At 37.3% G+C, this 61,694-nt stretch overlaps 1 pseudogene; it reads left to right on the top strand.

The window, feature by feature from the left end:
* The first annotated feature begins 12,566 nt into the window (after nt 1-12,566).
* LOC149255429 (large ribosomal subunit protein mL101 (rPPR4)-like) lies at nt 12,567-32,844 on the top strand (annotated as a pseudogene).
* The last annotated feature ends 28,850 nt before the right edge of the window (nt 32,845-61,694 follow it).

Raw genomic sequence — 61,694 nt, 5'->3', positions numbered from 1 at the left:
GTCTTCGTGTGTGTCAGATGTATATCATTGATTGTATCAATTACGCAGTAGGAGTTGGTGCTGGTGGAATTACGTTAATTTGTTGAGGAGAGCATATTCGTTGAAGGTGCAAAGCCTTTATTGTTATATGACACACTGGCAATCCAACGTCACAAGATAGAGATATCAGAGATGACCGGGATGGTAGAAGATAACAGAGTGGTAGAAGCGATAGGGGAGCAGTGATAGAACAAACAATCATACTCAATGGAATCTTACGCAGAGACTTGGTTTCAGAACATTATAATGCCAGATGGACATGTCAGGCCAGAACAGGTCAAGAAAGGTTTTCATGTGCAGATAATGCAACAGTGTCTGCTTTTAGGCCAGATAAGATGCGTTAAGGACTTAGAGCATCAGAAGGTAGAGTGAGACCACCACGGAGCCATTGAGAAAACGACAAGCACGTAGGAGCACCATTTTATCTCTATCAAAGGAAATAAAACTCTCGACCACCAACCATCTTCGAACTAGTCCACAACCGAGAAGATACTAGGCCACAGAGAAGAAAACGAGATGAGCTATGCATATGAGCACAACAGTTGGCCACAGACAAGAAAATACTAGGTCATAGAGAAAGAGAATAGGGCTTTCGGTTGACACAAAGGAGATACCAAGTCCCATTTACCATCTGTCTCTGCCCCTAAGTATTAAGCATCGTATTTACTTGAGAGCAGTTTAGGAGAAGCAATTCGATAGCTTGTTTCCCATTGAATAACCCATTTAAGTGGTCAGTAGCAGGGGCAACAAAGGCATAGGATCCTGTTGATCCCGTAGTCGATTTGTGTTTCTTACAAGTTTAATTATGTTGTTGATTCCGCTCTTGATTTTTATGGTTAAACCATTGATGAAGCCATGCAAGTCGTTTCTATTTTTGTGTTAATGTATGCGAGGTGTTGTTTTTCAGAAACACCAAACAATAAAGCAAAGTGCCTACATGAACACAAATATTTTTTAGGGTTTTGTGCCCTAATGCTAGAGGAACGGAAGCAAAAGTGTTGGTCATTGTTTGTTAATTTTCATGCTTCATGAACCATGTTAGGAATTTATTATGATAACTAATATTACGTGGGAAAGAGAGAATTATCCACTGTGATCTCTAATATTACTCATTCAATTACTCGGTTACTCATTACACTTTGGGATGTTCCTAATAGCCCTTCATTACATAGGAAACTATGTTGGGATGTTGCTATTTGTTGATGGATTGTATATTGTTGCCACTGAGATATAGACGCACAGGAAAGATTGATTAAGCATTGAGGAAATATGTGTTGAGAGATGGATGATCAATGCATTACACATGGAGTAGCAACAAATATTTATTTGTGCTTATTTCAACATTGGTTGTTCCTTGTATGCCTTTAATTTCAAGATTGAATTCTTACTCATCAGCCAAGAACAAGGAACCACTTACTTTCATTCACCAATGGGCCTAAACCAACCAATAGCAGATATTCTAACCCCAGAAGCTTATGTTTATCAAGATTAGAGGAGGAGCATGATTCATGATGGTTGGGGTTTCATATGAACCAAACTGGACCATGATCTATTTATGGAAATGGATATAGAGATGTGGATGAGTGCACATGAGATTATTCATTATGGACTCACAACAACAAAGAAGAAGATTTAACAACTCGGTTATGTGTTCATAATAACTGCACAAATATGTGCACACGTCAAAGTTCGATCAAATACATCTTGTGTGGTTCTTGTAACTTCTTCACATGTGTTTGATGAAACGGAGGACATTGTAGGGAAGATGCTAAGACAAATTTTTGTTATTACCAGACATATTAGACCTGGAGGGAAACCGATGAACAGGTGTAGATATGCCAAAAGTTATCTCTCACTAATGAAATGTATTTTTTCATTATATTTAACCATGCGTTTGTTGGTTATGTTATAATTTCATGTAGAAAGGGTGACACTAATATTGAAAACCTTGCAGAAAGTATCCTGACATGATAATCAAGGTTCCTATAATATTTTCAAAGAAATAATAGATGAAGATGTTGCAAGCGTTGTAAGAAGAAATATTTTTCTCTCAGCAATAAATCTCGAAAGGATCCAAGAGCAAAGATATGGCCTTGGAGATGTTTGATGGTTTGAGTATTTGGTTGAAGTGATGTAATCAGAACAAAGGATGAAAGTTAATGTTGGCATGCAAAAGGATGCAAGTTAATGCTTTGGCTTTAGCAATCGTTAATGTTGAAATTCATTTTATGTATTTTTAATATTCAAGAGTTGAAATAGTTTGGAAATGAAAAGACACCTTTGGAATGCAAAGAGACGAGACTTGCTATTTTAGATTCATGTATGAAATACTAATAGCCATCAAAGATTCCTTATAAAAATGTGTGAGGTTGAAAGGTTGTCAGGTTAGAGGGTTAGAGAACATGAGAGTTGATTGAGTTATTGTTCACTAGTTACCTGGAACATATAGAGCAGATGTGAAACATATTTGAGGAGAAGAAGAAGCAGAGACATATATGGAGGTATGCAGATTTATAGACCAGGTAAACCAACACATTCTTTCTTGTATGTTTTAGGGGATTGTAGTCTCCTTTCAAGTTGTAGCTTGATAAAGAAAAAGTTGGATCCTCTTGTGGGTGTAACCTGCAAAAAAATTGTGGGAGTTGGAGCTTCCTTGCAAGTTGAAGCTTACAGAAGAAATTGATGTAGCAACCTCTTGTAGGTTGGAGCCTACATAAAAAAAATTGTAATAAGGGAGTAGGAACTTGCCTGTACATCACAACAATAACAAATTCATGGTTTTCTCCCTTTATTGGTTTCCACTTATATTTGGTGTCCATGTGTGTTGTTATTATGTGTTGATTTGATGTTGTTGTTCACATATTAAATATGCATTTTATATGGTGTTAAATTGCTCATTGAATAGTTCAGATAAACATTAAAAAGAAAAGAAAATTTGTCCACGAATGTACTAAATTGATTCAACTGTGCCCCCTCCTCGTCCCCCCTACCCCAAAGTTTAGTTAAGTTTTCAACACTCTCAACAAGAGAGTAATTCTATTGGTATATGGCCACTGGTCCAAAACATATTTCTCTAGTTTTTTTTTGTATCCTTATGGCCTGATTAACAACAAGTGAACCATATGTTAGTTCCTTGCTACTAATCTTGGAGTTCTAATGGGACTTGTGGATACTCTTTTGAGAGATGGATACTGTTAGTTACTTGCTACTAATCTTGGGAGTTCTACTACATTTTGAACTCCTTGCAGTTGCAAATCTCATCCTTTGATCTTCTGCCTGAGTGGTAACAATTTTTCCTTAGCCTCTTACATGATTTGCAAATGCGAGTACACTTGTTGAAGCATTTATTTATAGTGCTAATGTACTTCTACGATACAAGCCTTGTAAACATCTACTCAAACACTTGTGTGTTCCATGGTGTTTGTTTTGATTCTCAACTTTTTTTCCTATTCCTCTAATTGTGCAATTTGGGAGTCTTTCTATTGCACTTGTTCTAGGAGAATCTTAACATTTTTCTCAGTCGCTTGAGAAAATGTTGTGCCAATGGAAGCTATTGCCGATGGAACTTCCCTGGTATTTGGCACAACAAGTTTCTCTATGATGATGTGAACGAGTGGCAAATTGATAGATTTTATAGCTCGGATAGGTGTTCTAGTCTTAGGAGGTATCATTGAGGCTAAGAACACAAGGGAATAAAATATATCTAAGCCCGAGAATTTTGTTCTAAGGGAAAATGCCTTAATTAGTTTGTTAACCAATTTTTAATAATTTTGCTAGGTCTAATTTAGGAAACATGTTAATTAATTAGTATTAATTGAGACAAATCAATTTCTATCTAGTGACTTGTAGGAAAGGTACTTGAAGAGTTAAGATGATCTTAGCCATCAATCGAGATTAGATCTTGGTTGTTGAATTCTCAATGAGAGATTATAAGAGGAAATCAATGGGCATCTTGGAGATCAACGAATGAACAAAGGCATAGTGATATCATGGGGTTCAACACCAACGAGGGTTTCAATAGTGATTGAGTGAGAAACACTTTCCAGAGTTGTTATTCATTCATGAGACTTCCAACTTTAAAGGGAGTTTCACTAGCCATTTTATTTTACTACAAAGGAGGCTGAAATTGTCTCCAAAAAGCTAGTATAATTTTTTAGAGAGCCAATGTGAATTTCTAGAGGGCAGTGTGAATTTTTAGAGGTCGTGCGAATTGTTGGAGGGTAGTGCGAATTGCCAGAGTGAGGCAATGCAAATTGCCGAAGGCAGTGCAAGTGCCAGTGTGAGTTGTCAGAAGGGCAGTGTGAATTTCCATTGAGTCCATGCAAAATGTTAGAGAGGTTGTGCACATAGCCAGAGAGGCAATATGAATTGCAGAAGAAGGGCCGAGGGGTTACTCCCTCGCCGATTTGATCAACAAAGGAGAAGACAAAAATATTTGTTGGAGCTTTGCCATTTAACGACAAGCGATTCTAATATCTATCAATTACAAATTTTCTTAAGAAACCCTCATCTGTAAAACTGGTTTTCCTCACATCGGGGTTTTTCCAGGGACATTTGTCCAAAAATATCGATGCCCATTTTTATATGTGAGGTTTTCTCAGTTCCTGTGAATTTTTAATTGGTGAATATTGCAGTAGGGTTTTTATTCATTATTTGTAGTAAATACTTTTTCCAAGACAAATAATATTTAAAATATAGGTTGGATAATTACCAAATAACTGCAATAATTTTCACACATATGTGGAGTGACATGTGTCTTGTTGGTGTGATCCATGATCTTGTTAGTAGTGTGGTCAAATTTGAATCTATTTAGGTTCACCACCTTTGTCCTCTTTGCTTCCACTATGCCCAATTCGGTCTTCTATGGATATTCTCATGTGATCTCCAGGATTGCTGCGATTGCTAAGTCTATGTCCATGTCAACTGAGTTTGCCTGAATTGGCTACTTGACTTCCACTTGTTGGGTCTAAGGGGATTCTTCTTTGAGACTGACCTCTTCTTCTTTTCTACTCATCCTCCCACCTTTTCCTCTCTTCTCATGCTTATCTTTGCTCCACCATTATTTTCCTTCATTCCTTGTCCCTTCTCATTTTCCCTTGTTCTTTTTCTTTAAGATCTATTTCCTGCATTGCTTAGATAACTTCTTGTGCTAGTTGTGATGCTTCCTATTCTTGTTTGGTTGTTTCTATAAGGCCAATGCTTGTCATTTAATTTTATCATCTTCCTCTTTTCTTTGGGTCGAGTCATAATCGTTTCTTTAAATAAATTTCACATAATTCCATGCATTATTTTTCTTTTCTTCCTATGGCCAATCCTCTCATTGATATTCCCATCTAAATTTGCATGATTTTCAATGATTCTTGATTGTTGATTTGGGGTCATATTTTTGGAATATTAGATCCCCAAAGCATAAAAATGTCAGTGCATTTGAATCTTCCTTAGCTATTTTCTTGTCCTTAAACTGATACACTCCTAGGTGGGCTGACAGATGTGGCCAAGGATGTTTGTTAGTTCTTGAGAGTGCACCTCCTACTCCTATATAAAATCGTTATGCTATTTATTGTAGCATCACACTATTGGTCACAAACCTACGTAGCATGTACAACAGTTTAGCTACTCCAAATACCTTGATAAAGGTACCACGTTGTTCGATGAACCAATCACCCCCTATTGGGACTACATGTGTAGCCCTTTTTGACATGCAAGGAACATATTCATTAAAGAGAGCTTCATATACTGGGATCAAGAAGTCACAACAGGCCTGTGTGTATTGTTGAATATAATAATATTCCCAAAGTACCTTGCAATATATATGTATTGGTTCTTCATGGAGAGTCCACCTCTGGTTAATGGTTGGGAATGTCATCTTACCGTAAATAACATCCACTAGGTATGAGGCCTATAGAACTTGGGCTATTTTACTTCTCTGGGATGCCATGTATTTTCAATATTGTTCCACATATTACTTGCTAGGCTATATACCAAATCAAAGATTCCCCCCTCCACAACAACTATATACATAAGATGGACCCGACTTTCTGGAAAGGTTTCTGCATTTGGTAGGCCATATAATTTGCAGAGCATCGCTACCACAAACCAAAAAGGGGTTTTAAGCATGTTGATAGGGTATTCTTTATTGGGTGTTGTCTTCAAAGATCCTCTATTTAACCACCACTTCTTTAGGATCTCCTTAGGGAAGATCTTGAAATTTTTGAGCCACTCTTCTTCCAACGCAATTTCCTATCTAGGTTGTCACTGATACAACTCTATATTAGAATCATTAAATGATGCCATATGTTTTTCATTATTGTCTTTGATCATGGCTTCCTCCGGATTTGAATTTTGTACAAGCCACTCCATTGCTTATACACACAAAAATATCAGTGGATGGGTTGCCATCTTCGATAACTAGGATCTGCTCATTGCTTTATAAATTTCCACATTTAGATCATCTGTAGGTAGGTTGTATCTATGAAATTTCTAGAAAATTTCTAACTAGGAGAGAGTAATGATTTTGTCTATAAAGCATGAGGTGTCCAAAAATTCTATTCCGGATGAGCTTTCTGCTCTTCATCATATGAATTTTCGGCTCTAGGTGCCTTTCCAACCCTTCTCTTGGGTGCATGCATGATTTTCCTGCAAAAAAAAAAAAAAAAAACACGCATTACATAAATTAGTTTCTAAAACATGAAATGTAGATTTTTAGGGTTTTGGGTTTCAAAGATATCCGAGTTTTGGTTAAAAAAGGTAGTTTTTACTAGAAAGGTAGGGCTACTAAGTTCACAATTTTGATTATAATGGGTGCATGCTTTTCCTTGGCAAATATTATTGGGGTGCTAGGTGAAGTGTTAGGTTTTCTAGGTTTTAAACAAATATCTATGGATCACTTAGAAAAAATAGTTGGTCAAATATTGCAGCAAATCATAGAGTAAATAATAAAAATAATTCCATACACAGAAACCCTAGGTGTTCAGGAAAAACCCTAGGTCTCATGATGTAAATTCATGGTTGAGCATTTCCAAGGTGTAGAAAGCCATTTTCTAGGTTTGATGTATTGAAGATGGTGTTATTTCGACCAAATCTTTTTGTTGTTGGGGGTTTAGAGTGCAACTCCAAGTTGATTTGGGTCAAGAAAAGAGAGGGACCATCAAAGCAAGAGTAAGTTGTGAGGTGAAAAGGTCTAGAAATCATCTTGTAGTTGATTGTTGATCCAAAAATAAGGGTTTTGTTACAAGAAATAATTGAACCATGACTATCTAGTGCACATTGTGCTAGTTAGGGTGCAGTTGAAGAGAGAAAAGACAAAACATAACCTCCAAGATTCAAAAAAATATATTTAAGACTTGATTACTCAATGATATCAAACATAATATAAGTTTTCCTTTGGTAAAAGCATTTGATAGGTAAATAATCATGGTAAAACGCCCATAATAAGTGAAAAAACAAACCAATGTGGAAATAATTAATTGGAGGTTGAGCTGGCTATGTCCTAAGCTTACTTGGATAAAAAATCCCTTTAACTCAAGCAATTTTGTTTCCAAGGTGAAGAGCCAAGAGATGTGTGAGGAAGTAATGTGATAAGCTAATCCTCCTACTTGAATTGCCTTGAGTAACTTGTGATTTGTGTTTTAAATTTCTCCCTTTTAATCTTTTGTTGACTCATTAAAAGTGCTAAAGCTCGAGAGGAGAAATTGTTTTTAAAATATTAAAAAAACTCGAGTTAAGTCATGAATCTAGCACAATAGTGTTGAGTAAGGGGTTTATGGGGCACTATAGCACACCAAAGATGACTTAGGAAGCGTTATACACTAGGTGGAGACCTTAAGAAGGTTTTAAAAGAGCAAACGCTTGAGTCAAAGAACCTTATTAATGACTTGGAGAGTGCTATAGTGCATCCTTTATAGTTTATGGGCACTATAACACACCACTAAGAACTAGGAGGGCACTATAGGGGCTAGACAAGAGGAAACAACATCCTTAAATGTTAAAATTGAGCTTGTGTCACCGAGTAAAAGGTCTTCTAAGCATAATGGAGGCATGGACTAGGTTTGAACTCAAGAAGGAGACTCAAAATAGGATCAACCACAAGCTTGTAGTGTACCAATGACGACTTAGAGTGTGTTATAGCACATCAATAATAATAAGTGGAGTGCTAGAAGAAAATAAAAGGTCAAAGATTTAGGCTTTTAAGCATAAATTTTGGAGCATATTACATCACTAATGACCTACATAGAGTTTAGTGAATCAATAATGACTTATGGACTCAAACTCACAAGTCTTGAAAATTGCAATAAAAACTAAGTTATGAACATCCCTCAAGAATCACCTTCAGTAGGCCAGAAATGCAAGGTTACTTGAGGCTTTTTTTAATCTATACTTGTTCCAAAAAAGTGGGCCCCTCAATTTCCTAGGCATAAGACCTTGGCAGAAATTGGAGGGGGTTGTTGTAGTAGCCAAAAAAATGGAAAAACACTAGTAGGAACCTTGAATTTTTAAATTTGTCTAATTTTTTTTTAAATCACGCATTTTTGGTGCGATTGTTTGACATATTGTTCTTGTTTCAAGGGTACCACTGCTAAAACTGTGGAACATTGAGTTACATGGCTTCCCTTTTCCTAATTTGGTTGTAGCCCAGGGAAAACCAGAAGGGTTTAACTTGTAACATGTTCATGTTCCCTCACTTTGGATTCAAATGTTGCGTAGACAATGATACTTTAGGAAATTAAATGTGCAGGCATTTAATAGTGAGTTTATGGTGTTTCCCCACTGCTAATGAGTGTCCATGGCCTGACGAAGTCACTATAAATCACAAGTATTTCTTTGCTACCAACAATTGTCCATAGTCCCAATGAAGTTGCTTGTATGTCCCAACTACTCTGGAAATCATTCTCAAGCATTTACCTTTTGTTTGCTAATATATATTCTTTTGTGATGCTCTTTTCTTTCATTTTTTTTCTTTCTTATATTGGGCTCAATTGGCCTCAAGGTGGATAAGTGGATCCTAAACAATGGTAGGGATGATTTCTTTTAGAAACTATAAAATATTTCTTGCTATGATATGTCTTGGTGGCATACTACTCAGGCTTAAGTCTTCAAATCATGTTGAGGCCATGAGTGAGATGTTATTGGGATGTTTAAGGTTTCTCAAACAAGATAGTAGTCAGGTCATAGTCCACTCACCATTATCGTTGTTCTTAGTGTTCCTCACATAATAGTGATCATATTGTTAATCAACCAAATCAGGGAACACGATATTCATGAGCTTACCTCAGTCACACAGAAAATCATGATCTAGTTAGTGGAGAGCCTGAATGAAGTAGCTTGGATAGGGGATCATCTGTGGAGGTGACTATAGGAATGGCACAGTTAGACTCATTATGTACATAAAGAAATACTAAATACAATTGTACAGAAAAAAAATACTGAAAAGAAAACTATAAAACAGAGAGGCAAAGCAACATGCTAACATAGACTTCAATAAAGGAATACTAGGTCCCTTCTCCCACTACGGTGGACTCTCCTAGAGGCTAATGAAGGTGCACATCAAAGTTTTTTGTGTTTAAAAATTTCTACAGGCTTGCCTGCTTGTTTATTAGTTTATGCGATGTTTATTGCTCTAGTTATCTTGATATGAATAGAATTAGTTATCTTGAACACTATTATTATAATTATGGATATTTTCATGATTTCATACCTTTTTTATACTACAAGTCTAGTTTCCCTAGCAATAGACCAATAGTCATAAAAATGTAGTGATTTCTCTCCAACAATAATGGAAAGTCTACCTAATTTATATATATAAAAAACAGTTAGCCTTCTAAATTTCTTGCAATAAAATTACAAATTTATTCATCTAAATTTACATGAAACAATTAAAAGAAAGAAATAGAAATAGGTCTATCAAAATAACGCTAAAAATTAATAAATAAATTTCATAAATCACTCAAAATTTTAAAATAATATGTTAAAATACAAATGATGTAAAATATCCTATTAATATATATATATATATATATATATATATATATATATAGTACCTGTAATTTTATTATGATATAATGAACTAAGGATTTCCCTAGTTATGGCTCCCGCTCTGCAATCTACGAGATCCGCAGTCTGCGGGATTTGAAGCCTATGAGCACGCCCGCGCTCTGCAATCACCGATCCCTGCGGGCGGGTCCGCTGAGGGCTTTCGCTTCTAGCTGCGGTCGATCAGGGTTAGATCTGCTGGCCCTCAATAGAGGAGTCGACTCCTCCCCAGGGGTCTTCCCCTCCTCCTCCGCCTTCCGCCGCTGAGGCCTTTAGATCCTTTCTGGCCTCTCTGCCCAAGAAGAAATTCATGAATGCTGCCAAGTTCGTGAAAAAGCTAGAAGATATCCCCGAGATTTCCCTTCCTCCTGAAGGTCCGATTCAGGCAGCATTATCTCTGGCAGACCGTGCCCTAGTCAGTCAGTTTACAGGTCTCTGGCCTTCCTCGAAAACAACAGAGAACTGGGTCGCTAGGAACTGGGTTCCATTGATAAAGAACAAGGTAACCTCTTACTTCCTCGGAAGAGGATACTTCTTATTTGAATTTTCGGAAAAAGAGGACAAGGATCTCATTTTCAGGGATGGCCCCTACTTCATGGGCCCTCAAGGGATGTATTTAAATAAATGGACGCAAGACTTCGATCCGGCGGCGGATGTGCCTTCAGCGGTCCCAGTGTGGGTAAGGTTCCCCAACCTCCCTGTTCACTGCTGGAATTGGGACTCCTTCAAACATATAGGAAACACTCTTGGGAAATTCATAGACAAGGCCAACAGCAAAGATCAGTACGACTGCGCCAGAATTCGTGTGGAGGTAGATCTGGAGGTCGGACTACTAGAAGCCATCAAAATAAGGGTAGGTCCTTGGACGCATGTTCAGAAATTGGACTATGAACAACTACCGTTCAAACGCCGGAAGTGTCACATCTACGGACATTTCGCCAGAGACTGCCCGTCCGAAGGGGTAGAAGAAAAAGGGAAGGAAGAAGGATGGAATCAGGCAAAACGACCCAAAACTTCACTTAGGAAGAATGCAAATGCCAATGCTAGAGCTCCCCAAGTAGGATCTGCTCAGAAACCACCCATGGAAAGCTAAGGGAATAAATTTGAGATCTGTTGTCGAGCAATCCGGGACAACAGTGACATCTGCAGGATATGGCTTAGCAGGGAGGCAGAATTGCGCAACTTTTTTGGGGAAGGCAGTGCTAGCAGCAGGGAGCACTGGTAGTGAAAACTGCGTAGATTTCTAGAGGAGGCTGGGATCGGGCTATGGGAGCCTGCTGGTTAGAACTGCGTAGTTCTGGGAGGTAGTCAAGCAAGACATGACTGCGTAGTTTCCGGGCTGAGCGGAGTGCTGGGCAACAGGTGGATTGCCAATGAAAACTGCGCAGTTTTCAAGAGGAGTGGAGAGCAGGCCAGCAGGGGGACTGCCTGGCAGAATTGCGCACTTTCTTGGGACAGTGCAGTGACAGGTCGTGGGTGCCTGTCCCTCATGTCTGCGCAATTTCTTCAGGTAGTGCGGGCAGGCAGGCTGATAGCTTCTGCACAGTTTTGGGGATGAGTGCAGCCTTGGGTCACTGCTTAAGTCAAATTCTCCGGTTGACTAGCGGGAGGCTTAATATATAGGCTTGTGGGAAGCGCAAACTGAGATGGCTTCTTGGGCAACTTTTGCGCTGTTCTGGGTGACAGTCGGGCAAGTTGATTCTAGGATTGTGCAGTGCAGATTGCTTGGAGGGCAACCTCAAGCTCTGCGCAGTTCTGGGAAACAGTGCTTGGTCAATGAGGGCTGAGACTGCGTAGTGCAACTCAGTGGAGGTCTGGCTAATGGAGGGTGGTCCGATTGACAAATTTTCAGAAAAAATGGCTAAGTGTGTGAGTGAGTGAACTCGTGTATACATGACATTGTGAACACACACTTGACATGACTTGACGACAAGACACTTCAAACCAGTAAGAGAACATGTCTCGGTGCAACTGTCTAAGGGTGAGAGCGACAAGTGCGACACTTGAGATAGATCATTGAATGACCGTGACCACACTTGCGCGACATTGTTTACAACTTCGTGTGTGAGTGCGATAGATCTTTACATAGAGAACCCAACTCATACACACAAAGACAAACCTTCAACATCTCCAGGACAAGGTCGCAAGCATGGCATAACAATCAACATGCTGAAGACGACAGTTGGTCAAACAAGCAAAAAGAAAACAAGACATGTAGAGGAAATACATGAAATGACTTTTTGTGCTAGCACCATGTATGTTACTGAAGATAGGATGATATGAAAATGACAAGCAGTTTTGCAAACTCAACTAAGAGGTGTACTTCGAAAGGTGTTCTTTACTTACCATTCTTACCCTTGAGATGATCATGCATCCGACGAAGTTTGCACGCTGTCCTGATCACTTGGTCTCTTGGTCCTTCTCCTCAACTCATTGGGAGTGGTCTCAGCATGTCACCTTTTCCTGTAGTCATTGAGAGATAAATCAGTGCAATTTCAATGGGCATTGACTGCTGTCGGGATGAGGCCATGGGAGGCCCATCTATGCAGTGTCTGCATGCAAGACAGATAGGGCAACTTGGACAACACTGTGCAATTTTGAGGCACATGACACTGTTGCGGGATGGGGTCCTGGGAGGACATCTTTGCGCAGTTTCTGAGTGCAGTGCAGCTTGGGTAACTGAGAGGTAATACTGTGCAGTTTCTGGATGCAAGGCACTTCTGCAGGATGGGTTCCGGGAGGACACATCTGTGCAGTTTCAGGTTGCAACGCAGACCGAGCAGCTGAGGGAGAACACTGCGCAATTTCTGATGACAGTGGGTTCCAGCTGAGGGAAGGACACTGGAGGAAACCACTGTGCAGTTTTGGATGCTAAGGGAGGCGGGGGTCTCTGCGCACTGCGTATTTCCAGCAGGAAAGGGAAAAAGCTTGAGGGTTGCAAAAGCAAAGTGCACAGTTTTGGGAAGCTGGATGAGGCTAAGTTGCTTCGGAAATTGGCTAAGTGTGAGACCAGTGAAACATATGTAAACAGTGATAGGACTCAACTATGATCACACACGAACACATAGTGATACAATGTAGACCATCCAGAATTTATAAAACATACTCTGCTTGATGCAACAACCTTCGTGACAAGTGTGCATGAAGTGAGTGTGAAACATGCGTGCATGCTTTCCCTTGAAGCAAAACAACATTCCCTTTGCATGAAAAACAACAATCCCTATGCCCAAAGGTGACACATGCTGCATAAAGATGAGAACATGAACAACTCTTAAGATCAAGGAGGGAAGCTTGAGATCATCAACTTACCAACAAGTGACCAAGGACGATTGATCATAAGATCCAAGGTAGGCTCCGAAATTTGCATGCGAGCCAAAATTTTGGAGGGTGGTTGTAGCCGCTACAATAAGAGGCTATGATGTGTCAGAGATAAGAGGGGCTAAGAATCCCTATGCTTAGTGGCAACTCATGGGGAAACACACTCTCTTCTTCAGTAGTTAGCTATGCGGCTTCTCTCTCAGGTTACTTCATCCTCTTGTTGCGGGAGGAATTGGAGCAAATATGAGAATTTGTATAATTTGAAGAAGAGCAAGCTTGAGCAGTCTAGGGTGGAGACAATGGTGTATGTGCACACCAACTTCCATCTTCTTTACAGGTAGAGGGAGGAGCGGTTGAAGGTAAATACAAAGATGTGGGATGTGTTTCAGAATGGTATAGGTTTTGACAACAATGTTGAGTTGGCATTAACCAACTTGGATCTTAATGAAGCAATGTAAGAGCCATTCACTTTTGATGATGGTGATCCTGAGGGGTCATCCTCCATACCAACATATGCATTGATTGGATTGGATATAGAGGAGGAGGATGGAGGAGAGAGTAGCGGCAGTGATGCTGATTTTGATATGGAGGGGAACTACTGACAATCACGAGCTATGAGATTCCTCCATCTACAGTTCTAATATTTATCATATTTAGTATTTGACATTAGCATTCCAACCTATAGTAGTAGTGACTCAATATCTATGTAAGACATTTGATTTTAATGACTTAATGAGAAAATTGCAGTTTATGGTTCTAATTTCTTGTGTGTTTGTCCTGTGATCATCATTGACGTAGTACTAGTAAGTGCTAACCAATAACTAGTTGTACGATTCCATGTCCTCCTTGTCCTATCATCTATGTCATCATGTTAGGTGACCCGAGTAATTACCCATTGGAAATTCAAAAATGATAAACTTTGAGCTTTGGCTAGGAAAATTATAAATGGTGTTGTAATTTTAATATTGAACCTCCACAATTGAGGTTTAGAAACAAGAAGGAAGAATTCCCAATGATCTAAAGATTTAATTTAAAGGTGCATTAATGGAGGTAATGTATTGAACATGAGTGTATCCTTAAATTTGATAATGGTGCAAACCCACAAATTGTAACGATTTTTTCGAAAACAAATAAAGCAAACTTACCCAAGGGTTTTAAGTTCTAATTAGTTCCTTGAGCTTGAATAACAAATTTAGCCATCATATCGAAAGCATGGAATGCTAGGGACATTGTGGCAAACTTTGAGATCAAGAAAATAATCAAACAAGCAAAATATATTTATAAACCCAACAAACAATTAAATGTCTTATGTAGAGGGAAATTTGTGCCTACCTTTGGCCTTGTTACCACAATATCTAGCAGGCATAGTGCAAAACCTCATTAGGTATATCCAAACCTTATGGTTGTTGGAAAATTGGCTAGGGCAACATCATCAATTTAACGTTTTCCTTACATGACATTTACTTGTGATATTATGTTTTCCTTCTTAATTATGATTATGTTTTCATCATCAATAAACGCGAAAAACAATAAAGATCATGTGAACACAAGATATTGGCTCCACGCCAGGGCAAAAACCCCTCCAAGGGGAAAACCCATCAAAACTTCTCTTCTTATCAACTTCAAAGGAGACTTCCAAGACCCAACACAAGACCTCCAACTCTCACCAAGATACAAGTCAACCAACCAGCCAAATGTGTTTTCTTCACTTCTGCAACTTCCACTTCTGTAACTTTGACCCTGTGGAAACCCTAGCAAAATCTAGGAACCTCACACATTTCAGATTTCAGAAGACTTCGAAACATCAGATCTTTAATGACTTCAAAGCTTCTCCCTTTGAAGGCTCGTCTAGCCTCCTAATGACCTTCGCATGCCTCTCCAAACTGTTGACCATTTCTTTCAAGTAGTGCGCAGATGTGTGTCTCTAAGGAGGACAAAATCTTTCTTTATATAGCCTTCTAAGTGGCTTTTCAAGCCTACTTTAGGCCGACTTCTACTGGCTGACCGACTTGTTCTTGGGAGCTCACCTAAACACTTCAATATCCAAAAAAATAATTTTTATTTTCTTTATATAAGTGCCCAAATGGGTCTTTTACATAATTACAACCACCATGACTCAAGACAAAGACCTAGAAGCATACAATGGATGCTTGACTTATTGACCAAATGACATAAGCATGAAACCATGGTTTATAAACAAATTTTCTTTTACATTTTCAATCTTCTTTTGATCAACACATAAGAATTACATCATGACATGAGACAAATGACGATAATGAAGACCGAAACTAATTGCAATTTTCAACAATGGCAACAAGAGATTAGTCACCATCGTCAGCTCAATGGGCTTTCTGTAGCTATTTAGTGGTAAGTAAACCACAAAGGAGGCTTCCTTATATGTAAATCACCTAAAGGGTATTCAATAAGAATTGTTCAAGGTGATGTATAGGTCTAATGATTGGGATAGGATACTAGAAGAGCCTAGAGGGTTAAGATAATCTTTACCAAAATACAAGCACTTTGCCCCTCGATCATTTAAGCAAATTAGAGGGCTGTTATAAGTTAGGGTTTGATAGATTTCAATGACATGGCATGCATTGTCATATAACAGCCAAAAGAAATAGTCTTACAATGATAAATCAAGAAAGGATCAAGACTATGGATTAGATATGCAAGTTTAGGGTTTGCAATTGAGTTTTTATGGTTGAAACATGCATAAAACAACAATATAATGATGGCGTCGGTCCTAAAATTAAGGATGCAATAAATGCTAGATTTTGGTTTTTGACAATTATTTAAGGCAATTCCTACTTAGAGGGCAATAACACATCAACTACAATTATTTTTTAGCAATATTTCAATAAACTTGAACCCTAACCCTAGATATCTAGAATTTAAGAGAGAAGAGAGAAAATATTTAAAGTAGAGAGATTGATCACCACCACCTAGACTAGTACCTTGATCTAAAATGGAGTTATCTAGGGCAAATTCAATGAGGACAACCTTGATGAAGAGGGTGAGAGGGCTAATGTCTCTTTTTACAAACCCTAGAAACATCCTTAATAAGGAGATTTTAAATTCAAGAGATGCACAACTTTGAGTTCTATTGAAGGATTCAAGGAAAACAATTTTGCACGACATAGAGAATCAAGATTTCTAGATAAATATAGCAATTTTAACCATGATACATGTAGAAACCCTAATTTACACAATATAACATGCAAATATAGAAAATAGGCAATACAATTACAAAATATCCATAAGAATCTCTTCAATCAATGCCAAGAAACCAACCTTCAAGCAAAAATCCACCTCCAAAAGCAATTCACACCATAGAATCACATTTTAGCCAACTAGAAAAGAGTCATAAAGCTAGTGCGCACTTCCAAAGAGAGAGAAGTGCAGTGATGAATGACGATTTAAAGTGAATAAGGCTCCCCTCTACTTATATGAGGATAACCAAGCCTTATTTCAATAGTTTTACAAGAAAAACAACTTAAAAGGTTTACTTGAGCATTCAACTAGGTCAAAGGTCACAAGCTGACCTTGAAATAGCTATTAAACATATCAAAATTCCAAAAATAACCCACACTTGTTAGAGAAAAGTAGTGTCTACCATGACGTCATCCTACGAAATAGGCATTAAAGCATCAAGGAACCGAGACAAGGCTCCAAGGGTGCTCCTCACTCCGAGAAAGTCCCAAAGTGCACATGTACAACTCTAAATGGTGCCTCCTCTACCATGACGTCATCCAAAAGAGGCCATATGTCACCATTTTCAAGCATGTGGGAGTGACGTGGCACCTCTAAGGGCAAGCATTGGCATCACAGAGAGATATGCTAGCCCTCCCAAGTCATCTCAGTGATAACCATCCTCATCTAGGCTTTGGAACAAGGAACTGTCCATCAAACAATGTCAAGGCTAGCTTGGGGGCGTCTTGGGTCCATCTGGGCATATCATGTTATGAAACCAACTCACAAAAAGATAAAAAAGATAGATCAACGCCTTAGAAATAAGCCTCTTCGAGGGGGAAACCTCCTTTACATTACACAAATGAACAATTCTTAGATGATTCTAATGACAAAACCTCCTTTCTATATATAGGAGTCTAAGGGATCACAATATAACTAAAGCCGACCTAACAATAATAATATAAAGGCACAAAAATAATAATAGTGGGATTCTATGGGGCACAATAATAACAATCTGGGAACAATAGGGGCACAACAATAACAATAAGGGATACAACGACAATAGTAATGGGGGAATCCTAGTATTATAGGGACCTAACATGCCCCTCTCATTCAAAAAAGTGTTGTCCTCAATGCTTGAGTAGTTCTAGATGCTTCTGTATAAAATTCTCATCCTCCCATGTGGAATCTTCAACAGGTAAGTTCTTCCACTTGATGAGATACTTTGAAATTGATCGATTTCGTAGCTGTTGAGTTCTTGTTTCTTTGACTGCTTCAAGTTCCAATATGATTTTTCTTTCCTCATCAAGTTTTGGCAATATTGTTTGAACTGGAAGCTTGTCACCTATAACCTTTTGTAAGCATGAAACATGGAAAACTGGGTGCACTCGGCGCTGCAGGAAGCTCCAATTTGTATGCCATAGTACCTATCTTTTGCAACACTGTGTATGGTCCATAATACTTTGGTGATAATTTATTATCCTTCTTAGCTTGCTTGAGGGACATTTGTTTATATGGTTTTAACCGTAGGAATACCCAATCACCTACATTAAAACTTCTTACGTTGCGATGTTGATTTCTCTGCTTTTTCATTCTATTCTGTGCCAAGGTGAGGTTATCCTTTAAGAGTTGGAGAACTTGTCGCTGATGCTCGATGTGATCTTCCACTGCTTGAACCTTAGAATTTTCTCTTAAATATGATGTGATGGATGGTGGATGATATCCATAAAGTGCGATAAATGGGGTCATTTTTGTTGCAGTATGGAAGGAAGTATTATACCACCATTTAGCCAAAGGCAACCATTTGACCCATTGTGTCTGTTTATCAGATACAAAGCAACGAATATGTCCTTCCAAACATTTGTTTACTATCTCAGTTTGCCCATCAGATTGAGGATGATAAGATGAGCTATGAGCTAACTGAGTACCAAGACAAGAAAATAATTTTGTCCAAAAATTTCCAATGAAAATGGGATCTCTGTCGCTTACAATAATCTTTGGGTTTCCATGTAGCTTTTGAATTGTTTCCATAAATGTAGTGGAAACTGTACTCGTTTTAAATGGATGAGATAATACACAAAAGTGTGCATACTTGGTAAGTTTTTCAACTACCACCATGATAACACTATTTCCTTCGGACTTGGGTAAACCTGTGATAAAATCCATTGAAACCTCCTCCCAACGTTGGCTTGGAATGGATAAAGGTTGTAATAGTCTTGGGATCTTAATTGTTTCAACTTTATTTTGTTGGCAAACCAAACATTTAGCGACAAAATTTTGAATATCCGATTTAAGGCTATCCCAAAAAGAATCCTTCTTAACCTTGTGGTAGGTTTTTAGAAATCCTGAGTGCCCTCCTAAGGGGGAGGTGTACAATTCCCTAAGAATCTTTTGTTTGAGTTGTGAATTCTTACATAGGTATAACCGATCCTTGTACCATAATGAATCATTTTTCCAGCTAAATGTATCAGATGTAATGGGATCTTGTTGTATCTTTTGAATGAGTGCCCACACTTCCTCGTCATTCTTCCTTTCATTCCTTGCTTCGTTTATCCAATCTGGTTGGATAATAGAAATGGTGCAAAGAAATGCTTTCACATCCTCATCCTTTCTTGAGAGTGCATCTGCCACACCATTTTGCTTCCCTTTTTTTGTAGATGATTTCAAAGTCATAACCTAACATCTTTGTGACCCATTTTGGTTGCTCTTCTGAAGATAATCTTTGTTCTAAAAAGTATTTAAGATTATCATGATCTGTTTTTACCTTCAAGTGTCTTCCTGTTACGTAGGGTCGCCATTTCTTAAGTGCATGTAGTATTGCCAACATTTCCTTCTCATAGATAACTTTGTGTAAATACTTTCCTTTGATTCGACGACTTTTGAAAGCAATGGGTTTTTCTTCTTGCATTAAAACGACACCAATTCCATTTCCTGAGGCATCACATTCCACAATAAAGGTTTTTGTGAATTCCGGTGTAGCTAAGACTGGTGCTTGGCACATTGCCTCTTTAAGATGTTCAAAGGCTTTCGTTGCTTCTGGAGTCCATGAAAATGCATCTTTCTTCAATAATGTTGTTAGAGGTGCTACTATTCCCATAATTCTTAACAAACTTGCGATAATACCTTGTCAACTCGAGAAATCCTCGTAGATGCTTTATGAATGTGGGGATTTTCCATTCCTTAATGGTTTTAATTTTGTTAGGGTCTACCTTAACACCTTCATGAGATACAATATGACCAAGATATTCCACCTCTTGTACTCCAAAAAACATTTGGAGATTTTTGCATGTAATTGTTTCTCCTCCATTAGTTAGTTTAGGGAGGTGTACAATTCCCTAAGAATCTTTTGTTTGAGTTCTGAATTCTTACATAGGTATAACCAATCCTTGTACCATAATGAATCATTTTTCCAGCTAAATGTATCAGATGTAATGGGATCTTGTTGTATCTTTTGAATGAGTGCCCACACTTCCTCGTCATTCTTCCATTCATCCCTTGCTTCGTTTATTCAATCTGATTGGATAATAGAAATGGTGCAAAGAAATGCTTCCACATCCTCATCCTTTCTTGAGAGTGCATCTGCCACACCATTTTGCTTCCCTTTTTTGTAAATGATTTCAAAGTCATAACCTAACATCTTTGTGACCCATTTTTGTTGCTCTTCTGAAGATAATCTTTGTTCTAAAAAGTATTTAAGACTATCATGATCTGTTTTTACCTTCAAGTGTCTTCCTGTTAGGTAGGGTCGCCATTTCTTAAGTGCATGTAGTATTGCCAACATTTCCTTCTCATAGATAACTTTGTGTAAATACTTTCCTTTGATTGGACGACTTTTGAAAGCAATGGGTCTTTCTTCTTGCATTAAAACGACACCAATTCCATTTCCTAAGGCATCACATTCCACAATAAAGGTTTTTGTGAATTCCGGTGTAGCTAAGACTGGTGCTTGGCACATTGCCTCTTTAAGATGTTCAAAGGCTTTCGTTGCTTTTGGGGTCCATGAAAATGCATCTTTCTTCAATAATGTTGTTAGAGGTGCTACTATTCTCCCATAATTCTTAGAAAACTTGCGATAATACCTTGTCAACTCTAGAAATCCTCATAAATGCTTTATGGATGTGGGGATTTTCCATTCCTTAATGGGTTTAATTTTGTTAGGGTCTACCTTAACACCTTCATGAGATACAATATGACCAAGATATTCCACCTCTTGTACTCCAAAAAACATTTGGAGATTTTTGCATATAATTGTTTCTCCTCCATTAGTTTGAGCACCATGTCAACATGTTGGACATGATCCTTCCAAGATTCGCTGTAGATTAGTATATCATCAAAAAATACGAACACAAATTTTCTAAGGAAGGGTTTGAAAATGGAATTCATCAAACCTTGAAATGTAGAAGGTGCATTAGTAAGGCCAAAAGGCATGAAAAAAAATTCATAATGACCCTTATGAGTTCTAAATGCTGTTTTTGGAATGTCTTTAGTCTTCACTCTGATTTGATTCCAAATATAAAGTTGCAATGCGTACCTTGTGTGTGTTTTTCACATTATGGAGATCGAAAAATTGCTCCATTTGTAGTATCCATGTTTCGGGATCTTGCTATCAAACTTCCTCATATCGATCTTTCGAACATGGTGGTTCTTCGATCCAATGTTAGAGTCTATGAAATCATGATTAACATTTATTTTGTTCTCATCATGAGTTTCCTTTACTACCCTTTCGCCATTAGTAAGCATTTCTTGTAGAAACTTTGTCAAACCTGTCTTCAAATCTTCCATACCTTTCTTTAAATCATCCATCTTAGCTTCCACGCCATCCATCTTAGCTTCCATGTCATTCATTTTAGCTTCTATGCCTTTCTTTAAACCATCCATCTTAGCTTCTGTTACTTTTTGTGCAAGTGAAATTTGTTGCACTTGGTCTCGTAATTTTGATATATCATGTTGCATTTCTTCATTTTCTTCATGAGTCATGCTAGAGCTTTTAGGTTGCTTACTAGGTGTTTCCATTTTCTTTCTTCGGGGCATCAATTACCAATAATAATGCTTCACTATGCCCTTTGTATTCCTTCAAACTAAGCTTATGCAAAAATAAAAAATAAAAAACTACACACATTTTTTCACTTTGTAGGAGCTCGATATTGAATCTGATGTATCTCTGTAATTTTGGATCTCCAAGGTTTGAATTTTCTTCCTGCTGTAACCCTCTGAGCAATCTTTCTAACCCCGCAAGTCTGATCAAGATTGGATTCTCCAATGAAAAGTTATGCCAAATCTCCCACGATGACCTGAGTATAGACTAGTTTAGTAGAGCGAACTTGTACAACGTTCCGCGAGTCACTATTTCAACCTTAGGTTCTGAAAATGCTATCCAAAAAACTACAACTCATCCTCTTTCTGTAACTTCTTACGAAAATTCAATATGATGCTCAGAGCGAAAGTTATCACGATTTTCCCAAGGTCACCTGTTTGGAATGTAATTCGGAGGTCTGCAAAAACCCTAACTTCCTCAGAGAGTATCTCTGAAAATATAGTGAGACAAGATCTGAAATTCGAGCTCGAGGTTCAACGAGATTTCGTCTCAAATGGGTTTTTTTTGTAGTTTCTAAAACATCGCAGAAAAAAAGTTATAGCGAAAATTCCATGATGACCTGTTTGGAGTAGCGAAACCCTAGAATCCAAAGCTCTGATACCAAATGTTATGAAACTAGTGCAAAAAAGATAGAAAAGATAGATCAACACCTTAGAAATAAGCCTCTTCGAGAGGGAAACCTCCTTTACATTACACAAATGAACAATTCTTAGATGATTCAAATGATAAAACCTCCTTTCTATATATAGGAGTCTAAGAGATCACAAAATAACCAAAGCTGACCTAACAATAATAATATAAAGACACAAAAATAATAATAGTGGGATTCTATGGGGCACAATAATAACAATATGGGGACAATAGGGGCACAACAATAACAATAAGGGATACAACGACAATAGTAATGGGGGAATCATAGTATTATAGGGACCTAACACATCATCAAATGGTCCAATGCCCAAGCTTTTAGGCTTAACGTTTAAGCATTTGGAGGCTCATCAATGGGTGTAGGATCATGTGGAATCAACTCAAGGCCCAATGCCCATCTCTGGACGACCAATGTCTTGTCCATAAAGTCAAGTATGTTCTTAGAACGGGGCAAAAAACCCATTGGAATGTGTTGAAGAAGAATGAAGCTATCCCTCAAGGGATCTTTGCCATATATGTGATACCACTTGAACAAAATCTTTCAAGATCAAGTGACATCAACTTCATTAGGGGCATAAAACCATTAAAGCATCATAATGAACCATATCTAATGTCAAGGGCACAAGAATACTTCACACAAAACTCATGTTTAGATGTCTAACTAGATTAGGATCTACAAACAAGTCACCTCACCTTTGTTAGGGATGATTAGAGCAATAATCCTATTAGGTGTTTCTAGCCCCTAAGGGGAGTGACATGTCGCAGGTTAGCCCATCAATCCATAGGTGTCTGTGATAATAACAATCATGGAGTGGGAGAGACTTCAAGGGAGGTGCCACAACCATGAGAACAACTAATGGGGTTCTAACATCTTGATTATAATGATGTAAGGGGGAGCAATTGTGGTGGCATGAGTTACCCTTTCCTCAACCTGCTTTTTTCACCCTTCTGTTGCGCCTTTAATGTGTTGCCTTTATGTGGTTCATAACTTGGGAGCTCAAGCTTGCTTTATGTTTTTCCAATACCCCTTTAAGATGTAGTCCTTTATTTGAGATGAAACACTGAATGCTTGACGAATTGGGTGATGGTTAATGAGGAAGGTAGAGCTCATGCTAGGCTTTTTCCCACATGCTAAATATCGTCTCAACCATCTTTTGCATTTTACATTTTCTTTCGTTGTGGCTTTATATGCTTTTAACCTTCTTTTAGCTGCACAACCTTCAGGGCCAAGTTCCCAGGCCCTGACTCAAGGATTTGGATGCAGGGTGCCAATCCCAATATCCAATGATTACCAACACAAAGAATGGAGATGGATAACCGAGAGAGATGGAAAGTGGTACGTGGATTACCTTGGACACATTATGCCAATAAGTGCCTCCCCAATATTGCCCTTCCTAAACCCTAAAGCCTCAGAGGAGGTCCCGCTAGACTAGAGTCAAATACTAAACTCCCAAGTGTGGAAACAAGGATACAATCAAGATCGGTCAATCATCCAGTTTGCTTTGTGATCCATATCAATATGCCCATAACATTAAATGAAAGCACATGATTGCAAGAATGATTAGAGTACTTGCCAAGAGATGACCCACCTTGATTTGAGAAGAAATGCTAGATGGAGTGAGATCTGATCAGAGAAATAGGTGGAGAACTTTGGCATAGTGTCATGTGCTGACCATCATGGGGTTGGTGGTTGGCTGGCTATCAAATGGGGAGAAAATTTTTCTCCTATGCATTACCCACTTTCGGTGGTTAACAGGCCCAACTCTTACATAAAAGTCCTAAATAATGAGGCAACCCTTTTCCTTCTCTTGTCCCAAGGTTTCAATTTTTCCCCATAATCATGAGGATGCAGGGTAAATGTTGAGATTAATTGAGTTACGAGTAGGTTTGGAATGGGTACACTTTGAATTGGAAGGAAGCCAAATATTATCCAAATATGGAACAAGGTGAAGCAATTGATCTAGGAAGAGCATTTCAAGGTCATATATGAAGGGAAGCTTCAATGTAGTAAATCAAGACACAATGTAGGCCAAAAATTCCAAAATATCCCCAAAATGAAAAAGTAGGCCTATTTGCAATAAGCTCGTAACCATTGGACTACACAACTGTGTCCATGTGACATGAATTGTGCAAATGTTGTTTGGTTCACCTTTTGTCACGACTCACAACTCAAAGGAGTGCCGATGACAATGGTGGTATTATGTAGTGCATTGTATGAACTTGATGGCTAGGTGTGGGAACTTTGTTGCAAAGAAAGAGGTTTATACTATATAGGGTTCATGGTTTGGTTGTTGGATGGGAAACATAGGAAGAAAAAATTTAGAGGTTTACGGTCATATGATTCATATAGGAGTCTTGGAAAGGTGATGGATTAAGAGATTTTGGAGTTGATAAAGCAACTAATATGCCTATCATGTTTGTTCCATATATTATCATCTTTGTTCCATACGTTAGCTTCTTATACATAATGCATATATTTTTTTGTACACTTTCTTAACTAACAATGAACTGATGTCTTTGCTTCCTTATCCTCTAATCACTAAGTAATAGTTTTTGCTTGTTATTTAAAGCATTCTATTCAGGTTCTAGGACTTCGACAAACCATGGCAAGGTAATTTTCGCTTGCTTAGGAGCATATTAAGGCATGACTAATATTTATGTTTCACCGAGGATGGTTCAAGTACATGAACTATGATCTATATTAGCCTTAAAGAAACCACATGACATAACCTCTTGTTCTTGAATCTTGATATGTTTATTTTTAATTCAACATTTCCTTGAACAAGAATTTCTCATAATATTGACATTGCAAATAAAAAAAGCTTGTTATATTTCAGTTATGGTATTTAGCTGTCAACTTGGACACTGAAGAGAAAGCAGTTTGCTATTATAAATTATGGTACTGTCTTTTTGAAGTGTGCTAATTTATGCTTTACATGGGAATAGGGGTTCCGGTTTGCTACTAGTAACAAGAATTGGGTACATGAGTATGGGGGTTATTCAAGTAGATGTACCAAAAGCTGGGTATGCTGGTATGGGGTTATTACTAATAATACATATAAAACTTAAAGACATCTGGAGTTTAAATTGAATCTTTAAAGTTGAACTTTATAAATTGAAAGAGCACCATTTAGTATTTACTGCTCATTTTACAAACCAAAACAAAAGTAGCAAGTTATCAAGATGGAAGATACATTAATGCATAAACAGGAAGAGCAAGAGGCATCACTTATTCCTGTTAACATATATTTAAAGATTATAAGGAGTTCGTTTATAACAAGCATCTATGCAATCATGTACACTATTTTAGTTATGTAACCTGTGTGCACAATTATATTGGAACATATTTCTTGATTATTGTTATTATTTTTTAATAGTTGTTTTTTTATCAATCCAAGTAAGTGGACTACACTGTTAAGAAAGTGGGATCTATTTTACCAAATTTGGCCAAGACTTGTATTTGGCCCCAACCACAAACTTCTTGCTTATGTAGACTTGGTAACTTAAAAGGAGTGAACATGTCACTTGGCACATTGAACCTTCAGACGAAATAACAACACTCTCACTTCACCAACCAACCAAGCCCTCCTTGTTAACTAAATTGAAAATTCTTGATTTAGCTATTAACAGTGTATACTAATAGTAGACTACCTGAATGTGTAGTTGTCCTCCCAACATGCACAAAATATTGAAAAAGTATACACAACTCATTCTTCAAGAATAACTATAACACAACTCCCAATAACTAAGAACTCTCACTCTGCAATTGAGCACTTTGCTAAGCAAGGGATGAATATGCCCATTTGGAACCACATGCAATACCCTAATCTAGAATATATTCGAAGTCCTAGTGCATTAAGAAACACTCTCCTATCTCTGCATAATTTTCTTTTGTACCAACACTGTTCTTTAATATTAGGTTCACAATCTCTTTTCCATTAGTGAACACAGAAATGCGTACCCAATTGCCAACGATATAGCTCGCCTGAGCACAACCTCCTTGATCCCTCACAGCATCCTACTAATGCTTGGGGGCTCCAATAGACTCTTCTCTTGGTTATGTTTGCAATTATGCACTGTTTTCATCCGTACTTTCTAAGTTGTTTCTAGCTGTGCTCTAACTTTGTTACTAGAAACAAAATGGAAGATTGGTCCCCATGCCGAAACAACCCACAAATGTGAATTGGCTAGAAATCATTGTTTTGTATGACCATCATCGTTTCTGTGGTCTAGATCATTTCACACAAATTCTCTATTTGTAAGGGCATCTCTTGAAACCATTTTTATGAAGGTTGGTAGCTGTTTCTGGAATTTGGAGCTTGGAGGTTATGATTTTAAATGTTATGTTCTGTGTTGGATTGCCTGTCTTTTTGTATAGGGAGAAACTTTGCACTGGAGATACACTCTCCTACATTCAGTCATTGACAGTGCCTTCATTCATATTGGTTGGATCACGTTTGTGCTTGGATGAGTTGTGTTGGATTTTTAGATCATCTCATTAGTGAACCATTATACTTGTCTTTTCTAACATTGAGCTTGTTGACCTTTGTTACTTTAATAAGGGACGCTATTCCAAAGCCTTTAAAAGTTACACATTGAAAGCAAAGGCACCATGAAAGTTGATGATAAAAACTTGTTTGCCTTTTAAAAAGAATAAGAGTCATACTTTACTTGTCACATTTGAACCATAAGTGCTTGGATGAGTTGTGTTGGATTTTTAGATCATCTATTTAGTGCACCGTTATACTTTTGTTTTCTAACATTGAGCTTGTTGACCTTTGTTACTTTAATAAGGGACATTATTCCAAAGCCTTTAAAAGTTACACACTGAAAGCGAAGGCGCCATGAAAGTTGATAAAAACTTTTTTGCCTTCTAAAAAGAATAAGAGTCATCCTTTCACATTTGAAACATATATTCTAGATCTACACATCTCACTTCCCTTTTTCATCTTGTTAGTCATTGTTTGGCCGCAGGGGGTGGAGGGGTGTTGCAGCGAGTTGGAGAAAATTGTGAAAAGTGTATTGAAAGAGGTAAACCAGAGGGTTACTACATAGCCAATTACATTCGATGAAGTGATAGCGAGGATTCAAAATAAATAATGAATCAAAGCAAATTAAATGCCACAAATATAATGGTAATTGTGGGCATGGTTGACTTAGAGAAAATTGTGGTGATGGGGTTTTGGAGAAAATTGTAAGAAGTGTATTGAAAGAGGTAAAACGGGAGGTCACTATCATTATAAATTGGCTGAAGGTTTCAAAATAAATTTATGAATCATAGAAAATTAAACGCCACACTGGTAATTACTATCATGGGTGGCCCAGCGAAGTCAATTTGCTAAATTCCTGACTGGTGGTGCTCTATAGTACCCCTCTCACATGCTATCCTAAAATGCCCATCAAAATAAGTTGGATAATCCTAAATTAAACAATGGTGTGTCTTGGAATTTTGCAGGGGTTGGAGAAAATTATGAAAAGTGTATTGAAATAGGTAAAACAAGAGGTCACTACATATCCAATTGCATTGGATGAAGTGACTGAGGATTTTCAGGATTAGGCGTATCCAACTTTTTTTTAAAGGGCATTTTAGGAAAGCATTTGAAACAGATAGTATGGAGTCTGGACCATCTCCAGTTAAGGATTTAACAAGAGCTGGCTTTCCTAAGCTGTCCATGTTTATAATCACCACTATCTTTGTGGTATTTAATTTACTTTGATTTGTAATATTATTTTGAAAATCCTCAATCGATTTGTCATCCAATGCAACTGGGTAATACAGTTACCTCTCTGGTTTACCTCCAACCTCCCCAGTCATCACAATTTTCTCCCCAGCTTGGCCATGCCCACAATCACTACTATTTTTGTAGCATTTAATTTGCTTTGATTCGTAAATTCTTTCTGAAAATCCTTGGTCACTTTGTCCAATGCAAATGGATATTTAGCGACCTCTTGTTTTACTTCTTTCAATTTAATTTTCACAATTTTTCTACCCCCTTTCCCAAAATCACTAACAAGATGAGAAAAGGGACTTGAATGTGTTGATTCAAAATATATTGGTGAGTGCAGGTATGGTTGGCCTAGTGAGAAAATGTGAATAATGTATTGAAAGAGCAATCAGGAGGTCGCTACATACTCAATTGCATTGGATGAAACGACCAAGAATTTTCAAAATAAAAATTATGAATCGAAGGAAATTAGATGCCATAAATATACTGGTGATTGTGAGCATAGTTGGGTTAGGGAGAAATTGTGGCGATTGGGGGGTTTTGAATAAATTTGTGAGAAGTGTATTGAAAGAGCTAAATCAGGTGCCATTGCATACCCAGTTGCATTTGATGAAGCAGTAGGTTTTTCAAAATATACTTATGAATCAAAGCAAATTAAAATTTCACAAAAATAGTGGTGATTGCGGGCATAGGTGGTCTCTAGAATCAATTCTTGATAAATCCCTGACTAGCAGTGTAGTGCCCTTTTCACATTTTTTCCTCGAATGCCCATTCAAATAAGTTGGATACACCTAACATTGAACAATAATGTTTCTTGAAATTTTTTTACGACATAGAAACCCTCTAATATAAAAAACTTACTATCCCAAATTAGTTAAGGAAATTAGTTTGCAGTAACATATAATCCCCAATATACCATGAATGAGGAAGTGATGCCAATGTAATTCAGAAGATAGGATTTACCAACTTTGCCTATAAGTATACAATAGATGCATTTTAAATATGCGAAACCTTATCAAGGGAGTGGTGACGATGTAGTTATATGTTTAACATCAGAAGAAAGGAAAGGATTTACTGTCTTTGCCTATATAAGTATACAATATGATACGTTTTCTATATGCGAAATCTAATGGACCCCTGTTTCCCTTATCGTTCCTGTTTGCCTTTGCCTGTTTCTGGTAACTAAGTTTTCTAGAACGATACTCCACTTCATAACACAATTTCCTTTCAGCAGTTGCATTCTTTATCTGTAGGTATGCAACCCTTACATACGAGTCGCAAGCAATTCCATATTAGAAGCATTAACTTGACATTATTTCTTAATGTTTGATTTCATCAACCTCCGTTGTATTTTGTTACACATATTTACCCATGACTGCTATATTGAATTCCATAAATTGCATTCAAGAAGGTTCCATATCAACGCAGTGAATCATCTTCCATATCCTCTCCAACACATACATGTGGATACTGCTTTCTAAACTTCAACTCTTGGATCTCATGTTGTTTTGCTTTAGAGTCTTTGCCACCTCATAGTGTTCATGGAATATTGCCCAATGTGGAAGCAAATATTTCCTCACTTGTTACAGAAGTATGCATGGCTTCTGATCTCTAACACTGCACAACTGCCTTCGAAAAAGTATGCATCAAAACAAGTTTGAATCTCAATAGAGTAGAACTTGGACAATTGTTCGTAGAAACATGTTACGTATTTGCCTCATTTTGAAAACCCAGAAAGGAAATATATGATAGAGTGTATGTTTGTTGTTTAAAACATGCAATGAAATAAGAGTTTCATGGAGGTTGCCTAAGGTGAGACGTGTCTCATTTTTTCACTTTGGTAACTTTTATGAGAGGGCTGGCTTTCTCCCATTCTACTTTTCTTCCTACCCTTCGTTTGTCGGGGCCATTGACTTTGACACTATGGTAGAGATAAAGATTCAGTAGTGTATAAACAAGAAGAGCAAGACCCCTATTTTAGCCATAAGAACATATTCAAGATTACAATTTCTTTAACTTTATTCTGCAGTTACATATTGTCCCCGAAGTTACATGACCCACCTACACAATCATATAAAATATATTTGACTAATTATTAAGATTGTATTACTAACACTAATCTACGAGAGTCAATGTGCAGCTTGTCCTGACTCCTAACGGTAAATGCATTATTTATATTACATTTATATGTTGAAGTTTTTACAAAATCATACTTTTCAATGTTCAGTTTTTACAAAAACAAAAGTACGATATAAGAAGAAAATAAGACAAACATATTAATCTCCATTTACAATTATTGCCCAAAATATTTCATAGCTGGACAATTGCAGTCCCTCTTTGCACATATACAATATATGAAAAAAAAATAGAGATGTATATTTACAGCTTTGAATGTTTACTTAAAGGGCAGATTAGGGTATCTTTTGGAGGCCTTTTAAGGCTTTTTCTTTTCCCTCCTTTTTAAAAGGTTTTTGGGGAAGAAATAGCTGTTGCCCCTCGGGACATTTCCCAATCCGACAGGCATGTCACTAAAATCTGACGGAGGGTGGTGGTGTATCCAAGATAGGGATGCCACGGGCCATATCCCAATGCAACATTGACCGCATTTAATTGCAAAGATTTTCTTGGCCTCCCTCTTGATTATATTCTGTTTTGCGTATTTTGCAGACAACCGTTTAAATTCTCTCTAATGAATGGGAACAGTATTGTAGATTTGGGGGGGATGAGCGATTATGGAAGAACTTGTTGTCGATGTGTGATATTTTAAATCTGAACTTTTGTTTAAAAGAGACGGATCAAAATTTCAGGCTTATCAATAGAAACGATGGTGGCTTTTTTTTTTCTTTTTTTTTTTTCTCTATATTTCAGTTTTTTCCTTCCTGCTATCTTAGTAAGCATGCTTTTGGACACGAACGACTACAATGAAACTAGGTTTTTTCAGTTTTCTGTCTTTTGAAGTATTTTTGAACGCAAATTATCGTGTCCCATTCATTTGCAGATTTATTGTTTCTATCTTTGAAGAATTGCGCTCTATCTTGACCCGTGTTACATAGTTGATGTGATTTCCCTATAGTGACTTGATTGGGGTTTCGCAGATTTCCGAGTGGATGCGCAAAAAATTTTCATTCTCTTCAGGTGAACATGCTATCCACTTAGACTTGATAGCGAAAGTGTATGGCATTGTCCGAGCTGAAAAGTACTTTGCAGATCTGCCCGATAATGAAAAGAATCGGCCTACTTATTCTGCGCTTCTGAACTGTTATGTAAAAGAGAAAAATATTGAAAAGTCAGAAGCAACCCTGCAAAAGTTGAAGGAATTGGGGTTTGGTAAATGTCCACTTCCCTTTAATGAGATGATGACGCTATACATAAACACGCAGCAGTTTGAAAAGGTGCCTTGCATGATTTTGGAAATGAAGAAAAATGGTCTCTCACTAAATAAATACTCTTATAACTTCTGGATGAAAAGTTATGCAGGTTTGTCAGACCTGCATAAGGTTGAAGAGGTGTTGAATGAAATGGAGAGGGATGATAATGTTGTTATTGATTGGAACATTCACTGTACTCTAGCAAATATTTATATGAAGGCCAAAGTTCTTGACAAAGCAGAATCTGTATTGAAAGAAATGGAGAATAAAATGAAAGAAATGGAAGCTAAGACAACTCGAAAGTATCGGCTTGCTTATGATCATTTAATTAGTTTTCATGCTAGCCTAGGGAACAGAGCTGAAGTATACAGGATTTGGAAATCTTTTGAATTGGCATTTCCTAAAATAACAAATAGAAGCTATTATTGCTTCCTTATTTCATTAGTAAGGATTGGGGACATTGCGGGAGCTGAGGATTTTCTTAAGAAATGGGAATCTATGAAATTATTAAATGATATCAGAGTAGTCCATGTCCTCCTTGTTGCTTATATAAAAAATGGGTGGCTGCAAAAAGCAGAATTGCTTCTTGACCGTGTATTGGAGAATGGTGTCAAACCAACTGCCAGTACTTGGGAAATCCTTGCACAGGGTTATATACAGAATGAACAATTTGACAAGGCTTTGGAGGCAATGACAAAATCTTTGTCATTACGAAAAACTACTTCATGGCAGCGGAAGTCTGGAAATGTGCTAGCCATTTTAAAACATTTTGAGAAGCAAGGTGATGTTAAGAATGCAGAGGGATTTTGCGAAGTAAAAGGAGTGAAATTTGTGAGCACAAAAGTTTACAATTTTTTGCTTCGTACAAAAAATAAAATCTTCTGAGAGAAGATAATGTTAGTCCTGATGAAGAAACGAACATGCTGTTTAATCTTAAACAAGAAACAGAAATCTTGATTTGTCAGGCTATACAAACAAGCGGATTAATCTGAAGAAGTTCTGGGTTTTCTAGATGTTGATGGACACCCTCTGAACCACTGGTTGAAAACTCAAAATGCTTTGCTGAAGCTTCAGTGTGCGAGTCTGCCCTACCTTTTAAGAACTATGAAGGCCAAGCTTTGACATAAGCCTAATTGCATCATAATTATGGCTAAAGGCAGAATAAGAGTCGAAATTTTTGTACAAGTGAATGTGAATTTCAACGTAGTTTGTGAAAATGGGAACGGAATGAAGCCATTGCCTCGTCTTATTTCTTATTTTTTTGGAAAATTTAATTTGCAGTTTCTCAAGTCCATATAATTAGCCCTTGCGAAGAAAAGAGTTTAGTGTTTGATTCGAAGGCACGCTACTTTACTTTCTATTAATTGGCTCAATTCCATGTATTCTCTGATGTCTTTTAAAACCTTTCGTAATCATCATCGTTTTATTATTAATGGTATTAATTTTAATTTTAAAATCTCATAAAACTTTAATATCAAAGGCCTTTTACATGTCAGTATAAAATATGTTATCAAGTAAATCAGACTGCATTAAATGTATATATAATAGCAAATTGTCCAATATTTAAGAGCTTAATTTTTTTTATTTGAACTTTGAAAAATTTGATTAGATTTGGTAATATTTATATGGTGTCATTGTTATATAGTATTATAAATTGTAGTGTTCAAATATTTATATTGGCCAAAGTTGGAAAATTACGTAGGAAATATGTATAAATTTATTATGTGAAACTTTTTCTTGGGTCCTTCAAAGCAATTAATGTTAATTTTTTTAGTAAACCTTGTTAATTGTTAGTTGTGGACTCTTTCACTTTCTCTCTCTCTATATATATACACACACAATTAACATCCATTATCAAGAAATAACAAAGCTATTGAACTACCAACCCTACCAAGGAACACTAATTAATGATACCAAAAGAAGATATTATATTATTGACCACTTTGAAGGGGCAACCTTCAATACCATAACCTCCAATGAATTCACATACATTAACATCCATTATCAAGAAATAACAAAGCTATTGCACTACCAACCTTACCAAGGAATACCAATTAATGATGTCAAAAGAAGATATTATATTATCGACCACTTTGAAGGGCAACCTTCAGTACCACTTCAAGGAAGTAACCTCCAATGAATTCACATATAGTAGAACTCTCCATATACCTGATGTCTTATTTGAAGAGAAGTAAATAAATAAAAATCATATTGTAGAGGTTAGACCATTAATGCAACTTTTATATATCATGGTATGGGAGAATAAGATAAAGGTAGATAAAGAGCAAAAGTAGATTAATAGTGTGGGTAGGGACATAACATGCCCAAATTTGTAGAAAAAGCTTTGGTAATCATGGATATTGTGAAATGAAATAATGTGTTTCCTATGTGATTCTGTTAGTGTTGGAAAATGCAAAGTGACAACTTATTAATTCTTATTTTCCTTTTCCTTAATACTTGCTTGTGAACTTAGTTATTCTTCTTGTGTTCTTTACTTAGATCTTTTCATCAAACAAATATTAGGAATGAAACAACAACAACAGAGGACACATAAATTAGGCTCTCAGCGAGGGCAAAACCCATCCAAGGGGAAAACCTGTAAAATACTTCTCTTTTTACAGAATTCACCTCAATTGAGACACAAAGACCCAAACCATAGACCAAGTCCTTCTCCAAGTACCAAGTCAACCCTCCAACAAGTCTTTCCCTGATCAAACAACAACCAACTTCAATACTGCAACTTCAACCTACCAGCGTCGATATTGCAACTCGTACTGCTACTTGATCTTGCAATTTCGGCCTTACAGCTTCTATAGAAATCCTAATTCACCTTCCTCCCGAGACCTTCCTAGAGCAAGACAACTCCTCCCAAAGTCAACGAGGTCAAGGTAGGGTATCCTTCCTTGCAGCTACATGATACTGCACTTTGCCCTCCTACAATTCAGGCCTACAACTAAGACTTTCTTTTGCAGCACTAGAAACCCTAGAACTTCGTACATATGAGAAAGATAGAGGCAAAAAGAAAGATATTTCGTCCCCCTTTCTTCTCTTAGACCTTCGCTCTCCTTTTCCCTGCTTCTTAACTATATATTGAATTCTTTTTTGAGAGATCAAATTTCTTGAGTGAGTGCGTGCTAAGTGACGTCAAATTGCTCCTATAACCTTCTCAAGGGGTAGAATTCCCTCCTTTAGGCTGATTTGTAACTGTTAGTGCCGACTTGTACTTTTGGAGTTTCCAGGGCTTTCTAGACTAAAAAATAATTCTTTTACAATTACATTTTTCTTGGAAGGGTCTTATAAATATGATTTTGACTCCTTTGACTCATGACAATAAATCCTAAGACCTAAAAAACACTAGAAGCATGAAGAACATGCTTTTACCTAGAAGACCATCAATGAAGAGCATAAAACCCATGCTTTAATAATAATAACTTTTTCTTTTCTTCTTTTGTTTGTTACATAGGATACATATTGAAATGAGTACAACAACAATTATAAAGATTGAACTAGTTACATTTTCAACACTCCCTCTTAATTAGGGGGTATTCATAATTGTACAACATCATTCTCACATTGAAGAGTTCTCATAAGAAGAGTCAGATTGATAAGCCATACTGTAAGAATCATCATTATGACCAACACTGTCTCTGAGGCCTAACTAGACAATCTCTTCTCCATTCAAGAGCATTATGCTAGGAGGCTTTACGTGTGATACTACACTACCTCTAAAAGGCACATACCCCATCTGGATGTCGACAAGGTATGTCCTTTTAGGACTATTATTATCTTGGATCTCCATACTTGAGTCCTCAAAGAATATGAGTCCTCTTCGACTACTCTTCTTTTGAAAACCTGTCCCATTTTCAAAGTGTTGCAACCTTTCCTTTCTTATATGTTATATGCTTAAGGAAATCATAGATGCTTATCCAATACTCTGCCATTCTCTCTTCATCACTTGAAAAGGAGAATGCACATGTGATGTCCAACATCACTCCTTCTCAAACTGAGAGGACATCCCTATTCTCCCATTTGATTAGAGAATCGATCCTTGCTTCTATTCAAGGAGACTCATTTGCTGCCTCTCAAACATAGAGGAGATTCCAAACTTCCTTTTTATTTGGGAAGCCAACACCACAAGCCTTATAGCTTGTCTTCATCAGAGTATTGCTACTAGTTCTTCATAGCTGCCTGGCTCCCTCTTTCCTTCACATCTCTTATATCGAGCTTGCTTTCTTTCAAGGTATCATGGAGCCATCTCCACTCTTCATTCTTGTGACATGATCCATGTCATCTCTTTTTCTCATCACTTTCATCTTCGACATGAAGGCATTGCATTGAGCCTTTCCAAACTTCAAACTGATCATAGCTTCCTATGAAAGTGATCTCCTTTGACCTTCAGGGTATCTTCTCACATTGCTTCCTTCCAAGATGAACACATCTTGAGTTCATAGTTGCTAGGTACTAGATATTGAGCTTCCCTGAATACTCCTTTATCCATACAACTAAACTTGCCTCAACTGTCATCATGTATTCTTGCAACACCCTTTTCTAGGTAGAAAAATGATATGTTAGCCAGGTAACCAACAATTAAAACAAACTTATCTCATCATGATGACCTTCTCGTTCCATCAACATCCTCATGGTCCATCTCCATGCGAATTTTCCTTCATGCATCAAAGTGTTTGAGGATCGAACTTGATTACCAAGTTAAAACTTTTCTTTCAGAGATTATATTGGATATTAATCAATGACATTTATATTCTAGAGAAAGTCTTAGTTCTTACCTAAAGTAAGTCAAATTCTATTCTTTTCAAGCATTATATATTTTTATGACCAACTTTCTTTTCACAAGATTTTACACATATGTATCTTATCCAAAGTTTACTTTCAACATGCATTCTTATGCTTTCATCCGATCATCTAGTTTTATGCCCTAAAGTGGGTCTGCAACATGACCCATTGCATTCCTTCATCCCTTTTAACATTGTTGATTCCACATTACATGCAATGTCTACTAACCTTGTCATGATGCTTTTCTCAAGGACCTTCCAAATGATGGTCCTTCCAGGATCATTATGATCCATCTTAAGCAAATGGCAACCTTTAACCTAATGTTAGATAATACTTGGATGGCCTATCTATCCATCTATCTAGATTAAAGCAACTTAATCATGCTATTATCATATGCTTCTTTCTATGATGCTATAATCAAGATTAACAATGCATATTATCTAAAGGAAAGAACATTCTATCTAAAGAAATTGCCAAACAGAGTGCCTTCCTTAATAGTAAAGATCCTTCACTTCTTCCTTATTCAACTTCTTCTCAGGTTCTCCCACGGCCTCAACTACATGAACTTCACTTCTTTATTTTCTTTTGTTGTTTTGTTGGCTTGGACAGTCCCTCTTACAGTGTCCAAACTCATTGCATTCAAAGCATTGAACCTTGGACATGTCTTTCTTCATGGACTTCCCAAACTTTCCCTTCTTCAACTTCTTGACTCGAGCTAGAAAGGCTTTAGATTGCTCATTTGATCCAATGTCATCTTTTACCTTGATCCTTTATTCTTCCATAATGCATTGAGCCCAAAACTCGTCTTAAGGGGAGTTGAATCTTTCTTGGGGTAGATGCTTGTTGCAACGCTGCTTCATTCCGATGGAAATGCATTGAGTACATAAATGGTTACTTTCGAATCAGAAATTGATTCCCCAAGTCCTTGCAGATGGTCTCTTCGCTGAGAGACTTTCATGAGAAAGGATGCCATATCTTCATCCTTTGATTTCTTCATTCTATATAACTTATTTCACAAAGACATCTTTTGTTCTGATGTACTTACAGAGTACAAATTCACTAGCTTATCATACATAGCCTTGGAAGTTTTCAAGTTTGCAACAAATGGAACAAGATAATCTTTTATGGATTCATGATCCTTTGAGCCCCGACTTCTCCTTTCCTGTACTTTGCTAGTTCTTGTGTCTTGTCTTTGCTAGGTTCAGTAATTTCCCCAGTAACACACTACATTACTTCTTGTTATGTGAGTATCAGTTCAATCATTTTCTTCCATGCTAGATAATTTGATGCTCCAACGACCTTATTACTTTCCTTGCAGAAAGAACCCACATGACCAATAGATTCAGATACTTGATAATTGAGATTCTTCTTGATGGTGTCTCCAACCTTCTTGATGCCTTCAAGATCTTTGAAGAGACTTCCTTGAAGGATGTTCCCTAGGATTCTTCAATAACAACTTCCAAGAGTGATGAGTGATACCAAGATCCTTTGATGCTTCCTTCAAAGAGATCTACCAATGAGTCTTCAACTAGATCCTTTTCAAGAGACAATCCTTCTTGAAATTTTCTTCTTCAGGTTTTCCTTAAGAGTTTCATTTTCCCTTCGCTTTTACAAGTACTTCCTTCTAGTGTCCTTTGAGCTGCCTTCGTTGTTCACCTTAACTTTGATACCATGTTGGAAAATGCAAAGTGGCAACTTATTAATTCTCATTTTCCTTTTCCTTAATACTTGCTTGTGAACTTAGTTATTCTTCTTGTGTTCTTTAGTTAGATATTTTCATCAAACAAATATAAAAAATGAAACAACAACAACAAAGGACAAAAAAATTATGCTCTCAGCTAGGGCAAAATGCCTCTAAGGGGAAAACCCAAAAACTGCTCTCTTCTTATAAAATATGCTTCAGTTGAGACACAAAGACCCAAACCCTAGACCAAGTCCTTCTCCATGTCCCAAGTAACCCTCCAACAAGTCTTTCTTTGATCCAACAACAACCAACTTCAACTTTGCAACTTCAACCTGCCAACTTCATTAATGCAACTCGTGTTGCTACTTTGATGCTGCAATTTTGGCCTTGCAACTTCTATAGAAACCCTAATTCACCTTCCTCTTGAGACCTTCCTAGAGCAAGACAACTCCTCCCAAGGTCAACGAGGTTAAGGTATAGTATCCTTCCTTCCATCTACAAGATACTGCACTTTGTCCTCGTGCAACAGACTTGCAACTTCGACCTCCTTTTGCAGCACCAGACACCTTAGAACTTTGCACATGTGAGAGATATAGAGCCCAAAAAAAAGATTTTTCATCTTTCTTTCTTCTCCTAGACCTTTGCTCTCCTTTTCCTTGCTTTTTAGCTATATAATGAATTCTTTCTTAAGAGATCGAACTTCTTGAGTGAGTGACTGCTAAATGAGGTCAAACTGCTCCTTTATATAGCCTTCTCAAGGGGTTGAATTCCCCCCTTTAAGCTGACTTGTAACTGTTAGGGCCGATTTGTAATTCTGGAGTTTCCAAGACTTTTCAGACTAAAAGTAATTCTTTTTACAATTACATTTTTCCCGGAAGGGTCTTATAAACATGATGTTGATTCCTTTGACTCATGACAATAAATCCTAAAATCTAACAAACCCTAGAAGCATGAAGAACATGATTTTACCTATAAAACCATCAATAAAGGGCATGAAACCCATGCTATATATATATATATATATATATATATATATATATATACATATATATTTAATATAGGATACACATTGAAATGAGTACAACAACAATTATGAAGACTGAAACTAATTACATTTTCAACAATTCGAAGGAAGATTCTTCCATTTCATTAGATAATTAGTGACATTGTAGTGATGTATTTGTTGGCCTTAGGTGCATATAATTGACTTTGGCTCCAAAATCTTTTCCCTGTATCCAACTCTAACATGAATTGGAATGCATTATCCACTAAATTCATTTAGATATGAGACTTGGAAGACATTGTGAATGCATGGAGATGAGGGTAACTCTCATGACATACAAGCTCTCTAATTTTGTTGACAACTTTGTAGGGTCCATAGAACTATAGTGAGAGCTTTTGGATACACTTGTTCTTTATGGGAAATTGTTTGTAGCATTGAAGTGGAGGTAAACCCAATGATCAATTGCAAATTATTGTTCTAAATGATTCTTATTGGTTTCTTTCATTCAATTTTTGTCTAAGCATAAGATTTCCTTAAATAAGTTATGGCGTATTGTGAACCTTCTAGCTATATGCACTTGTTGACAAGGAAAAATGTGCCAAAAATAGTTAGGTGTTCTCTATGGTATGAGGTGCCAATTAGGCCTCACATCGTTTGGTATGAGAGACCCATCCTTATTTTGGCCTAGCTACCATGCTTGGTTGTGTGCGAATGATGTGAGATGTGCATGATCATCACAGTGGTGGGTGCACCTATTGAGATAATAACGATAATAAATGCAAGAATGTAGCTATTCTAACCTATTTAAAGGGGAAGGTAGATGAGAAAATTGGAAGTGATGAGTAGAAAATTGCAAGAGACACAATTAAGGAACAATTAGTTGTAGTCCTGGACGACATTGCACACTTAGCTTATCAAAATAGAACATAGAGTAGTCAATCCCTGAACCAAAAAGTAATCAATGTAGAAAGAAATTGGGTTAAAACCACAAGTTAAAAACTACAAGCCAATTCTTAGATTAGCCTAAAAACTAATATTAATGAATCTCATGGGTACATACATAAATGAATTGCTTGAGAATATTCAGGAACAAATACATGTACATGGAGTGAACTTCAGCAATGGCCTTCACAACTTCTCTATATTAAATGGCCAACACAATATAGAGTCATCGACTTCCAATATCTAGTTTACAATAATTTCAAAAAAGGTTTAAAATTTCTTATTACGTTGAGCCTAACACTAATAATAGGCTTGAATGGTAACTACTTCTTGAGACTTTTGAAATTTTTAAGGGAAGTTGCAACTTTTTAGCTTCTCCTATTTTCTGATTACAATTACAGAAATGATCTATTAGAATTTCACAAGTCATATACAATGACCACAACTTTTAGTGAAATCTTCTCAACTTCTTTAAGATATGCCACCCACACTGTACAATATGATCCAATTATTTTGATGCTACTTGGCAACAAACTCTCTATAACAATATGATACTCTTTGGTGTTTTGGGAGAACGTGGGAAATTATCTTTGTAGTGAAACTAAGGAGGAGTTAAGGACCGTCTGTTGTTGTGCTAGTTCTACTAGATGATGCTTGAGATTATCCTTAGTAAGCTTGCTAATGAAAGTACTTAAGGATAACTCTTTTGCATTGAGTAATTCATCTAGTTTTCTGGTTATGTCTTCGATAGTTCTGGCCTCTCCCTGAGCTCCAATGGATGGTAGCTTATTGAATTTGATGATCATATTTGTTGGCATTGTTGTCATTGATGGCAAAGGAGCAGTTTGATATGTTTGATATTGAGTAGGTGTTGTTGATCATAGGTGAAGGAGTTGAGTAAGTATGTGTTTCTTCTTGTTAGAGATTGCTTATGTTGTCACCATATGTTGTGATATTGTGATGTTAGGCTTGTTATGCTTGTGTTGATGTTTATGTTGCAAAGGGTGTTGTTGAAAGGTTGTTTATGCTATTGGATAAAAGTTTGTTTATGTTGTGATCTATACGTATGATGGTTGAGCTGTTGTGATGCATTGTTTCCATATGTGAATACTTGCATAGGTTGGCACATGTTGTTGTAGTCCAGTTGCCTGTGAGATTAGGTCAGTAGAGATATGGCCTTGGAGATATTTGATAGTTAGAGTATTTGGTTGAAGTGTTGTAATAAGAACAAAGGATGAAAGTTAATGTTGTCATGAAAAAGGATGCAAGTTAATGCTTTGGCTTTAAAAATCATCAATGTTGAATTTTATTTGATGTATTTTTAATATTAAGAGTTGAAACAATTTGGAAATAAAGAGACACCTTTGGAATGCAAAGAGACAAGACTTTCCATTTCAGATTCATGTATGGAATACTAACAACCATCAAAGCTTGTTTATAAAAATGTGTGAGGTTGGAAGGTTGTTAGGTTAAAGGGTTAAAGAATGTGAGAGATAATTGAGTTATTGTTCATTAGTTTTCTGACATTTATAGAGCAGATGTGAAGCAAATTTGAGGAGAAGAAAAATCAGGAACATAGATGGAGGTATGCAAAGTTATCAACTAGGTAAACCAACATATTGTTTCTTGTATGTTTAAGGGGATTGTAGTCTCCTTTCAAGTTGTAGCTTGATAAAGAACAGGTTGGAGCCTATTGAGATAGGAGTCTCCTATGGGTTGTAGCTCGCAGAAAATTTGTAGGAGTTGGAGCTTCCTTGCAAGTTGAAACTTGCAAAAGAAATTGAGGTAGCAACCTCCTTTAGGTTGGAGCCTAAAGAAAATTAGATGTAATAAGGGAGTAGGGGTTTGCCTTTACATCACAACAATAACAAATTTATGGTTTTATCCCTTTATGAGTTTTACTTATATCTAGTGTCCATCTGTGTTGCATATTGTTGTTCACATATTACATGCTATTCATATATTAAATCTGTGTTTTATATGGTGTTATACTGCTCATTAAATAGTTTAGATAAACATTAAAAAGAAAAGAAAAGTTGTCCATGAATGTACTAAACTGATTCTCCGCCCCCGCCCCCCCTCTCAGTTTAGTTAAGTTTCCAACAATTGGTATCATAGCTAGTTCCTTATGTGTGAGCCTAACAGCTAGAAGGTAGACTTGGTTGAGTCATGGAATATCAAAGTGTACCTGTGCTTAGTACAACAAACTTTCATGATGGAAAGATAAGGTAAAATCAAAATTGATAGCTTATGGGCCCTGTGTATGGAAGCTAGTGTGTGAAGGATGTTGTAAAGCCCCCACTACCCCCCTCTACATAAGAACATCAATGGAATGCTCAGGCAAAATGTACAATTTATAATAACCTTCACAATAAGGATCTTAAGACTGTAATAGATCTAAAATTTGCAAAAGAAATCTGGGAGAGGTTACAACTCATGCATGAAGGAGATACTAGTAGCAACAATATATAAAAGAAGAAGAAAAAGAGGAAGAAGAAAAAGTATTGTCAAAAAAAGGAAGTGTTCAATCAAATGAGACTTGTTTTGCTAATGTGAATGCACCTGATTCTCATGAAGAAAAGACATATGAACATCAAGCTAGGCTTGACTAAACATTTGTTGAAATAGACAAACTTACAAATGAGAGCAGGTACCATAAGAAACTGTCGGAAATATGTGATGAAAGAGAACATGAGTTGCTTGAGGATATAGCTTGAAGAAGCAAGGAGAATAAAAGAGGTGATGAGAATTTGACTAAAGGAGAAAGAGGAAGAATGTGAAAGGCTAGAAGTTGAGATTGGCTTAACAGGACATGAATTAGATGAAAATAACATATTGTGTAAAAATCTAGAAGAGGAGGTTGTCTCCATGAAGAAATCAAAAAAGTGTAGTAACTCTAAGGCAGTGATAGAGGATAATGAAGCGGCTCTGAAAAGACTTGTAGGAGAGAGGACAAGCAATGCAATTTGCAAGGAAACAAAAGCAACCAACGGAACCAAAATGGAAAGAGTGAGGTGAAGAAAGGGTCCTTTGCAAGAAGTTCATTTTCTCTTGGGGATGAGTTGAACAAATTTGGAAGATCCCAAAGGAGTTTCTTTGTTCCTTTGAAAGATGTCAAGAGTTTTTCTTGCCATGGACCTGGACATACAGCAACAGAATGTAAGAGAAAGCAAATCAAGACTAATTAACAAAGGGTACAACAAATAAGAAGGTACCCTCAAGCAAGCAAACACGAAGACAACCATCCACTAGGTACACAGATCATTTCTATGGTTACTATTATTTGTGCAATGGTTTTGGACATAAAGTTGTTGAATGTAAACTACATGCAAAGAAGAGCATGAACATTAGAAGATACAAAGTATTTCCTCCATTTCATAATCTCACGAGGTGTTATAGATGTAACAATCTTGGCCACAAAGCTAAAGCTTGCGAGCTACCATGTACCATAAAGAAGTCTAGATAGAAGGAAGAAGCCACTCTAAGCAAACCAAACAATGAGACTAAAATAAATGTAAACAATAGAAGGCAACCCACTAAAGTGTGGAAGATAAAGAAAAAGGAGCAACATGTGACTTCAATGACAAATTGAAGTCAACATGGCCTCAGGAAGAGCTACTCTAGGAAGCAAAGCAACCATCCAGTTAGGGTTAGAGAAGTAACATCTTAGGGGAGGAGGAGCCCCAATATTAGCTTGACAATATATTTACATATGTTGAAATATCAGAAATAACACTTTAATTAAAAAAAAGACAATCATGATCCATTGCAATACCAAGAGGAAAAATACTTCTTAAAAGTCATTGCTCAAGGAAATGAATAGAATTAAATGCTAAGGACGCTAAAGACGCATAATGCCATTTTTTTTCATGAATACATAGAAAATGAGTTATCATTGTGATCCCCTCGATGTACAAGCAAACATGAATAAAGTCGAAGAATTTATAGACTATCTACTTTTTTTTGAAATATATAATGACAATGCTGATATCAAATAAAAAAATCTATTTTAAACAATCCAAATAGAGGAAACAAAATAATAATAATATCTTCTTAACTGTGGTTGCTTCTCCAGTGATCGTTCAACTATATAACTTCCCCGCCAGCACAAAGTTTTAATAGGTCTTTGCTCCAAATATGTAAATAAACATTTATTTTTTCGGGGTTTCCTTAAAAATATACCACCTATTTTGGTGAATATTGAAAACTACGAATTTGTTTCAAAAGGAGAATTCATTCCAAAATCTTTCACCTCAAAAAACCAATTTTCGATGATGAAATTCTTCTCAGTGAGATTCAATGGGAAACGAAAATGGTTTTGATGATATCCAGTCAAGAAATGTGATGCTTGTACTCTGTCCAGCCTCACACCAAAAAGGATATGGATGATGGAGTGGATTTTATTTTTTTTCGCAAGCAACCAAAATTTGATCTTTAAGGGTGAGAGCAGCAAACAAAGTGAAGAGGAAAGCGATGATGATGAACAACTTCCAGGTCTCTCTGCAAAAATTGCAAAGCAAGAAAAGTTTTAAGGCAAAAGTTGGGTGGAGTTGAAGATGAGATGGAAGAAGAAGCTGATGAAAGCAATGCCTATTCAGATGCCCTTGAGGAAACTCTATAGGAGGAACCCCACTTGTTATTGCTTTTGGTTGTTGAAGCATTGCAAGGATAATCCGCTGAGATATGTCAGAGGTGTGAGGGGTTGGATAATGAGGTGCTAGATGTTGGATAAAGATGAACATATGACATATGCAAGACAATCGAGATACTAGATGATAGTTAAACGTTACATAGTTTGAAATGGTGACAGTGTGCGGTAGCTAGATGCCTAATGAAAGAAAACAGATGGAAACCCAATATAAATGAATGCTGAGATATTACTAAGTCTTCGTGTGTGTCAGATGTATATCATTGATTGTATCAATTACGCAGTAGGAGTTGGTGCTGGTGGAATTACGTTAATTTGTTGAGAGAGCATATTCGTTGAAGGTGCAAAGCCTTTATTGTTATATGACACACTGGCAATCCAACGTCACAAGATAGAGATATCAGAGATGACCGGGATGGTAGAAGATAACAGAGTGGTAGAAGCGATAGGGGAGCAGTGATAGAACAAACAATCATACTCAATGGAATCTTAACGCAGAGACTTGGTTTCAGAACATTATAATGCCAGATGGACATGTCAGGCCAGAACAGGTCAAGAAAGGTTTTCATGTGCAGATAATGCAACAGTGTCTGCTTTTAGGCCAGATAAGATGCGTTAAGGACTTAGAGCATCAGAAGGTAGAGTGAGACCACCACGGAGCCATTGAGAAACGACAAGCACGTAGGAGCACCATTTTATCTCTATCAAAGGAAATAAAACTCTCGACCACCAACCATCTTCGAACTAGTCCACAACCGAGAAGATACTAGGCCACAGAGAAGAAAACGAGATGAGCTATGCATATGAGCACAACAGTTGGCCACAGACAAGAAAATACTAGGTCATAGAGAAAGAGAATAGGGCTTTCGGTTGACACAAAGGAGATACCAAGTCCCATTTACCATCTGTCTCTGCCCCTAAGTATTAAGCATCGTATTTACTTGAGAGCAGTTTAGGAGAAGCAATTCGATAGCTTGTTTCCCATTGAATAACCCATTTAAGTGGTCAGTAGCAGGGGCAACAAAGGCATAGGATCCTGTTGATCCCGTAGTCGATTTGTGTTTCTTACAAGTTTAATTATGTTGTTGATTCCGCTCTTGATTTTTATGGTTAAACCATTGATGAAGCCATGCAAGTCGTTTCTATTTTTGTGTTAATGTATGCGAGGTGTTGTTTTTCAGAAACACCAAACAATAAAGCAAAGTGCCTACATGAACACAAATATTTTTTAGGGTTTTGTGCCCTAATGCTAGAGGAACGGAAGCAAAAGTGTTGGTCATTGTTTGTTAATTTTCATGCTTCATGAACCATGTTAGGAATTTATTATGATAACTAATATTACGTGGGAAAGAGAGAATTATCCACTGTGATCTCTAATATTACTCATTCAATTACTCGGTTACTCATTACACTTTGGGATGTTCCTAATAGCCCTTCATTACATAGGAAACTATGTTGGGATGTTGCTATTTGTTGATGGATTGTATATTGTTGCCACTGAGATATAGACGCACAGGAAAGATTGATTAAGCATTGAGGAAATATGTGTTGAGAGATGGATGATCAATGCATTACACATGGAGTAGCAACAAATATTTATTTGTGCTTATTTCAACATTGGTTGTTCCTTGTATGCCTTTAATTTCAAGATTGAATTCTTACTCATCAGCCAAGAACAAGGAACCACTTACTTTCATTCACCAATGGGCCTAAACCAACCAATAGCAGATATTCTAACCCCAGAAGCTTATGTTTATCAAGATTAGAGGAGGAGCATGATTCATGATGGTTGGGGTTTCATATGAACCAAACTGGACCATGATCTATTTATGGGAAATGGATATAGAGATGTGGATGAGTGCACATGAGATTATTCATTATGGACTCACAACAACAAAGAAGAAGATTTAACAACTCGGTTATGTGTTCATAACAACTGCACAAATATGTGCACACGTCAAAGTTCGATCAAATACATCTTGTGTGGTTCTTGTAACTTCTTCACATGTGTTTGATGAAACGGAGGACATTGTAGGGAAGATGCTAAGACAAATTTTTGTTACCAGACATATTAGACCTGGAGGGAAACCGATGAACAAGGTGTAGATATGCCAAAAGTTATCTCTCACTAATGAAATGTATTTTTTCATTATATTTAACCATGCGTTTGTTGGTTATGTTATAATTTCATGTAGAAAGGGTGACACTAATATTGAAAACCTTGCAGAAAGTATCCTGACATGATAATCAAGGTTCCTATAAATATTTTCAAAGAAATAATAGATGAAGATGTTGCAAGCGTTGTAAGAAGAAATATTTTTCTCTCAGCAATAAATCTCGAAAGGATCCAAGAGCAAAGATATGGCCTTGGAGATGTTTGATGGTTTGAGTATTTGGTTGAAGTGATGTAATCAGAACAAAGGATGAAAGTTAATGTTGGCATGCAAAAGGATGCAAGTTAATGCTTTGGCTTTAGCAATCGTTAATGTTGAAATTCATTTTATGTATTTTTAATATTCAAGAGTTGAAATAGTTTGGAAATGAAAAGACACCTTTGGAATGCAAAGAGACGAGACTTGCTATTTTAGATTCATGTATGAAATACTAATAGCCATCAAAGATTCCTTATAAAAATGTGTGAGGTTGAAAGGTTGTCAGGTTAGAGGGTTAGAGAACATGAGAGTTGATTGAGTTATTGTTCACTAGTTACCTGGAACATATAGAGCAGATGTGAAACATATTTGAGGAGAAGAAGAAGCAGAGACATATATGGAGGTATGCAGATTTATAGACCAGGTAAACCAACACATTCTTTCTTGTATGTTTTAGGGGATTGTAGTCTCCTTTCAAGTTGTAGCTTGATAAAGAAAAAGTTGGATCCTCTTGTGGGTGTAACCTGCAAAAAAATTGTGGGAGTTGGAGCTTCCTTGCAAGTTGAAGCTTACAGAAGAAATTGATGTAGCAACCTCTTGTAGGTTGGAGCCTACATAAAAAAAATTGTAATAAGGGAGTAGGAACTTGCCTGTACATCACAACAATAACAAATTCATGGTTTTCTCCCTTTATTGGTTTCCACTTATATTTGGTGTCCATGTGTGTTGTTATTATGTGTTGATTTGATGTTGTTGTTCACATATTAAATATGCATTTTATATGGTGTTAAATTGCTCATTGAATAGTTCAGATAAACATTAAAAAGAAAAGAAAATTTGTCCACGAATGTACTAAATTGATTCAACTGTGCCCCCCTCCTCGTCCCCCCTACCCCAAAGTTTAGTTAAGTTTTCAACACTCTCAACAAGAGAGTAATTCTATTGGTATATGGCCACTGGTCCAAAACATATTTCTCTAGTTTTTTTTTGTATCCTTATGGCCTGATTAACAACAAGTGAACCATATGTTAGTTCCTTGCTACTAATCTTGGGAGTTCTAATGGGACTTGTGGATACTCTTTTGAGAGATGGATACTGTTAGTTACTTGCTACTAATCTTGGGAGTTCTACTACATTTTGAACTCCTTGCAGTTGCAAATCTCATCCTTTGATCTTCTGCCTGAGTGGTAACAATTTTTCCTTAGCCTCTTACATGATTTGCAAATGCGAGTACACTTGTTGAAGCATTTATTTATAGTGCTAATGTACTTCTACGATACAAGCCTTGTAAACATCTACTCAAACACTTGTGTGTTCCATGGTGTTTGTTTTGATTCTCAACTTTTTTTCCTATTCCTCTAATTGTGCAATTTGGGAGTCTTTCTATTGCACTTGTTCTAGGAGAATCTTAACATTTTTCTCAGTCGCTTGAGAAAATGTTGTGCCAATGGAAGCTATTGCCGATGGAACTTCCCTGGTATTTGGCACAACAAGTTTCTCTATGATGATGTGAACGAGTGGCAAATTGATAGATTTTATAGCTCGGATAGGTGTTCTAGTCTTAGGAGGTATCATTGAGGCTAAGAACACAAGGGAATAAAATATATCTAAGCCCGAGAATTTTGTTCTAAGGGAAAATGCCTTAATTAGTTTGTTAACCAATTTTTAATAATTTTGCTAGGTCTAATTTAGGAAACATGTTAATTAATTAGTATTAATTGAGACAAATCAATTTCTATCTAGTGACTTGTAGGAAAGGTACTTGAAGAGTTAAGATGATCTTAGCCATCAATCGAGATTAGATCTTGGTTGTTGAATTCTCAATGAGAGATTATAAGAGGAAATCAATGGGCATCTTGGAGATCAACGAATGAACAAAGGCATAGTGATATCATGGGGTTCAACACCAACGAGGGTTTCAATAGTGATTGAGTGAGAAACACTTTCCAGAGTTGTTATTCATTCATGAGACTTCCAACTTTAAAGGGAGTTTCACTAGCCATTTTATTTTACTACAAAGGAGGCTGAAATTGTCTCCAAAAAGCTAGTATAATTTTTTAGAGAGCCAATGTGAATTTCTAGAGGGCAGTGTGAATTTTTAGAGGTCGTGCGAATTGTTGGAGGGTAGTGCGAATTGCCAGAGTGAGGCAATGCAAATTGCCGAAGGCAGTGCAAGTGCCAGTGTGAGTTGTCAGAAGGGCAGTGTGAATTTCCATTGAGTCCATGCAAAATGTTAGAGAGGTTGTGCACATAGCCAGAGAGGCAATATGAATTGCAGAAGAAGGGCCGAGGGGTTACTCCCTCGCCGATTTGATCAACAAAGGAGAAGACAAAAATATTTGTTGGAGCTTTGCCATTTAACGACAAGCGATTCTAATATCTATCAATTACAAATTTTCTTAAGAAACCCTCATCTGTAAAACTGGTTTTCCTCACATCGGGGTTTTTCCAGGGACATTTGTCCAAAAATATCGATGCCCATTTTTATATGTGAGGTTTTCTCAGTTCCTGTGAATTTTTAATTGGTGAATATTGCAGTAGGGTTTTTATTCATTATTTGTAGTAAATACTTTTTCCAAGACAAATAATATTTAAAATATAGGTTGGATAATTACCAAATAACTGCAATAATTTTCACACATATGTGGAGTGACATGTGTCTTGTTGGTGTGATCCATGATCTTGTTAGTAGTGTGGTCAAATTTGAATCTATTTAGGTTCACCACCTTTGTCCTCTTTGCTTCCACTATGCCCAATTCGGTCTTCTATGGATATTCTCATGTGATCTCCAGGATTGCTGCGATTGCTAAGTCTATGTCCATGTCAACTGAGTTTGCCTGAATTGGCTACTTGACTTCCACTTGTTGGGTCTAAGGGGATTCTTCTTTGAGACTGACCTCTTCTTCTTTTCTACTCATCCTCCCACCTTTTCCTCTCTTCTCATGCTTATCTTTGCTCCACCATTATTTTCCTTCATTCCTTGTCCCTTCTCATTTTCCCTTGTTCTTTTTCTTTAAGATCTATTTCCTGCATTGCTTAGATAACTTCTTGTGCTAGTTGTGATGCTTCCTATTCTTGTTTGGTTGTTTCTATAAGGCCAATGCTTGTCATTTAATTTTATCATCTTCCTCTTTTCTTTGGGTCGAGTCATAATCGTTTCTTTAAATAAATTTCACATAATTCCATGCATTATTTTTCTTTTCTTCCTATGGCCAATCCTCTCATTGATATTCCCATCTAAATTTGCATGATTTTCAATGATTCTTGATTGTTGATTTGGGGTCATATTTTTGGAATATTAGATCCCCAAAGCATAAAAATGTCAGTGCATTTGAATCTTCCTTAGCTATTTTCTTGTCCTTAAACTGATACACTCCTAGGTGGGCTGACAGATGTGGCCAAGGATGTTTGTTAGTTCTTGAGAGTGCACCTCCTACTCCTATATAAAATCGTTATGCTATTTATTGTAGCATCACACTATTGGTCACAAACCTACGTAGCATGTACAACAGTTTAGCTACTCCAAATACCTTGATAAAGGTACCACGTTGTTCGATGAACCAATCACCCCCTATTGGGACTACATGTGTAGCCCTTTTTGACATGCAAGGAACATATTCATTAAAGAGAGCTTCATATACTGGGATCAAGAAGTCACAACAGGCCTGTGTGTATTGTTGAATATAATAATATTCCCAAAGTACCTTGCAATATATATGTATTGGTTCTTCATGGAGAGTCCACCTCTGGTTAATGGTTGGGAATGTCATCTTACCGTAAATAACATCCACTAGGTATGAGGCCTATAGAACTTGGGCTATTTTACTTCTCTGGGATGCCATGTATTTTCAATATTGTTCCACATATTACTTGCTAGGCTATATACCAAATCAAAGATTCCCCCCTCCACAACAACTATATACATAAGATGGACCCGACTTTCTGGAAAGGTTTCTGCATTTGGTAGGCCATATAATTTGCAGAGCATCGCTACCACAAACCAAAAAGGGGTTTTAAGCATGTTGATAGGGTATTCTTTATTGGGTGTTGTCTTCAAAGATCCTCTATTTAACCACCACTTCTTTAGGATCTCCTTAGGGAAGATCTTGAAATTTTTGAGCCACTCTTCTTCCAACGCAATTTCCTATCTAGGTTGTCACTGATACAACTCTATATTAGAATCATTAAATGATGCCATATGTTTTTCATTATTGTCTTTGATCATGGCTTCCTCCGGATTTGAATTTTGTACAAGCCACTCCATTGCTTATACACACAAAAATATCAGTGGATGGGTTGCCATCTTCGATAACTAGGATCTGCTCATTGCTTTATAAATTTCCACATTTAGATCATCTGTAGGTAGGTTGTATCTATGAAATTTCTAGAAAATTTCTAACTAGGAGAGAGTAATGATTTTGTCTATAAAGCATGAGGTGTCCAAAAATTCTATTCCGGATGAGCTTTCTGCTCTTCATCATATGAATTTTCGGCTCTAGGTGCCTTTCCAACCCTTCTCTTGGGTGCATGCATGATTTTCCTGCAAAAAAAAAAAAAAAAAAACACGCATTACATAAATTAGTTTCTAAAACATGAAATGTAGATTTTTAGGGTTTTGGGTTTCAAAGATATCCGAGTTTTGGTTAAAAAAGGTAGTTTTTACTAGAAAGGTAGGGCTACTAAGTTCACAATTTTGATTATAATGGGTGCATGCTTTTCCTTGGCAAATATTATTGGGGTGCTAGGTGAAGTGTTAGGTTTTCTAGGTTTTAAACAAATATCTATGGATCACTTAGAAAAAATAGTTGGTCAAATATTGCAGCAAATCATAGAGTAAATAATAAAAATAATTCCATACACAGAAACCCTAGGTGTTCAGGAAAAACCCTAGGTCTCATGATGTAAATTCATGGTTGAGCATTTCCAAGGTGTAGAAAGCCATTTTCTAGGTTTGATGTATTGAAGATGGTGTTATTTCGACCAAATCTTTTTGTTGTTGGGGGTTTAGAGTGCAACTCCAAGTTGATTTGGGTCAAGAAAAGAGAGGGACCATCAAAGCAAGAGTAAGTTGTGAGGTGAAAAGGTCTAGAAATCATCTTGTAGTTGATTGTTGATCCAAAAATAAGGGTTTTGTTACAAGAAATAATTGAACCATGACTATCTAGTGCACATTGTGCTAGTTAGGGTGCAGTTGAAGAGAGAAAAGACAAAACATAACCTCCAAGATTCAAAAAAATATATTTAAGACTTGATTACTCAATGATATCAAACATAATATAAGTTTTCCTTTGGTAAAAGCATTTGATAGGTAAATAATCATGGTAAAACGCCCATAATAAGTGAAAAAACAAACCAATGTGGAAATAATTAATTGGAGGTTGAGCTGGCTATGTCCTAAGCTTACTTGGATAAAAAATCCCTTTAACTCAAGCAATTTTGTTTCCAAGGTGAAGAGCCAAGAGATGTGTGAGGAAGTAATGTGATAAGCTAATCCTCCTACTTGAATTGCCTTGAGTAACTTGTGATTTGTGTTTTAAATTTCTCCCTTTTAATCTTTTGTTGACTCATTAAAAGTGCTAAAGCTCGAGAGGAGAAATTGTTTTTAAAATATTAAAAAAACTCGAGTTAAGTCATGAATCTAGCACAATAGTGTTGAGTAAGGGGTTTATGGGGCACTATAGCACACCAAAGATGACTTAGGAAGCGTTATACACTAGGTGGAGACCTTAAGAAGGTTTTAAAAGAGCAAACGCTTGAGTCAAAGAACCTTATTAATGACTTGGAGAGTGCTATAGTGCATCCTTTATAGTTTATGGGCACTATAACACACCACTAAGAACTAGGAGGGCACTATAGGGGCTAGACAAGAGGAAACAACATCCTTAAATGTTAAAATTGAGCTTGTGTCACCGAGTAAAAGGTCTTCTAAGCATAATGGAGGCATGGACTAGGTTTGAACTCAAGAAGGAGACTCAAAATAGGATCAACCACAAGCTTGTAGTGTACCAATGACGACTTAGAGTGTGTTATAGCACATCAATAATAATAAGTGGAGTGCTAGAAGAAAATAAAAGGTCAAAGATTTAGGCTTTTAAGCATAAATTTTGGAGCATATTACATCACTAATGACCTACATAGAGTTTAGTGAATCAATAATGACTTATGGACTCAAACTCACAAGTCTTGAAAATTGCAATAAAAACTAAGTTATGAACATCCCTCAAGAATCACCTTCAGTAGGCCAGAAATGCAAGGTTACTTGAGGCTTTTTTTAATCTATACTTGTTCCAAAAAAGTGGGCCCCTCAATTTCCTAGGCATAAGACCTTGGCAGAAATTGGAGGGGGTTGTTGTAGTAGCCAAAAAAATGGAAAAACACTAGTAGGAACCTTGAATTTTTAAATTTGTCTAATTTTTTTTTAAATCACGCATTTTTGGTGCGATTGTTTGACATATTGTTCTTGTTTCAAGGGTACCACTGCTAAAACTGTGGAACATTGAGTTACATGGCTTCCCTTTTCCTAATTTGGTTGTAGCCCAGGGAAAACCAGAAGGGTTTAACTTGTAACATGTTCATGTTCCCTCACTTTGGATTCAAATGTTGCGTAGACAATGATACTTTAGGAAATTAAATGTGCAGGCATTTAATAGTGAGTTTATGGTGTTTCCCCACTGCTAATGAGTGTCCATGGCCTGACGAAGTCACTATAAATCACAAGTATTTCTTTGCTACCAACAATTGTCCATAGTCCCAATGAAGTTGCTTGTATGTCCCAACTACTCTGGAAATCATTCTCAAGCATTTACCTTTTGTTTGCTAATATATATTCTTTTGTGATGCTCTTTTCTTTCATTTTTTTTCTTTCTTATATTGGGCTCAATTGGCCTCAAGGTGGATAAGTGGATCCTAAACAATGGTAGGGATGATTTCTTTTAGAAACTATAAAATATTTCTTGCTATGATATGTCTTGGTGGCATACTACTCAGGCTTAAGTCTTCAAATCATGTTGAGGCCATGAGTGAGATGTTATTGGGATGTTTAAGGTTTCTCAAACAAGATAGTAGTCAGGTCATAGTCCACTCACCATTATCGTTGTTCTTAGTGTTCCTCACATAATAGTGATCATATTGTTAATCAACCAAATCAGGGAACACGATATTCATGAGCTTACCTCAGTCACACAGAAAATCATGATCTAGTTAGTGGAGAGCCTGAATGAAGTAGCTTGGATAGGGGATCATCTGTGGAGGTGACTATAGGAATGGCACAGTTAGACTCATTATGTACATAAAGAAATACTAAATACAATTGTACAGAAAAAAAATACTGAAAAGAAAACTATAAAACAGAGAGGCAAAGCAACATGCTAACATAGACTTCAATAAAGGAATACTAGGTCCCTTCTCCCACTACGGTGGACTCTCCTAGAGGCTAATGAAGGTGCACATCAAAGTTTTTTGTGTTTAAAAATTTCTACAGGCTTGCCTGCTTGTTTATTAGTTTATGCGATGTTTATTGCTCTAGTTATCTTGATATGAATAGAATTAGTTATCTTGAACACTATTATTATAATTATGGATATTTTCATGATTTCATACCTTTTTTATACTACAAGTCTAGTTTCCCTAGCAATAGACCAATAGTCATAAAAATGTAGTGATTTCTCTCCAACAATAATGGAAAGTCTACCTAATTTATATATATAAAAAACAGTTAGCCTTCTAAATTTCTTGCAATAAAATTACAAATTTATTCATCTAAATTTACATGAAACAATTAAAAGAAAGAAATAGAAATAGGTCTATCAAAATAACGCTAAAAATTAATAAATAAATTTCATAAATCACTCAAAATTTTAAAATAATATGTTAAAATACAAATGATGTAAAATATCCTATTAATATATATATATATATATATAGTACCTGTAATTTTATTATGATATAATGAACTAAGGATTTCCCTAGTTATGGCTCCCGCTCTGCAATCTACGAGATCCGCAGTCTGCGGGATTTGAAGCCTATGAGCACGCCCGCGCTCTGCAATCACCGATCCCTGCGGGCGGGTCCGCTGAGGGCTTTCGCTTCTAGCTGCGGTCGATCAGGGTTAGATCTGCTGGCCCTCAATAGAGGAGTCGACTCCTCCCCAGGGGTCTTCCCCTCCTCCTCCGCCTTCCGCCGCTGAGGCCTTTAGATCCTTTCTGGCCTCTCTGCCCAAGAAGAAATTCATGAATGCTGCCAAGTTCGTGAAAAAGCTAGAAGATATCCCCGAGATTTCCCTTCCTCCTGAAGGTCCGATTCAGGCAGCATTATCTCTGGCAGACCGTGCCCTAGTCAGTCAGTTTACAGGTCTCTGGCCTTCCCCGAAAACAACAGAGAACTGGGTCGCTAGGAACTGGGCTCCATTGATAAAGAACAAGGTAACCTCTTACTTCCTCGGAAGAGGATACTTCTTATTTGAATTTTCTGAAAAAGAGGACAAGGATCTCATTTTCAGGAATGGCCCCTACTTCATGGGCCCTCAAGGGATGTATTTAAATAAATGGACGCCAGACTTCGATCCGGCGGTGGATGTGCCTTCAGCGGTCCCAGTGTGGGTAAGGCTCCCCAACCTCCCTGTTCACTGCTGGAATTGGGACTCCTTGAAACATATAGGAAACACTCTTGGGAAATTCATAGACAAGGCCAACAGCAAAGATCAGTACGACTGCGCCAGAATTTGTGTGGAGGTAGATCTGGAGGTCGGACTACTAGAAGCCATCAAAATAAGGGTAGGTCCTTGGACGCATGTTCAGAAATTGGACTATGAACAACTACCGTTCAAATGCCGGAAGTGTCACGTCTACGGACATTTCGCCAGAGACTGCCCGTCCAAAGGGGTAGAAGAAAAAGGGAAGGAAGAAGGATGGAATCAGGCAAAAAGACCCAAAACTTCACTTAGGAAGAATGCAAATGCCAATGCTAGAGCTCCCCAAGCAGGATCTGCTCAGAAACCACCCATGGAAAGCCAAGGGAATAAATTTGAGATCCTTGGATCTGAAATCATGAATACGCAGGAGACAGAAATTCCGAAGGAGATCTCTCCAGCTAAATCCAAAAGTGTACCAAAGAGATCCAAAGGGAAGATGTCAGAAGAAGAAGAGGAAACCCAAGAGTCTAAGGAATCAGAAGAAGAAGGGGAAATAGGTGAATCACAGTCTACCCCCAGAAGATCTACAAGAGGGCGAATGTTAACAAAGGAAAAAAGAGATCAAGAAACATACAAAGACAAGCTTCAGGGCAGCCAACCAACGCTAGAGAAAATCCTAGCAAAAACCCCGAAGATGAAGAGGATCCAAACCTAGAGCTCCAAAGGAGCTCATCACAGCAAAAGTAAATGATGAAGATAGTCTCCTGGAACTGTAGGGGAATGGGCTCCAAAGCCAAGGAAGAAGCAGTGAATAGTTTAATAAGACTGGAAGCCCCGGATATTCTCCTCATCCAGGAGACTAAATTGGAGGATTCAACCTTCCTCCAAGCAAGCCGAAAATTTTGGAAGAAAGATTGAGCGCAAGCAACCTCTGCTCGTGGAGCATCGGGAGGACTTGGGTCGCTCTGGAATCCAAATAAGCTTTTTTTAATCTCTGAGTCCCTGAACACTCATTGGATTTAGAATCTAAGGAAATTATTTGTCTAGTCAATGTATATGCTCCTAACAATGCAAGTGAGAAAAACCTATGTTCGGACTCCATCAAAAACTTGGCAGATCTAGAAAATTTGGAGAACATAATCATAGCCGGAGACCTCAACCTCACCCTCCTCCCATCAGAAAAAAGAGGAGGCAGTATTGTCAGGGATCCGACAAGAGAAACAGTGGAAGATCTCATGCAAGATTGGGATCTTATAGACATTAAGCCGACTATTGGCAAATACACGTGGTTAAACAAGAGAGTTGGCCTGGGTCACATAGCAACAAGACTAGATATATTCTTGGCGCAAAGCTATTTTTTGCTCCTTGGTCTAGAAGCCAGATCGCGCATTCTCCACAACAACATATCATATCACAAGCCTATTAGCCTGGAACTGCTAACTCCCAAAGATTTGGGGCATATCCCATTCAGATTCAGCTCCCTTTGGATCAAAGAGACAGATTTTATGGATAAGGTCAGAGACTGCTGGAAAGATCCAGTCAAGGGATCCGCCTTCTTTGTTTGGGAGGAAAAACTCAGAAGAGTTAAAGCCATGCTAAAAAACTGGGCTAAGACCCTGCCCAACCCTGCTGCGGAAAGGAAAAAAATTCAAAGTGATCTAGAAAGCCAGCATCTCCACCTTGAAATGGCTGAAATCACAAAAGAAGAATTGGAAAAGGAGGCCAAGCTCCAGAAAAGTCTCCACAAGGCCTGCCTGGTAGAAGAAGAGTATTGGAGGCTCAAGTCTAGAAGCCTTTGGCTCAAATCTGGTGACAAAAACTCCTCTTTCTTTCATAAACAAGCACAAGCTAGAAAAGGACGTAATTCCATCACCGAAATAAAAGAGGAAAACTGCGTCCTGAAGGACTTTGCAAGCATAAAAAAGGCAGCTTCAGATCATTTCGAGAAGCTGTACAGGGAAGATCTAGAAGCTGAGCAAAACGACAGCCTGTTGGATGTTGTCCCTAGCCTCATCACCTCCAAGATGAACCAGATGCTTGAAAGCAAAATCACGCAAAAGGAAGTCAAGGAGGCCCTTTTCGCAATGGATCCCAATAAAGCTCCGGGACCGGATGGTTTCATGCCTAGATTTATACAAACCTATTGGCAGATAGTTGAGAAGGAGCTCCTCAAAATGATCTAGAAATCCCAGGACTGTCAGAAGATTGGAGGTTGCACAAACTCAACATTTCTCGCCCTCATTCCCCATGAGAAAGGTGAAAATTATTTCAACAGATTTCGCCTAATTTCCTCATGTAATATTGGGTACAAAGTGATAACAAAAGTGATAGCTAACAGGTTGAAAAGAATTCTCCCTAAAATCATTTCGGACAATCAAGGTGGATTCATTCAAGGCAGGCAGCTGGTGGACAATTTCGTGCTGGTGCAAGAGGCGATCCATTCCAGCCTACACCGAAAGGAAAAAGGTATGGTTATTAAATTAGATCTAGCAAATGCCTTTGATCGTGTTAGACATAGGTTCTTGTTTGATGTGTTGCATAAACTGGGGTTTGGGCAAAACTACATAAAGTGGATCAAAGCATGCATTTCGGAGCCTTGGATTGCTCCTCTGGTGAATGGTAGGGCAGCTGATTTCTTCAAAGCCTCTAGAGGACTGAGGCAGGGGTTCCCCCTTTCACCCCTCCTATTCATCCTCCAGGCTTCTGTCCCCAGCTTTTACCTAAACAAAAAGCAGCAAGAACAAGACATTGCTGGACTGTGCATTGCAAGAGGGGTTAAATGCATCAACCACGCCCTCTTCGCTGATGATACACTACTGTTGGGGGCTGCTTCTCTGCATTCAGCTCTTAAATTCAAAGAAGTTCTGAACGACTACTGTAAGGTTTCAGGCAGCGTGTTAAACAAGGGCAAATGTCAGATTTACTGTTGGAATATCCCTGCTTCAATTGCAAACTCCATAGCTAGATGCCTCGGATTTGCAGCCTCCATTACTTGGTCCTCTTTTAAATATCTTGGTCTGCCAATCTTCCACAAGAGGGCATTGAGCAAAGACTGGTTCCCTCAGCTAGACAAATTCAAAGCAAAAATGCAAGCCTGGGGATCCTCTTGGCTCAATATTGCTGGAAAATTAGTGCTTATTAAGGAAGTGCTCAACAGTCTTCTGATATTCAAATTCTCTGTCCTCTTAGCACCTGTAGGAATCATCAAAAAGATGGAGGAATTAATCAGGCAGTTCTTTTGGAAAGGAGGCAAACAAAATGAAAAGAGAATTTCCCTAGCCAATTGGGAAATAGTCACCAAACCAATTTTTGAGGGTTGAACTTCAAAGAACTCAGAGCTCAAAATTTAGCCATGGGGGCCAAATTAATTTGGAAAATCATTGCTCCTAACCCAGGTTGGGTACATGTAGCATTGTGGAGGAAATACTTCAGAGGAACAAAGCTCAAATGCCTGGACCAACCCAAAAATCAACTCAGAACTCCTTTTAGCATATTCATAGACAGAATTGGCTCCCTGATAAGAGATCGCTCTTATTAGATTCCAGGGAACGACAAACATATTTAGCTTTGGAATGACAAAATCCTGGATCAACCTCCGCTGGCATAATCGAGGGACTTCATTGAGCTTAAGCGTTGGATGTATAAAGCAAACATCAACACTCAGTGGGATCTCTGGACCTGGAAGAAGGATGCATGGGCAGGTTGGAAACATCTCCCTGTTCCTTCCGCCTTGGAGACAGAGATGGCAACGCTCAGTGATTATTTACATGGGATGGCTCCTATACGCACGCGCAGGCAGGATGTGAGAGGATGGGGTAAAAATCAGACAGGTTACACAATTTCTCAGGGATACACTAAGTGTCTTGAAAGACCCCACGTGCCTCCCAACCCTGCCCCTTGGGTAGGCATATGGAAATTTCACTCAATTCCTAAAGTAGACCACTTCTGTTGGCTCCTCTGCCACCAAAAAATTCTCACAGATGACAGGCTCCAGAAAAGAGGCATCTACGGGCCTTCTAGATGCATACTATGCAAAGAAAATTTAGAATCAACCCTTCACCTCACGATCGAGTGCAAGTTCACAACCTCTATTTGGTAGGAGCTCCTTGTTTCCTGGAAATATAAGTTCAACTTCCCTACCTCAGTTTCGGATCTGTTCGTAGGCTGGATGGCCAGATATCTAGGCGCACTCCCAAAAAATAAAACAATCAGGACAGCGTGGAGTGCACTGCCTAAATTCATCAGTTGGCAAGTCTAGTTGGAAAGGAACATGAGGATATTCCAGAGCAAGGAACAAGACTACAGAATTGTTGCCAACTCAGTGAAAAGCCAACTAGTCGAGTGGCTGGAAGACAAAGGAGATGACTCAAATCTAACTTAGCAGGATAAAGACTTGGGTTCCATTCTCAATTTTAATTTTCAAAATTCAAGAAGTCCTCCTCCAACCTACAAAGAATGGCAAATTAGGAAAACAGAAGAAGACTTTTAGGCCTGGCTGTCCAACCAACCACTTCCCTCTCTCTTATTTGATGGGGCAGCAAAAGGGAATCCAGGAAAGGATGGAGCTGGAGGACACATCATTAATCCAGGCGACACATCCCAACACAACTTTGCTTGGGGAATATAGCATTCCTCTAGCATACAAGCTGAGGCATTGGCCCTCTTTCAAGGTATTAAATATCTCAAAGAGCTGGGAATTGAGGAGGCAAATGTCTTTGGAGACTCCTAAGTAATCATAAAAGCAGTGGCGACCAACTCCAATCCAGCGGATCTTCAACTAGCAAGGCTAATCACAAGGATCAAAAGCATGACCAAGTCTCTAAATCTGAATTATTTTCATGTGTTGAGAATAAATAATAAAGCAGCAGACATTGAGGCAAACAAGGTAGTCCACTTAGATGCCGGTACCATTCTCAAAGATAAGGAAATTCTTTGGGAACCAATTCCTTAAAGAGTCATGTTTTACTGCATTCTCCTGCACCAGTTCATTTGTATCTTTCAGCTCGGAAAATTAGCAGCAGAAGTGCACTTTAACAATTGTAAGAAGAGGAAGTTGATAAGAGTAGGCGCCATTTTCCTCTTGTTGGAAAGGCATGCTGAAATTTGTTCCTCCTTTTGTAACCAAATGTGTGGCCTTTAGCCAATCAGTTAATGAAATCCCATAACCGTTCTTGTAAAAAAAATAATAATAATAAATTATTATGATATAATAAAATAATGGGTGTTGTTGTAATATTGCCTCAACGTAACTTTATTTTCATTCTTTTTGAGTAATTTCTTACTTACGATTAATTTTTTGTTTAATAAAAATTGATGGTTCACATCCCAAGACTCTGTTATTGCTCAGTCTTGATTTTTTTTATTTTAGATTTTCTTTCTTTTCGTGGAGGTTTAAGCTTCATTTTGGTTGGCTCACCTTGTATTTTAAGTTTCTTGGGCGGTCATCCTTTGGTATTTTTAATTTTTTAAGATTTCGGATGGGGATTGAGTGTTGCTTTTATTTATATTTTTTTAATTTGCACTTCTATATTTGTTTTGTGTTCAAGCATAGTGATATATTTTTGATAGTCGAGTGGAGCCAAAAAAAAATATTACAAGTTCTCTATTAGAGAAGGATAAGTTTAACAATCCAAAATCCTTGGTGAGATGGCCCAAACACATGGATCTAAGCTTTAGAATTATGAACTACCCCGCTTGCTTTTCAAAGCTAATTTTTAAATTTATTTAGTAATTTAGAGTTCTCCAAGGTTTCCACTTATATATATTTAATTGAAATAATTTTAACCTTGTGTGGCTTGTTTGTTTTTAAACATATTTGTAATTCCCTTGATGAATAAAGTGTATGGCTTTGTAAAAGTAGAAACACTTTTTAGTATTTTTAATTTTGTATCTAAATATTGTCTTAAACAAATAATCTCTACCTACATGTCCCATGTTATCTAAAAAGTTAAAACGATGTTGGAATTAGGGTTTCTCTAAATAAGTGAGTCGATAAAATCTTTAAGATTTAGTTAATTGATGATTCAATTAACTTGAAGATACCATCCATTCACATTAAAGGAGTTCACCACGTAAAAGCTTTTTAATCAGATATTTATGGTTAAATATGTTTTGAGGCATATTCTTATTATTTAGTGGCTAGTCATTTCCTAAAATAGGCATCACCATTACTTGGTTGTAAAGATTGTTGAGAGATTTAAATGATCAGAT

This window comes from Pinus tabuliformis, chromosome 7, assembly GCF_031772625.1.
Source record: "Pinus tabuliformis cultivar Carrire ecotype Pingquan chromosome 7, CPIR1, whole genome shotgun sequence".
NCBI lineage: Eukaryota > Viridiplantae > Streptophyta > Pinopsida > Pinales > Pinaceae > Pinus > Pinus tabuliformis.
Note: the sequence above shows the minus strand (reverse complement) of the source record. Positions and strands in the feature narration are given on the sequence as shown.